The sequence below is a fragment of the Vulpes vulpes genome, chromosome 5 (genome assembly GCF_048418805.1).
Source record: "Vulpes vulpes isolate BD-2025 chromosome 5, VulVul3, whole genome shotgun sequence".
NCBI classification, from domain to species: Eukaryota; Metazoa; Chordata; class Mammalia; order Carnivora; family Canidae; genus Vulpes; species Vulpes vulpes.
This window is the reverse complement of record NC_132784.1, coordinates 93,479,868-93,542,522: the sequence shown is the minus strand read 5'-3', so window position 1 is coordinate 93,542,522 and position 62,655 is coordinate 93,479,868. Positions and strand designations below refer to the sequence as shown.

Below are 62,655 nucleotides of genomic sequence, written 5' to 3'. Positions count from 1 at the left end.
ATTGAGCCACCCAGGTGTTCCTATAGCAGAGACCTTGAATGGCCTCAGAAGTCAGAGGGCTTGGAGACAAGCTGGAAACCCCTTCTAAAAGCAGTGCTTCCGGAGGCAGCCCCCATCCTACCTCCTCATGGAAGTAGCCACCCTGGGTTTAGAGCTGAGGTGTCCAGGCTCCAGCCACCGCAGGCCCTCTGTGCCCCCTCCCACCTCCTCCAGCAAAAGATGTCCGCCCTGACCTCTTTTCCTCCTCCCTTCAAGGGCTGGGCCTGGTGCCTCTGCCCTGCTCTCCCATAGCACTCCATGTTCTCCTCGTCTCCTTGTCTTCCCCCCAACAGTGAGACATTTTCAGGGAAGAGATTGTGTCTTACTTATCTCAGTATTCCCAGAACAGGATCTGGGCACTGGATAAGGGTGTAAGTGAATGAATGAATGAATGAATGAATGAATGAATTAACACAGCTTTCAATCCTAGAGGTGGGGGTAAAGGAGCTTGCTAGCCAAGGACAATTTATTCTGCTCCAGAGAAAAGTATAGGGTACTTTTACTCACCTACTTATACTGTGAAAACAATAATTCAACAAACCTCAAGACTGAGCTGCTTTGGGAGCAAAATGGTAGGTGTTTTTTTGCTCCTCTCTCTGTTTCTGAGTCTGTCTCTTTGTCTCTGTACCTGTGCTGCTGCCATCTGCCTGTCTCTGCATGACTTTGTCCTCTCCCCACCAGCCCTAACTCTGTCCCATGGTTCAACTCTACCCAAGATACCCCTACCATGCCCTTCTGAGCCATCGGGGCTGCTCCCCCTCCTGCCCTCTGGTCATCTGACCTCTAATCTGGCTTCTGCCTTCCTGGATCTCCACCCACGACCAGTCCCCAGATTCTGAGGCCTCTAGCAAGCTCTCTTGGTGACTTTGTAGAAACCTCTGGGTTCACCTATCCTTCCTGTCCTAATTATGCAAGATCTCCCTACCCTAAATCATGCCAAAACAGCAGGAGAAGTGTTGGAGAGGAAAGCCAACAAGTTCTCAGCCCCAGAACCTGGCCCCAGAGGCACCAGCCATCTTTATCCACGTTACATTCAGAGATGAACCTAAAAGGGAGACTGAATGTGTCTAAAAGGTGAGGTCTTATATAAGGTTATTCCTAGCTTTGCAGGTTCAAACATAAAAGTGATATAGTGGACTCAGTATAAGATTTGAAACTATAATATCCAGGTTTGATTCCTTCTCTTCCTTCTAGATCTTTGTGACCTAATGGCAAGTTATTTCACTTGAGTCATTATTTCACTTAGATTCCTCATTTGAAAAATGAGAGCAACATGCCTACATTACATGAGAATTAAACCAGATCACCTGTGTGAAAGCCGAATGTTACAATGGAAAGTCAATCAGACTCAGGGGAGACTGACTCACATTAACAAAACTCACACTAGACCAGCTGATAGACCAGAATGAGCAGGGATCATTTAAAAGAAACAAATGTACCTGCAGGCTGCCCCAGAACCTCCAGTCAGTTGGGCAATGCATGCTCTGCTCTGAAGGAACCAAATTATAACCAGGAGTTGCCCTGTTGGGCATGGTATCCCAGGAAGGGGACTTAGTTGTTTAATCTTGATAGCCACTGTCACTCACCCTGGCTATAGGAAGAGCCTGATGACTCACTGTTTTCTAGGAATTGCCTGCCCAAAATTTAGAACACGTCAAGCTACTCATGCCACTGGACAATGCTGGAGGTGCATGGACAAATCCCTGCCCTCTGGCTCCATGACCAAGTCTTTCACTTATTCTGTAAATCTACTCTGACCTCTTAGTGCAGGCACTGGGCGAGGGGGTAGGGATACCAAAGTGAACAAAACAGGCACTGCCTCGCCCTTCTTATAGAGTTCCAAATCTTTGGAGAAACACTGATGGTTGAGTGCATAATTACCATCCGTTGTGATCAGTGTGTTGCTACCATGGTGAAGCAAAGGGAATCACAGGAACCCAGCAGTCACCAATGGGGGGCCCAGGAAAGGCTTCCGGAGGAAGCGTCCACACACACATCCTTCCTTCTGCCTGTGGTGGGGCATGTGCCCTGCCGGGTGGTAGGGTGGCTTGCGTTCTAGCTCTCTGCAGCCCTGTTCAGGCTCCGGCGACACCCTGACAACTCCCTGCAGCCTCTGGTGTCTCTCTAGTCCCCACAGGCAATGCATCTATAAAGCCTCTTTTGGGTTGGGCTTGCACACGATTCATGCTTTCCTTCATTCAACAAATATTCATCGGTCCCTATTATGTGCTGAAACGAGCTCATTTTGCCTTTCCAGGGGGTGACTTTCACCCTGACTTCCAGGGAGGCCTTACTGAAGCTGCTGTACTGGTTCCAGCCCACCTGTGAGCTCTTGTTTTCTTCTGGGGGGATGAGAGGACAATCCAGGACCAGAGCTGCCTCAGCTGTCTCAAGGAAAGGAGCTCTTGGCCTCAGGTGGGGACTCTCCCTCCCAGGAGATACGGGAAGAAATTCCCCAACCCTCCTATCTACCCTCTCTGAGGCTCTCCCACAGTGCTCGTGGGCATGGGATGGGCAGGCAGCTCTAGTCCAGAAGGCAGGCAGCAGCCGAGCGGAGCCATGACCAGGCAGACATTAATTCCTGGAAGGGACAGAGGCCCGTGATATGGAGACACACCAGCCTCCCAGTCACCTTACGTGTAATTGTGGTCAATCTTGTTTCTTGAGCTCCTTTACCTGATCCCAAACCCCAATGTTCCCCTGCACTCCCCCTGGGAAGTTAGGAGGGTGAGGAATACTTGCCGCTGTGGCATGGGCAGATGCAGAGCAAGGTGCAGAGCTTACCGGTAGCTTCAGGTTGGAGACAGAACTGGGAACCAGGTCTCCTCTGCAGCCCCAAACATCCCAAGGGCCCTCAGGGCCTCCCAGCCAGGGCTCGATCCCTCACTCAGGGGTGCTCCGAGGTCCGCTGTCCCCCCCCAACACACGCCCAGCTCTCCATTCTTCAAAGCAAGCGGCCCCAGGACCCCACCCTTCGGGTGGCCTCAATGGGTTCCATTGTCCAAGAGGCTCTTTGGCTTGACCCCAGCCCTACAAGCAGCAGGACAGCAAGCTCTGAGAGGGGTCTCCCTTGTCCCCTCCTCAGCTCGGCTGGCTGCCTTGGGGGAGCCTGTGGGGCAGGGGCCCGCTCAATGTGACCTATTGTCTTCAGGGTGGATTTAGGAAGTGCCAAGCTCCCATCAAACAGTTCTGCTCCTCAGGTAAAACAAAAAAAGGGCTGTTCATTTAGGAACTTTTTTCCCTTATCTCCTTTTCCTATCTCCCCAGGCTTAGCTATGGTGTAGTGTTCAGAACCACTTCCCCTCAGAGCCAATCAGAAGCCGGGGCTCACCCCGTGGCCCTGAGGTAAAGTTATTTATAAACGCCTCCCTGGATTATTTGAGCAGAGCCCTTTTGCACACCTCGGAACACCTTTCGGCTACCTGCTCCCCAGACACACCTGCAGCCCTGCCCAGCCGGCTCCGCTCACCCACTGGTAAGCCCCACCCAGCCCACCCCACCGGGCTGGGGGTCACCCCTTGAAGAGGGTGGGCGCTGGGGACACCCAGAGGAGGGGTGACAGGGGCCAACCGGTCACGGGGGTGGGCAGCTTACCAACCTGAGCCCAGGTGGGAAAGGTGCCGTGGCCCTAAGTCTGAGGGCAGCCCCCACCCTCCACCTCTGAGGAGCCCACTGGGTCCTTGCTTTCATGGAAGGATCTGGACTCCAAGGCGAGAGGCTGGGCACAGCTTGTGGAATAGAAGCTCCAGGGGAGGAGGTCTCCCAGACCCCCAGACAGAGTGAGGTGCAACAGCTAGCTCCTTTGCAAGGGCTGCTTTCCTTGGAAAGGAAAGGACAGAAATACTGGACGTTCCTTGGGCACCAGCCTTTGAAGCTGCTGGCTGCACCTCTGCCCCCTGTTCAAGTCTTGGAAGCAAAAGGCTTTTCATGCTTTTTCATGCTGGATCACCAGCCTGCTCTGTGTGGCTGTCTCCCCCTCCTTGAGCCCCCCAGATGCTCTCTTTCACCTGTTCACCTCCCCACCAGCCCAGGGCACCTGCTTGGAATCCCATTTGTCCCCATTAACCCTGAGAGGTTGATGGAAATAGAAGGAAGCGAGGGCACAGCTCCATCAGTCTGGGGAACAGGACCCGGGGGGCCTGGTCCCCCAGGCGAATGCTTCAACAAAGAGGGTTGGGTCAGGACAGTGGTTTGGGCCGGCTCCACCAGCCCCAGCTTCCTAACTTCTCATCCTGAGGCTGAGGGGTCCCAAGTCACCCTGAGACAGTACCCCCATTCCTCAAAATCAGCCGGTGAAGTCCCCAGCCTAGGTCAAACAAATCTTTTCCCTTTCTTTTTTTAAAAATTATTTTATCTATTTATTTGACAGAAAGAGAGAGAGAGAGAGCACGAGCAGGGGGACAGGCAGAGGGAGAGGGAGAAGAAGTCTCCCTGCTCAGCAGGGACTCGACCCCAGGACCCTGGGATCATAACCTGAGTGGAAGACAGATGCTTAGCCAACTAAGCCACCCAGGTGCCCCATCTTTTCTCTTTCTAGCATAAACTCCGTGCTTATACTTGGCCCCATTGGATCTGAGCCACCAGGAGAAAAAGCCACCTTAAGAGTGAGCCCCTTTGTGGTGGCAGAGTGCCCCAGGCAGGGCCCACTAAGAGAGGGCCAACCCGCCCGCCCCAGATGGCTCCACTCACTTAGACAACTGTCTCCCAAGCCTCACAGCCTCCTACCCCCTACACACACACACACACACACACACACACACACACACACCCCTCCAGAGGCCCACAGTCCTTGTGTTCAGAACCTGCAAACCCCTCCTCGGGCAGCAAGGAGACCAACACACACTCCTTCTCTGTCACCACGATGGCCTTCCCAGGCACTTCCCAGGCCTGGACGACGGTCCTAAATGCTCATCTGTGTAAACCCCTGGGGGCAGAAATAGACTCTTTTTATCTTTTAATGTCCAGAGTCTTCCCAGAGATCGGTACATAGCAGGCGCTTAGAGAGTGTGTATTGAACTGAACCAAACAACCAGCGTCTGATGCCCGCAGGCCGCCGTGGGAAGGAGGCCAGTCGAGTGCTGACCAATCTCTGGATTCCTTGAACCGGACCAGCAGGGTCCTTCACTAGTCTCCTGGTCCACTTGCCCGCTTCCAAGGAACACTAACCCCAGTCTCCTTGCAGATGTCTCAGAGTCTATTTTAAGTGACTGTTTCAGGGATCCCATGACCTTGGTCAGGTCTCCCTGCTGGAAAGTGCTTTTCAAAGCCTGACTTCAATCCCTTTTGCTGGAGCTTATTTCCTCAGCCCTGTCCCCATCCCTGTCCTCAGCAGGGAGAGCAGAGAAGGAGGGGAGAGAAAAGGAGGGGGATTTAGCGGTGGTGGCAGCAAATCTCTCCCCTGCAAGGGCAGCAGTTCTGGACTAGCCAGAGAGCAGGAGGGCAACTCAGAGATACCTCATTGTCCCCTTCACATGACTGATGAGGACCTAAATGCTGGGGTGTCAGGGAGGTGAGAAATGTGCCCAAGAAACATGGGGGCAATAGGAATGAAGGGGTATAAATAAAATGCCTTGGAGACCTCTAGCCTGCGTACCCTCACTCCTCCGCCAGGGCCATCGTCCCAGCTGAGAGCCAACCCTTCCAGCCCCTCCCCAGCCCCCACCCCACCCCCAGCCCCTTTCCAGGGGCTCCCACCCTGGCTGATGCGGGAAGGAGCCAGCAGCCTGAGCAGAGGGGAACCCTCCAAGTGACCTTTCCTTCTCCCAGAACACAGCGACCGCCCAGGTGGGGACAAGTGATAAGAACGCCAGGGTGAGCTGGCCACGCGGGGCTGCTCCCGTGCCTGGCACATGTGCCCATCAGAGAACCACCGCCACTCCCTCCCCCACCACAGGCACACGCGCACACAGCCTGGCTCACCGTGACAGGATGGCCTCCCTGCTCCCCAGATGTTCTCCCCTCATCTAAAGAGATGTTCTGCTCTTCTTCTCACCAGTTCTGGGAATTTCTGGAGGGACCAGGGCATGAAGAGGGGAAGGGTGGACTGGGTGGGTGTGCAGGGCCAGGCAGGAGAAGAAAGGGCAAGAGAGGCAGTGACGTGCCCCAGGCTGCAGGGAAAGGAAGGGAATCCTCCAGAGTAATCAAAGTAATAAGAATAATAACACGGTCAGAATCTGTTGCACGCTCACCACGGCCAGGCATCGTTCCAAGCCTTTCTATGCATTAAGTCGGGCACCATGCCCAAGCCCATCTCTGCCCACAGTTTTCTGCTGATGTAGACAGACCTAGCCAGAAATACACCAGGGAGGAGATACCTGTGGGCTTTCTTTTGTATGAATTCACTGCCGGGGTGGGGGTGGGAATTAGGATCTTGATGAGGGGCCCCCGAAGGAACCCAGGGGGAGGTCTGTTCAGCCCATACCCCCCCAGACAGAGTCTATTTCCCCTTTGTTCCCCATCAGCTCCTTAGCTCCTGAATCCCCCTTGCCCCAGATGTGACCCCATTTCCCTGCCAAGCCTTGGAAATTGTCCACAAACCCACCTCTCCTACCCTCTGCACGCTCTTTCCTTCTGGCCCTCTATTTCCCTTAAGCCCCACAGCCACACACACCCTCACCAGGTCTCTCCAGTAAATCGGGACCGCCCCTCCTTCCCTCCACAGAGGGGAGGTGGCAGGGCACCCTTTTGTTCCTCAATATTGTCACATGGCACCTGCTATTTATCCCTGATCCGGTGGGGGATGGGGGGTGGAGGGGGCTGACACTGTTTGATGAGAGGCAGGGCTCCTTGATACACACCTTTGGCAATAGAGCACTCGACTTTTTTTCAGCGATGCTGACATCACTCGGCAGGGCTGTGTGTGTTTAACTAGGGATCAAATCTTCACGTCCCCTACACCTCTCCCTTTCTTGCTCCCTCTTTCACCTTCCCACCCAGAACCTAGCATTGTAAGAGCCCTCTTCGGGGGGTCCCTGGGAGCCCTTAACCCTCTGAGAACCCCAGAGTCTTCTAGAAGAGGTGATGCCTCCTGCCACCTGGCCTCTCCCATCCCCCTCTCCTCCTCAGCCTACGCAACTAGCCCAGGATGAAGTAACCCCCCTCCTAAGCCCCACCCCACCTCAATCCTATTCTTGGAATTAGGAAGTGTGACCAGGGCACCTCCTCACCAGAAGCTGGGGCAGCTCCCATGGCTGCAGATTTGCCGCTCTGTCATTGTCCTGGGAAAGCCAAGGCCAGAAAAGGAGTCAGAGCCACTGCAGAGATCTAGAGAGGAGATGCAGCACCCAGAAGTCCTGTCTCATCAGTTGGGGCAGAAGGTCAGCAGGGTGATCCAAAAGATCACCAGAGAGCAAGAGCAAGATGATCGCTAGAAGGTCTGGGACCCAACAGGAGCATTTAAAGTAGAGTCAAAGGCCCCATTCGAATCCCCATACCACCTCTCTCTAAGACTCAGTTTCCTTATCCACAAAATGAGAGGATTAGACCAGCCCAGTATGTGAGTTCCCTTCTACACAAAACTTCCTGAGTCTAGCTGGCTGCTGGATTCACCTTCTTTTGTGTAGTCCAAGTGCAGGATTGGGAAAGTTCTTAGAGTCTTCTCTCCTTCAACACCCTATTTCTAGAATGAAACAGTCAGGGCATATGGGAATGGATAGATTTTGCATTCCAGGAAAGCAAGGGAGCCTTTTCTCCTCAGTTAGTCTGTGTAAGCAGGAACTTCCCTAGCACCTGGTCCCCATCTGTAGGAAGCCTGCCACCAGGCAGAAAGAGTCCTGAGTCATCCCCCCTCCCAGAAGGATTTCCACCACCACCCCCCCCTTGCCTCCCTCCCTTCCCTGGAAGTGACATCCGGGAATAACCAAAGCCACCACTGGTGTGCAGGCTGGAGAGGCCCAAATAAAGGGAGGTCAGAGGAGAAAAAGAGATCCTAGGCCAGGGTGGTCAGGAAAGGCTTCATAGTAGAGGGAGAGGAGGAGGAGAAGGAGGAGGAGGAGGAGGAGGATGAGGATGGGAAGGAGGAGGAAGAGGGCAAGACAAAGAGGAGAGGGAGAGGAGGGAAGGAGGAGGAACTTAAGCAGGTCTTATAGCTGGGCAGGTCTAGGAAGGCAGAATGAGTCAGGGCATCGCAGGTAAGGGAACAAAGTGGAGAGAGCCCAGGGGTAACACTGCGCCCAGCCTGTCTGGCGGTGCTGGATGGTGCCAGGGGCCCCAGCCAATGATTTTCCCAAGTTTACCCAAACAGGGCCTGATGGTGAAAGGACACACATGCCGAAATAGAGGTTGGGGCTTGATCCTCCTGGAAATGAGGAAGCTGAAGGTTTCTGGTCAGGGGGTGTAGGCTGGAGACAGCATATCAACCAGAAGACTAATGCAATAGTCCAGGTGTGAGATAAGAGCTGAGGGGGTGAGGGACAGGAGGGACACTGGAAAGAAATAGCAATGAGACTTGATGAACAGCTGAAGGTGGAGGCCAGGGTGGGGAGAGAAAGGGCAGGGACAGATGTGGGGGTTGGTGGCCTGGGTGATGGAGAGGAAGATCCCACTGAGGAAATGGGGAGATGAGGGGGAGTCAGGTTAGCAGGGTTCTGTGGAATCAGACATTTACCCCGTCCCCACAGACACACGATTAGAAACTTAGAGTCTTTGAAAGCAGCCTGGGAACAGGATTTCAGGGGCCATCTGCCACCTGCCAGGGCACAGAAGCAAGATTTCCATCACCCCATCTTCCAAGGGGCTCCCTTTTCAGGCTCAGCTTCCCTGGAACATCTTGGCTATTCCTTTGCAGGCATTCTGTTCGGTAGCCAGGGACAGATCCCTTCCTCCAAACCACAAATCTTTCTCTGAAGTTAGGCCAGAGCTCTGGTCCCTCTGGATTGTCATGCTCCCCACTTGTTGCTCCCAAAGGGCCATCCAGGGAAGCCACCTGGAAAGCTAGACCCTTGTAGCCCCTGGAGAGGGTGGGGAGGAGAAGAAAACACAAGGGCACCCACCTCACAAGAGGATGAAGGGCTACAAGCCTCTGAATAGCCTCTCCTAAGAGGAAGGAAGCACCCACCCATCTTAATAATAGTAATCATCACCGTTACCATTTACTGGGTGCCTGGGGAGCCCAGCCACTTCACACATACACATAGTCTAGTTTCATCCTCATGGCAACCATCCAGGACTGTCACTATCCCCATTTACAGATGAAGAAACTGAATTTTTTTTAAAGATTTTATTTGTTTATTCATGAGAGACACACAGAGAGGCAGAGACATAGGCAGAGGGAGAAGCAGGCTCCCTGTGGGGAGCCCGATGCAGGACTCGATCCCAGGATCCCGGGATCACACCCTGAGCCAAAGGCAGATGCTTAACCACTGAGCCACCTCGGCGCCCCCCAAGAAACTGAAATCTTTGAACCCAGGTGACTCTGGGTCTAAAGCATGTGCTGGTTTTCCTTACGCCGCTCTGTCTCTCACTTCTCCCACTGAAATGTCTCCCATGCCATTGCTCTTACTCACTTCTGCCCATGTCTTCTCTGAAACACCATTTATCGATTCATTCCGCAAGCGTTTGTTGAGTATGTACTAAGCACCAGGCAAGGGGCTGGGCGCAGGCACTGAGGGCAGGTTCATCCCCCCACTCAGTTGGATATCACACTGGGGGTTAGCTAGGCATCCAGCCATTGCTTATAGGTTCTTCTTCTTATTATTTTTTTTGTAAGATCTTATTTATTTATTTGAGAAAGAGAGAGAGGGTGCGGGCACAAGCAAGGAGGATGGGCAGAGGGAGAGGGAGAAGCAGGCTCCCCGAGAGCTGGGAGCTCCCCATGGGGCTTCATCTCAGGACCCCAGGATCCTGACCTGAGCTGAAGGCAGATGCTTAACCAAGTGAGCCCCCCAGGGGTCCCTGCTTATAGGTTCTGAGGGACCTTGGGTTCCCGTGACCAAATGAATGGAATGCACCAGCCCAACCTTCATCAGCTTGGGTACCATCTTACTGATAATAGCAACTCACACTTGCCTCACTTTTTGTACATTTTCAATGTCCCTTTCTTGCTCATAAGTCCTCTGATGCTCACAACAACCCTGTGAGATAGATACGTTATTCCCATTTTACTGACGAGGAATCTGAGACTCAGACAGGTGATGCTGTCGTTCCGTCTCACCAGTCAAGCCAGGACTAGCAGCCAGGCTTCTGGTCCCTTAGTTAATGTACTTTCCATCTCCCTGCCATGTTCTCTTCCACAAAAGGCAGCGACCAGCCTGCTTCCCCCTCATCACCCCTAGGCACCCAAGTTCTCCCACAGGAAGCCAAGGGACATCCCTAGCCCCCTGAGTGGTTTCTCACTTCCTACCCCATCTCAAATCTCTTGCCAGACTGGCCATAGCCACCCCACACTCCTCACCTGCGTCCTTCAAACACACCCCACCTCTTCCCTCTCCTAGCGTTCCCCAAGGTCTTCCTTGGGGGTCCTCCCAGCTGCCAGGGGCAGGGGATAGGGGAGGGGCTGGTAGCTTAGGAGGGAGGGGGAATGGTTCTCCCAGGGAGCTCCTCTGGGCCTCAGGGGACCTGGCGCTCACTCAGCTCTGCCCTGCTCAGCTCCTGGAACCTCAGCGAGGTTGCGCAAAAAGCAAGGAGGAGAGAAACGCCAGTACACAAGGGTGGGGGAAAGGTTAGGCACAGGAAGCCGTGGGAGAGCCAGCCGGTGCAGACCATCCTCATTTCCCCAAATGCACCATTATCCCCCTGGGAAAACCTGTTGGTGAAGTCCTAGGTGTCTCTTTCAACAGGGGTCCTCCTGAGGTCACCTCAGCCATCCCCCTGCCTCCGGGCAGACAGTTTTCTCTATTTCTTCCAAGCTGGCTGGCTGAATGGTACGAGCCTTCCTGCCAGGGGAACTGAAGTCTGGGGAGGGCGGGCAGCTTGTGGGGGCAACAGGGGCCGGGGCAGAGGGGCAGGGGACAGAACCAACGTGCTGATCCCCAGCTGTGACTCCAGCCCTTGCACTCCCACCTCCTTTTTGCCTGGTGTTCGGCGGGGGTGACAGTGATGTCACAGGTATGGCGTGTCAGCCACGTGCTGGGCGCCAAGCAAAACAGCCAGGGCAAGTGTGTGCATCATCAGTGCCTGGGAAGGAAGGCCACCAGAAGAAGTGAGTCTGGTGGAAAGACCTGCAAGCGGGAAGGGAGGCACCTTGCTGGGTGGGGGCAGGGAAGACCAGAATAAAACCCTGCTGTGGCCAGAGCTAGAGAGAGAAGGCCCGAGCTGGCGCTGGCGAGAGATGCCCCTCATCTTCCCCTCCTCTGCCTCTCCCAAAGCTTGTCAATGCCCCAGACATGAGCCAGCCCAGGCCCCGCTACGTGGTAGACAGAGCTGCATACTCTCTCACCCTCTTTGATGATGAGTTTGAGAAGAAGGAGCGGACGTACCCACTGGGAGAGAAACTTCGCAATGCCTTCAGGTAACATGGCCCAGAGCCCAGACATCTCTTTCCTCTGCTTCCCACCAAAATTCTTTCTGCACCAGGGTATGGTTCCTGTACTAGTACCACTAAGACAGGGCTGGGGGAAGCCCTGGGGAGGGGAGGCTCAGAACCCCCTGACTTTAAGATCCTACCTCCGACCTACGATCCGACCTCTCCTGTACTGACAATTACCCCATGGAGTGTGGGGAGAGGCAGCAGGGACCAGCCACAGCCTCACAAGAGTTGTAGAGCATCCCCAATCCCCTGCAGGAGGTCTTGCCATAGTCTCAGTCCACTCAAGTCTCTCTTAGGTTCTTAAGCGAACACTAGATGGGCATGCCACCACATGGGCAGGTGGGAACATCAGAGCTCCTACTGTAATGCCCTGTTCCCTCTTGATCAAGAAAAATCTGAAGCCACCACCACTCCATGCACTTTGTCCTCTTTCCCTCCTAGATGTTCCTTTCTTCTCCTGATCCAGAGACTGATCAAAGGCAGCCCCTAAATTCCTGGGCTCTTCTAAAGGGTACCTACCAAGATATGGTCCTGTCAGGCCCCCGGGATCCTTCCACTCTCAGATCTCTGGGACTGTGCTGGTGGCTAGAGAAACCTCAGCTCCAATGAGAGGGCTTCATGAGGTGATCTGTAATCTGTATCCATACTCCAGAAACCTGAGGCTATGAGCTTCCCCTTGTTCCTTCCTAGACTTCTGGCAGACCTTGCTTAGTCCTGGCTGTGGGCTGGCCTGCTCTTCCTCACTCCCCTGGGGAAACAGCTGATTCAGTTACCTGGATTGAGGTCACTGGCAATGGTTGAAGTGGAGCTGCAGGTGGAACTGGTTTAGGCTGGGGGAATCACCCACTTGAGTCTTCACCAAAAGCCCTGGTCCAACCCTACTCCTCCTGGGAGGCTCCATTTCTGCCAGGTTACAGCAAAGCCTTGGGTATTTGGTGTCCAGATGCTGTACCCACAGCTGTGCTCCTTGGACCATGAGCTCTGCCAGCCTTAGTTTCCAAGCAGTTTAAGTTCGGATTGTTTCTGTACTGGAGGGATGAGGGTATCTGCTATCATCCTAAAAGATTACAGATTAAAACTGTAAAGTGATGGAGGGAACTAACAATTTCCATGAGGCTGGCATTGAGCCTTAAACGGTGCCTGACACACAGAAGGTGCCTCAATAAATATTTGTTCAACAAATGAATGAATGGCTAGAAAGCTAATCCCTCTGTCCACTTCCCTCTTGGGTTCTGGAGCCTCTGTATAGGTGTTTGGCATCTGTTTCCAGCTCTTCTCTCAGGCTTCAGATTGCCTTGCCCAACACAGGGCAGGCTTGCAGGTAAGGCTGGTATGAGCCCTCAGGAGGATTGTTAGTCTTCCCCTAGTAGGCTCTCTGTTCTCGAGCCCCTGACACAGACAAACCTGAGCAAGTTCCTGCAGGGCTGGCTCTCCCTTGGGACAAAGCTTTTGAGATGCTTTAAGCTTTTTCTCACCAGTCCAATGCCCTGTCCACCATCCCAAGGATGGGAGAGGCACCCCTCCACCCCCAAGAATGGTGATGATAATACCCTTCCCCAGAGTGGTGGTTAGAACAGAAAAATCTGTCCAGGCTCTACAGGGTACAAAGCATTGTCTGTGTTAGTTTTACTCTTGGGTGACATCCAGGGGACCCAGTATCAGGGAAACTATTGTTGAACAACAGCAAAGAGCAGGAATTGGTGCCGGCAAGGAAAGGAGGCCTAATCAGAACAGGCCAGTGAGTCACCAAATGGGCCCCAGAGTATTTGAATTCCCTCAACTGGGAGAAGAAAAGCAAATGCCCCCCACCCCCTCCCAGTCATTAATCCATGAGCTGTCACCCTAGAGTTTGTAGGCCCTTGTTCCTACCACTCCTGAGTTTCTATGAAAAGACCTCCAGGTGTTCAACAATCAGAGAAGGAACCAACTTTCCCCACCCTACATTGACAAACAAACAGCTCCTCCATTCTTTCCATCCTGATGAATTAACAGTAGGAAGAACTCCAGCATTGGAGTCATCACACATGAAGGCCAGTGGGTCATCAGAGGCAGGGACAATCGAGCCTTCTTTGGGGGTAAGTGCTAAGAAAGATGGCAGCAGCCTCTACTCTGACTGGGTTTCAATACCAGCCCACTCTTGCACTAATTCATTCATTCATTTATTCAGCAAATATTTACTAAGCACCCCAGTGCAATGTACAAGGTATACAAGATGAACAAGAGAGCCAGACTTTTGGCCATGGTGGGGTTTGCTGTGCAATGAGAGCAATAAAGAGCAACTAATTGCAACCCAGTGTGCACACCAAGCTGCAGGAGCCCAGACCTGGGTTCCCAGGCCTGTTTGCCATCAGACGGGAGGAAGGTCATCTGAGATGGGGGATGGACCTGGCAGCTTGGAAGGCTAAGCGACCACAAAATCCATGCCTTTATGCCAGGTCCTGTGGACATCCCAGATGAGCAACCAACTCCAGACGACCCCCAGTTAAAGCCCAGAGCATGAGGAAGGCTCTCTAAAGAAAGCCCTTGCCTTTTCTTCTGTGTCCCCCACATACTGCACCATGTGGGAGCTCACTGAATTCTGAATGAATGAGTGAGTGAGTGAATGAATAAGTGAATGAATGAATGACCAAGAACAAGATATTATAATTCCTCCCCAACTCGGAGTCTCCAAGTCATGCAGTGCCAGCTGGAAGCCTGTCCTCTTCCCCTCCAGATGTTCTTCAGCCAAGATCAAAGCTGCAGTGTTTGGGCTGCTTCCCGTGCTCTCCTGGCTCCCCAAGTATAAGATCAAAAACTACATTATCCCCGATCTGCTGGGTGGACTCAGTGGTGGATCCATCCAGGTCCCACAAGGTGAGGGGGTCAGTGTCCTCGGTCGGCTTGGCCTTCTGCTCTCCCCCCTTCCTCTCCTGGTCCCCTATGACCTCCATAACCCAACCATGCCCCTGAGCCTACAATCCCTTTGTCATCTGCAGGCATGGCATTTGCTCTGCTGGCCAACCTTCCTGCCGTCAACGGTCTCTACTCCTCTTTCTTCCCCCTCCTCACCTACTTCTTCCTGGGGGGTATCCACCAGATGGTGCCAGGTAAGGCCTCTCCCCTCTCAGCAGGCAAGGTGACCTGCACCACAGGGGCAGGTGGTATGGCAAGAGAGGCTTCCGGTGTTTTCCATCTACATTCTCCTGGAGTTGGTGCCAGTTGGTCCCAAAGGGACTGTCACCATGAGTATCTGCCCCAGGTCCTCTGCGGCCTTAGAGAAACCACTTAGCAGCCGTGAGCCATGAGCCGGGTTAGCCTTTCCTGATCTGCCTCCCTCCTTGGAATGTGGGGAGGATCCTGTGGAATGGAATGTGCTATGTGCCAGAAAGTGCTGAACAGATGTGAGGAATTACCGAGTCACTCTCAGGCTGGTCCCTGCAGAGACCCTTGGAGCTCTCTGGTGCTAAGTGATGTGGAGAGAAGGGGCCTGGTCACAAGGCCTGTTTCTGGGCCTGGTACTACTTGCATTTCCAAGCTCATTTCCTGATGCGTCCAATGAAATAATATTAACAGCTGATATGAAAAAACCTCGAAAGGCCAGGTCATAGTTACACATGAGTGGTTGTTGTTTTGTGGAAGAAGAACGTTGGGGGTGTGGGGACCCATCCTTCTGGGGGCAGGGAGGCTCTCCTGGGCCCCTCTCTGTTGTCCATAGGTATGGTCCAAACCTCTGACTCTTGCTGACTGGGTGGGCACCACAGGTACCTTTGCCGTTATCAGCATCCTGGTGGGTAACATCTGTCTGCAGCTGGCCCCAGAGTCCAAATTCTCAATCTTCAACAATGCCACTAACGAGAGCTACGTGGACACAGCGGCCATGGAGGCCGAAAGGCTGCATGTGTCAGCAACACTGGCCTGCCTGACCGCCATCATCCAGGTGAGGGAGGGCTGCGTCCCTGTCAAGGGCCCCGCCTGGGAGAGCATCTTTCCATCCTGCCCCCACGTCAAAACCCCAATTCTGACATGAAAGCTGATGGAAACCTCTACCTCCTCCCACTTCCCCACTTTCGGGGCCACAAAAGACCTGATTTTTCAAAATCAGCATCTCTCCTCACCTACTTCCAGCAGGGTCATTAGACTTGGTAAACTGTCCTGAGTTCAAGACTGCCTGGAAGGCTCACGGTGTCTCTCTACCACCCTCTCCAATGCCCATCCCTCTGTCGGCACAGTCCTCCTATTTCTCCAACATCCCTTTTCCCCTCCAGCCCCCTCTGCTCCAAGCCACAGCATTGCATCACTTGCACAAATTGCAAAGGACTCTGCTGGCGTTTTGGGGGGGGTTGATTTTTGTTTTAAGATTTTATTTATTTGAGAAAGAGAGAGAGCACGAGCAGAAGGTAGGAGCAGAGGGAAAGGGAAAAGCAGACTCCTCGCTGAGTAGAGACCCTGATGCAGAACTTGATCCCAGGACCCTGGGATCATGACCCGAGCTGAAGGCAGACGCTCAACCATTGAGCCACCCAGGTCCTCCTCCACTAGGTTGATGAAGGAAAACACTGCATAGGGGAACACAAGAGAGGGAAGCAACCCCTCTGGGGTTGCTTTTTTTTTTTTTTAAGATTTTATTTATTTATTCATGAGAGACACGGGGTTGGGGGAGGCGGGGGGGAGAGATAGAGACACAGGCAGAGGGAGAGGCAGGCTCCACGCAGGGAGCCCAATGCGGGGGACTCTCGATCCTGGGACTCCAGGATCTCACCCCGGGCCTCCTGGGCTAAACTGCTGAGCCACCCAGGGATCCCCCAGAGGACACCTTTAATTCGTTCATTCATTCAGTTAATGTTTTTCATTGCTTCACTATGCCAGGAACTGGGGTAGGCCTTAGGGGAAAGATAAGTAGAGAAGAGGCCTAGTTCCCGGGAGCTCCCAGCCCAGCAGAGGAAGTAGCCATGTCAACAGATAAACTTGTAGGCTCTGAGATAAGCAGCATAATAGAGCTATGTTCACCTGGCTGTGGGAACACCAGAGAGTCAGGGAAGGCCTCGCCTCACAGAGGAGGTGACATTTGACCTGAGTCCTAAAGGATGAGTAGAGGTTGGCCAGGAACCAAACAAATGAGGCACAGAAGGACAGTCCAGGTGGAGGGGATGAGCCCCCAAAGCACTGAGGCCCAAGAGTGGGACTTCACCAGGGAATGACAAGACAAGAAGTTTGGTGTGGCTGGATAGCAGGAGGCTTTGGGGGGAATGATCCAGAGAAGGGGCTGGAAAGGCAGGCAGAGGCTAGACAATGAAGTCTCAGGTCTATCCCATATACAGCAGCTTTGGGTGTGATTGGAAGTTTTTAAGGACCACTCAGTCCAGAGAGAAGAGAGGTGGGAGGCAGAATGGAATCAAAGCAGGGGGCCTGTCAGGAGACTATGCAGAGGCCCAGGCAAGACTCACGAGGGTCGCCACCAGGGTGGTGCACCGAGATGGGGTAGACTGACGGAACATTGGTCAGGAGCTCAAAGCGCTTGGTGGTAGACTGGATGTACGGGTGAGGGAGAGTGACTCCCAAGTTTTTGGTTAGGCAGTTGGGTGGACGGCGGTGTCATCTGCTGAGAGAGGAAAGACTGGGGGAGAGGACCAGGTTTATTTTTCAGATAAGAAAACTGAAGCCAAGAGAGGAAGTGACAAAGAGGCCCATGCCCCAAAGTCAGCCCAGTAGAGGGCCAGACAAGGTCACACAGGGCTCCCCTCCCCAGGGAGCCAAACTGCATGAAGCTCCAGCCCATTGTAGGTCAGGCAGATGGGGAAGCTGCTGACCCTTCTTGGTCCCCCTCCCACCTCTCTCCTTTCAGATGGGCCTGGGCTTCATGCAGTTTGGCTTTGTGGCCATCTACCTCTCGGAGTCCTTCATCCGGGGCTTCATGACAGCAGCCGGCCTGCAGATCCTGATCTCAGTGCTCAAGTACATCTTTGGACTGACCATCCCTTCCTACGCAGGCCCGGGGTCCATTGTCTTTGTGAGTCTAGGAACACACCCCTGTAAATGGGGAGGGGCTCAGGCAGTGGGGTTACTGTAGTAAGAAGTCATGAGCTCCTCCTTCCAAGATGCTCATAAACAAGGGCTGCTTGACCTTGTGTTCAGAGAGGATTCCCAGGAGCTTCCCACTTTGGGAGGGAGGGTGAAACACATGGCCCTGAGGGCTCACTGAGGTTCTCTATGGTTAATCCCTGCAGGAAAGGAGATGTACAGTCTCCATCAGTTTCCTGATGTAGCACCTCAACCCCTCCCTGCCTGGGAAGTCCTTTCTTATGTCCAATCTCCCTTCCTCCTCCTGGAACTTAAATTCTTTCTAGAGCAAGAGAAAGAGAATCAGCATTTCCATGCGTGCACGAGCTCGCAGCATGCCCTTTGGGAGAGGGAGGTGGAAGAAGGGGTGCTGTTGGTGACCAGGGCCCGAATTCTGCTTTGGTGTCCCTCCATTCCCATTGATGACATCCTTCCACTATGTTAGACAACCAAGGGTGGGGAGAGTATGGGAAGAAGAGGTGGGAGCCACAAGCATGGTGCTCTCTCCCCCAGACCTTCATTGACATTTGCAAAAACCTCCCCCAAACCAACATCGCCTCGCTCATCTTTGCCATCATCAGTGGCATCTTACTGGTGCTGGTGAAGGAACTCAATGCTCGCTACATGCACAAGATCCGCTTTCCCATCCCTACAGAGATGATTGTGGTAAGGACCCTGCCCGGGGCTGTGGTGTTGGGGGCAGGATGGAGAGATCATGAGAATAGAATTCGGCTCCAGCCAAAGCCAAGGGAACCCCTACTTACCTTCACCTCCCCCTCCACTGGCAGCCAGTAGAACAAGAAGTTGGGTGAATCCATTCCATCTCCCTGTACATGGCTCCTAGTCTTCTTGCTCCTTGAGTTGCTCCCCTTCAAGGAGGCAAGGGAGTGGGATTTGGAATCCCCAGAGAAAAGGGAGTCTTGGGAGAGACTGCTGCCCTGCTGATCCACATTCTCCATTTGGGGATTTGCAGGTGGTGGTGGCAACAGCTATCTCTGGGGGCTGTAAGATGCCTCAAAAGTATCACATGCAGATCGTGGGAGAGATCCAACATGGGTGAGTCCAGGTGGTCAAGAAACCTGCCACCCCTACTACCATCCCCCCATGAAGGCCTGGGCTCAGAGACCCAGATAAGCCAACCTCTATGAAAGAGCATTGTAGACTCTGTGACACTGACTGAATGTGAATGATTCCTATTACTCATTATGGAAGAGAGCCATACAATCAGCCAATGCTAGCTGTGTCAGGAACAGTGAGTCTGAAGTGCCACACGTGCCCCCCAAAGTCTCATTTACTGGATGCTGCTAAAGCAAAGCCTCTCTGACCAGCCTTTTTCCAGCTCTTTGCCTTGCTTTGATGTGTTGGCTCTTTTCATCCCTGTGGAAAGGAAGCTATTAGCATCCACAACATGTATGGAGCATCCACTCTGTACCAGGCACCACACTGGGCCCTGGGAGGGGTTGGGCGGTGCAGGGTTGGAGTGGAGTGGCAGGAGCGAGGTCAGGGAGCGGTGGTGGCTGTGGATCTGTAGTGACCATAGAGTCCCGAACCTGAACATGAACAAACGAGGCCCTGCCACTTACCCTGTGACCTTGAACAAGTGAGATTCTATATCTTGGCTTCTGCTTTGTCAATGGGAGTGACAGCAGCTGCCCCACAGTGCTGTACCAAGGGCTCAGATGATAAGGGGTAGTTCCTGTAGACCCTGGCACACAGTGGGGCCTTGTTGGTCCCTGTGCATTGAGGAAGGACTTGCCCTGCCTCTTCTCACACTTTTGGGCCCTGCCTCCTCCCTGGCTCCCTGGCAGGTTCCCCACTCCGGTGTCGCCTGTGGTTTCACAGTGGAAGGACATGATGGGCACTGCCTTCTCACTGGCCATCGTGGGCTATGTCATCAACCTGGCTGTAGGCCGGACCCTGGCCAGCAAGCATGGCTATGATGTGGATTCTAACCAGGTAGGTCCAGCCACAGCTGGTAGGGCCAAGCAGAATGGGCCAGGTCCCACAGAGGCCTGGCAAGAACTATCGTGGGGCACTTCGGGCTGTGGTGAGGAAGGTGCCTGCCAGTGAGGAGGAGGGGCTCTGACCACAGAAGGGTGAATTCTGCTGGGTTGGGAGTGTTTGGCTTGCTAGCAAACACTAGGGTCATTCTCAAGTCCTAGGCCCAATCAAGATCCAGTTTGCATGGAGGACGAGGTTTGATCTATACCTGCTGCCCTTCCCCCAGTGCTCCAGCCTCCCATCCCGCCCCTGTCCCCACAGGAGATGATTGCCCTGGGCTGCAGCAACTTCTTTGGCTCCTTCTTTAAAATCCACGTCATTTGCTGTGCTCTCTCTGTCACTCTGGCTGTAGATGGAGCTGGAGGCAAGTCCCAGGTAAGTGCTATACCAGGGGGATGGGGGAGGAGGGCAGAGGGTGCCCAGCGAAGCCCGGGCACCTGGAAGCCAGGCCAGCTGCTTCTCCAACCTTCCTCTCCCCTCATCAGTCTCCATTCCACCAAAGGCATCTATTGGAAACCAATCAAGAGCAAGAATTTCATACCTGTGCCCTGTTTCCAACTCTTTCTCTGAATAGGTGGCAAGCCTGTGTGTGTCGCTGGTAGTGATGATCACCATGCTGGTCCTGGGATCCTATCTGTACCCTCTCCCCAAGGTAAGGTTGCAGTGGGAGACTCCAGTAAGAAAAGTCCCTAAGGGATGCCTGGTAGCTCAGTGGTCCAGCATCTGCCTTTGGCTCCGGTTATGATCCTGGGGTCCTGCAGGGAACCTGCTTCTCCCTCTACCTATGTCTGTGCCTCTCTCTGTGTGTCTCATGAATATGATTGAAATTGTAAAAAATAATAATAATAATAAAGACAAGAAAATCCCTAACTGCTGTGTAACCCTCTACAGATAACAAAGCACTGACATTGTCGCACTTTGTCCTAATCACAACCTGTGAAGTAGACAACACAGGTTTTACTTTCCTCAGTTACAGGTGAGGGAAACTGAGGCTGAGAACGTCTGAGTGATCTGTGGCAATACAGCTCATCAGTGCAGGGCTGGTCACAGACTCCAGCCTTCTGACCTCAGGGTCAATCCCCCCATCATCAGCATTGACAAGTGCTTGTGAGGGCCTGACTTGGAAGGCTCTGGGCACCGGTGGTTTGAGGGAAGAGGGGAGGGCCAGAGAAGGGCCAGGAGGGGCATCATGGCCTCGTGCCTGCACTCTCCAGCCCTAAGATGGAGTGCTGAGATCTGGGGACTCTGCCAGCAGAGATGTTCTGGAACTGCAGCTCTGTCCTGCTGGACACCAGGGTCAGGGGGGTGTAGGAAGGGGAGGGAGAAAGAGACACTGCAGGTGAGAAAGAACAATGTTCTGCTTCCCCAGTCTGTGCTAGGAGCCCTGATAGCCGTCAACCTCAAGAACTCTCTCAAGCAACTCGCTGACCCCTACTACCTGTGGAAGAAGAGCAAGCTGGACTGTGTAGGTATTGAGTGGCCTCTGGGGACCCCTTCCTGCCCCTACCCTGTCCTCCAACCCCACAGCCCTGTCAGTTCTTCTGTTGGTGATGCCTCTGCTCTGCGGCTCCCTAATTAGCACAAGCAGCTGTTAAGAGCCCAGGTTTTAGAGAGAGACATCCTATGTTCACATCCTAAGCCAACTGTTCACTGGCTGTGTGGCTCGGCCCCCAACTAGCAAGTCCCTTAACTTCTCTGGGTCTTGGCTTTCTCCGCTGAGAGCTAGGTCTCTTATACTCCTTACCCCCCTAGGGTTGTTTATGAGGAAGACATGGGATAGATAATACAAGGAAGGAGCGTGTTGTCTGAATTGTATCCTAGGTTCAGTAAAACTTAGTGATGATTATTTTCATGATTTATAGTTCCAAAAAAAAAGCAAAAAGAAATCACTTTAAAAACAACAACAACAAACCCTTAACACATGAAGCCAGCGTACCAGGATTTTGAGTAAGTTACCAGATTTCTCTAGAGTTCTATTTCCTCCTCTGTAATGGGGATGACAGTCATGGCTTCATCACACACTGGTTCTGAGGATTAAATGAGATCATTTGGGAAAGCACCGTGCAACCATACAACACTCAGCAACATGACTGATTGTTATGATTAGTCACAGTCCCAACACATCTTGCATCGGACAATAGTATTAAGGCTACCAGGCACTGATGACTCTGACAACAATGCCCATTTAAGCTCCACCATGACCTATGAGAGAGGATTTACTGATCTTCTTTCAAGGTGATGAAACCAAGGAGCTCTGGGCTTGGGAAGAGCAAGCAACTCTTGATCTCTGGGTCGTGAGTTCAAGCCGCACGTTGGGTATAGAGATGACTTGGATAAATAAAACTTAAAAAAAAAAAAAAAAGATAATGAAACCAAGGATCAGAGAGGTTAAGTAACTGGTCAAAGGCCACAAAAGTAGTAAGTGGTTAGAGCCGGAATTAGAACCCAAACCTTAGACTGCAAACCTCTGGGTAGTACCGTCTCCTGGGGTTGCCTGCATGGTACAGGAGTGAAATCCTTACAGCCAGAGATCTGGGGTCCCCCCCAGTGAGTGATGAGGATAGGGAAAAATAACAATGTTCCAATCCCACCCCAATGATCTGCTTTTACCACATCCCAGTAATCCCCCCACCATGACAATAGTTCCTGATATTTACATCGTGCTTTGGGCTCCCATCTGATCTTCACAGTTCTCTACGGGAACGTGGGCAGATTTGTTTCCTTTAGAAGAACTGGGGGGGGGGGGGGACTGTAAAGGACAATCAAGGGGGAAACTATGAAAACTGCATCCAGTCCTGCCTCGACCCACACAACCAGACCCTAGGCTGTCAGGCTGGGAAGACCACTGAGCATGCATCTGGAACACACAGTCTCCCATTAGGTAGAGAAGGGAGCTCATGTTTGTTGAGTGACCACTGGATGCCCATCAGTAGGCTAAGTAGGACCTTTAGGTGCCTTAGCTCTTTAATCCTTTCATGAAACAGGTGTCATTACTCCCCTTTTATGGATCAGGCAACCTGGCTCACTTAACTAGTAAGTGGAAGAATGAAAGTCTGAACCTGGGCATATCCGACCCCTCATGCTCTCAGCGTGCGCCATGCTGTCTCCCTGTGTGGGTTGGGTTGCCTACTAAAAACCAAGCACGATCACTACCCACACTCAATCTAAGGGAAATATGCAAGCATAACCAGAGCATCAATATGTAAGACAGTGCAAAAATGCCATGGAAAGGGGGAGGGTGAGTCTGAGGTTGTGGAAACAGAGAATGGCCTTGGCTATTCCAGGAAGTCCTCCCCAAAGAGGCAGCCTTCTCCCCAGGCCTGCCCTGACATCTCTTTCTCCTCACAGTGTGTCTGGGTGGTGAGCTTCCTCTCCTCGTTCTTCCTGAGCCTGCCATATGGGGTGGCCGTGGGCGTTGCCTTCTCCGCCCTGGTTGTGGTCTTCCAGACTCAGTTGTAAGTAACAGTCTCCCACAAGGCACAGCAGTGGGGCCCCTCACCCAGGCTGGGCCAACAGACCGCCATATCCTGAAATCCCCAGAAGAAGCCCTCATGGGCTCAGAGGGCTGGGGGCCAAAGTAGGAGAAAAAGAGGAGGGTAAGACCCCGAGTCTGTCCAAAGGCATTGTCAGTCCTCAGACCAAGGGGGACCCTCCCAGGGGAATACCAAACCAGAGACAGATGCCATGTCCTTCCTATAAGGTTAAGGAATACAGGCCAGGGGCACCAGAGGAAGAGGGTTCAGCCCGGGGCAGGGAGGATGATCTATGTTAGGGAAGCCCTGTCTTCTCTTCTTGAGAATTCATAACCAGGAAGTGGTGACTTCAGGGCTACCTAAGCTTGCTGCCTTGTGTATCGCACCTCTTCTCTGTGCTGAGGCCCAGGCTGGGAGCTATGTCAAGGGCCTGCCTGTCATCCTTCTAGTTCGAGCCCAGCCACAGGCCACCAGACATGTGTGTCCAGTGCAGAACAACCAACACAACATGTTTGGGGATAAAGAAGAGACCCCATTCCACTCTGCTTCTGCCCCAGCTCCCACCCTGTCATCCTCCCAGGCCCATTTGCTATTAGCATGCTCTTATTTTTTTTCTTTTCTTTTTTCATCCAGTCGAAATGGCTATGCTTTGGCCCAGGTCATGGACACTGACATTTATGTTAATCCCAAGACCTATAATATGGTAAGTAATCCAAACTTACAATCACTCTCTTTTGCCCTGTTCCCACCCCCAAATAAAAGAAGGTTGAAAAAGGACAAGGCCATTGGAGCACCTGGGTGGCTCAGTGGTTGAGCATCTGCCTTTGGCTCAGGGCATGATCCTGGGGTCCCAGGATCAAGTCCCGCATCAGGTTCCCCATAGGGAGCCTGCTTCTCCTTCTGCCTGTGTCTCTGTCTCTCTCTGTGTCTCTCATGAATAAATAAATAAGATCTTTTTTAAAAATAAAGACATTGCTGCCACCTGAGTTCTGTCTCCCTGCCACAGGTCCGGGAAATCGAGGGGGTTAAGATTGTCACTTACTGCTCCCCTCTCTACTTTGCCAATTCAGAGATCTTCAGGCAAAAGATCATTGCCAAGGTAGGGTTCAGATCTTTGGTGACCAGAGGGGCTGAGCAGAGAGTCTCCAGAAGATGGGAGAAAGGGGGCTGGGAGGCAGGCCACCTCCAAAGAGTATGGAGGTCCGAACTGCTATTGGTTCTCTCCCTACAGACAGGTGTAGACCCTCAGAAAGTACTGCTGGCCAAGCAAAAATACCTCAGGAAGCAGGAGAAGGGGAAGCTGATGCCCACACAACAGAGGAAGTCTCTGTTTATGAAAACCAAGGTGAAGTGATGCTAGGAACAGCCTACCCTCTCGGTTCCTGCCCCCTGGTGCCCCACTTTCCAGCACCCTTTGAGGCAAAGACATAAAGTCTCTGCAGCCCTTGCCTGGTGGCCACTGGGCGTTCTTCTCCTTGGGTGAGGGGATGCCAGCTGCTGGGGGTAACCAATGAGCCCCCATGGCCCCTTCTCATTTTCTGGCTAATATAGGTTATGGCCCATTTCCACCTGCACATTCCCTGCACCTGCCTCAACTATAGCAAAGTTTGATTCAGCCTGACAATTGCCTGCCACCCCCTCCAGACTGTCTCCCTCCAGGAGCTCCAGCAGGACTTTGAGAACGCCTCCCCGACTGACCCCAACAACAACCAGACTCCTGCTAATGGCGCCAGCGTGTCCTACATCACCTTCAGCCCTGACAGCTCCCCAGCTACGCATTGTGAGGCACCAGCCTCTGCTGAGACCCCCAGTGAGCCCAGTGAGATGCTGGCCAGCGTCCCACCCTTCGTCACCTTCCACACCATCATCCTTGATATGAGTGGGGTCAGTTTTGTGGACTTGATGGGCATCAAAGCCCTAGGCAAGGTGAGGCCCCAGGCAGAGGGAGTGGTGGCCCGCCCTCCACCCCAACACCCTCACCCCTGCTCTCCCACACTCCCTTTGCTTGGAGCCCTCGTTTTGACAAGATGAGGGAGGAAGCTCACCAAGGAGCACTCCCCAAGATGTGACCAGGATAGGCTACTCTCTGCAAAGCAGGCCCAGACATCCCAAGATGATGGGTGGCCAGACAGGGATACCAGAGGGATAGTCGCTGTCCCACCCTCCCTTAGTACCCCTCTCTGGCGGAGGCCATCCCAAGTTCCCTCTCAGGCTACCAGGAACCCATCCAGGGTCCTCCAAGTAGAGTCCAGCTTGGCCCTGGTTCGTGCTCCTTCCCACACTCACCCAGACACTCCACCATCAGCCAATACCAGCCAAGTGAGAAGAGAAGAAGAAATAATATCAAGGCAGTCCATTTATACCTTGAATAAAGGTATCCACCCATCTGATAACTTTTCAGCACCGCCTCCAATGGTAGGGAGTCAGCAAACTTCAGAGCAGGCTCAGATAGAGGCAGTCCAGGAAAACCGAGAGGTACAGAGAGCATATAGGCTGGGTATCATCCAGAGAGCATCAGCCAGGTACCCGAAGGCCGCATCCCCAACCCCGGGCTCAGCCTGCTTCCCTGGCCTCGACCCCAAGTCTATGTGGGCCTCTATCCTCCCCTACTGCTTCGGCCTGACGCCACAAAGTCAGGAAGGAGGTGGAATCTGGGAATCTAAGCTACTGAGAGGAAAGATCTGACCCCATACGAAGGGGCCACAGTGTCTTTAAGTGCCCGTCTCACTGGCATAGCCCCATTTCTGTCCTGCTTTCCAGAAAAGCCGACAGCCAACACTCCAGGGAGAAGTGGTGTGCTTTGCTGCTATTTTTATCTTTGGCTGCCAGGGCTCTTGGGGTTGCTTATTTGTTTGGCTTCCCCTCTGAAGTGCGTTTTGTGAATCACTTTTGAGACCCAGTCAGAACATTCCTTTCCTTTTGTCTCCCTGTCCCAATACCCTTCCCTCAACACTTCCAGCTGAGCTCCACCTACGGGAAGATCGGTGTGAAAGTCTTCTTGGTGAACATCCACGGTGAGAGGAGGACCTGTAGAGGACCATAAAATTGGGGGGGGGGGGGGGGAGGAACAGGTTGGCAGAATGGGAAGGTGGAAATGAGAGCACCCATACCTGCCCCTGCCACTGCCTGCTCATAAGTGCTTCAAGCACAAGTCAGAGGAAACCATGGCCAGATTGTGTAAATGCCCTAGCGGCCTCGGTAACAGGGTGGGGTGAGGGGCTGGCATCTAAAAAGGCCAGCTGGGATTCCAGTTGCCCCACTACTGATTTGCCTGTATCCTTGGCCAAGTCACTTCATGTATAGGGGTCAAGTTCCACTTCTGTCAAATTAGGAGGTTGACTAGGTGAATTTGGGGATTTCCTCCAAATCCGCAAGCCCACAAATGAGTATAAAGCACACATGCACTATAACCGTCTGGGGAACACACAGGCACACAGTTTTATATACACATGACCCCCACGGGGTGCACATACCCACCCTGCAGGCATGTCCACAGGGCACATCATTAACACATATGCAGAGTCCGGGGACATGGACACACAGACATATGACAGAATGTGAAGGCGTACATATACCCCACTTCCTGCAGAAAGACAGAGCCCTCCCAGGGGCCTGCCCAGCTTCAGTATGAGCCTGAACAGGTCCCGAGCTCTGTGGAATCTGCTCGCAGAGAGAATCTGAAGGCAGAGTCGGTGGGCTCCTCCCGCCCTCACGGGACAGTCCTCAGGAAACCATCTCTAGCATTTGGTAAAAGTAAGGCTGGAGGTTGAGGGATAGGTCTAGAGAAACGAGAGGAAGAATGAACCATCCGGGGATAGAATTGACAGCAGCCTCCTCACGGATGGTTTAGCTTTACCCTCTCAATCCCCACAAAGTACCGACTCTGGGAGTCAAACTGCTTCCTTCTGCCCTGGGTTGAGGGTTTAGCATCCTCGAGCTCACGTCGCCCTCTGCTGCCCAGAATTGATATTGCAGGGCCCATGGCTGGGTCTGTCCTGCGGATGCCCCAAGGGCCCAACCCTCAGGCTCTCTCTCCTTCCCTCCCTTCCCTCTCACCATCCCCTCTCCCCCAGCTCCAGGCCTCATGGCTGTTATCTTTCTGAAAGGCTTTTCTCCCTCCAGCCCAGGTGTACAATGACATCAGCCACGGTGGTGTCTTTGAAGAAGGGTGTCTAGAGCGCAATCATGTCTTTCCCAGCATACACGATGCTGTCCTCTTTGCCCAGGCAAATGCCAGAGAAGTGGCCCCAGGACGTGACTTCCAAGGGGTAAGGTCCCTGCACCTTAGGAATCCTAGGTCCCCGGGGCACTGAAATAGCAGGAACAGAGGCATTAGAAAGAACACTGGGGAAGGTGTAGGTTCTAAGACCAATTCTGTCACTTAATTTTTCTGAAACTGTCATTACAGAGTCCGTTGTCTGTAGAACGAGCACCCTAAGTTAACATCACCTACTTCACCACATTTTTCTTTTACTTCTGTTTTCAGAGTGACTGATAATTATGCCTTTTATGTCACTTGAAAGCTCTTTGCATACTGTAAAATCTTTAATCTTAATTTCCAAGCCACACCAGCCCTCAAAGCATATTAGAGAATGCCCTGTACTCTGGCATGGTTTACCTGCCCTCCTCCTTCACACTTTCTACAAGAGGCTTGGAGCAAGGGAGAGGAGTAGGCCTGCCTGTTTTAATTTAGCAGATCTCAGAGATTTCAGACTGGTGATGGATGAAGAGGGCTGGATCCAAGTTTTGTCTCAGTTTCTTGACATTTAATTTGCTAGCGCTAAGTGTATGTAAATGAGCTACAAATAGAGAAAGCTGGAGAGGCAGAAAATCTACCCCCCACCAGGGTCCCTGCCTAGGCCTCTCCAGTTGCCCCCCCTCCACTCCCAGGGCCCCTCCCAGCTCAGCCCCTGCCTTTGGCCTCCTAAGACTTTGTGCCCCAGCCCTCCTCATACATAAAACCTCCTCTGCCCTGGGTCATGAGAAAGGCTTCTCTGGCCCTGGAGCAACCATTTGCTCTTTGCTATAAGAGGCTGATGAAGGTGAAGCCATCTGTTCTAAGTGCTGAAAGACTGCCCAGGAAAACACAGGGCCCTGGCGCCTGCCCTTCACACTTAGAGAGAACAACTGTGCAGAAGCAACAGGCATTCTGGCTTTACAAGCCTTGTCCACAGAGCAAAAAGAAGGAGATTCTGGAAGAATCCTTGCTATTTGTTATTGCACAAATAATGCTTAGGTATTATGGTTACATATTTAAAGTAATTTGTGTACATAGAATATATTTATGTTTACACATTACAAAATACATTCCTATATATAAAAGTACACACACACACACCGTTTCAACAGCATGGTGAGGTAGAAAACCTGCAAAGTGAGTTTGATTATCCTACTTTTACAGATGAGGAAACAGATTCCCAGAGAAGGGAAGTGGATTCCCCAAGGTCAGGCAGCCAGTCAATCATCCTTGTTGGCTAGGCCGACCTCCCCTGCCTCTAAGATGCCCGCAAAGGAGGGCAGACCCTAAGGCACCCCTCTGCTGTAAGGGGCAGGCCACCCCATGCTACATTTTGTGAGGTAGACGAGGGAGGGGAGGGAAGAAGCAAGATGGTGAGTCACGCAGCAGAAAACACAGTGCCCACCCGGAGCTGCCAATAGCACCAGACTGAGTCACTCAGTTATGGAGCTCCTTCTGCACCCTTTCCAGGCTCCATCGGACCCCGAGCTGTCCTTATATGATTTGGAGGAGGACAGCCCCAGCTACTGGGACTTAGAGCAGGTGAGTTGAAGGGTGGGGATACAGGTGGGGGGCCAGGAGCGGGAAGAGACCCTCCCAAACCCAAGGTGCTCCCTGGACTCTCTCCCCACCAAGCCAGAGTCCTCACCTTGAAGGCAACAACGTTTCTCTCTCATCTCCTTGTAATAGCAGATCCTAATTCTTCTCACTCTCTGAAAGGCATCACGGGGGGAAGACACTGGACGAGGTTCTTGAGAACTAACATTTGTTCTTAACTCCAAGCCACATCCACACATGGTCTTCAACAGACACAGAACAGAACACATGGGGCCCCAGTCTCTCTCATTGTAAAATAGGGGATGTCTGGGTGATACCTGCCCCATCTACCTCACAGGAGAGGTGAGGGATTCATTTGTTCCTTCATCAATTAAACAGATAGGTAATGGTGGCTTACCTGGCACGGTTCCAGGTTGGGCATACAACATATTCCAGTACTACATATACTGCATATGAATACTACATATGAACACTACATATTCAGGTAGGGTCGGATGAATTCCAAGGGTACAAATATTATCGCACTGAGACAGCTCTTAAGCACTAATGGCTATGCTACTAACCCCATAGGGCCTTGTCGTCCTGAAAGGAAAACTCACACTACACCAATGCCCTGAATTACAAGAAACCCAGATGACTAAGTGGAGGGGAGTCTGGCTTCGGGCCTAGAAATCACATCTCACTTTGTACCTCGTCTCATTCCTTCTGGGCTTGAGTTCCATGTCCTCTGAACATGCCTCTGGGAGTGCTGATGGTGTGTGGGAGACATTAGGAAAGAGAGCTGGAGCTACAAAGATTTGGCAGATGGATTTCTGTGCTCCTGTGGCATCTCCAGCACACTCCAAAAAACTGGGGTAGGCTCAGAATAGCTTATCAGAGCAAGCAAGGCCTTGTCCGATCTCTACCTTCATTTCACCTAACAAAGAGAATGAAGCCAAAAAGGAGGACAGACACGTTCTCACGTGCCTAGCAGAGGTGATTTGGAGTAGATTCCAAGCAACTTCTCTTGTCACCTTGGTACCAGCTCACCTCTTAGGCTGACCCCACCTCTCCCCTGTTCGTGCACACACTCCACTCACACACACTCTTGAAACTCCCTCTAGCCAGGGGCTCACAGGGTCACCTCATGGATATAGCCACCATCAACTCGACAAGTCTAACTCTCTCCCTTAACCTCCCCTGTCCTCCCATGGCCCTGCAGGAGATGTTCGGAAGTATGTTTCACGCAGAGACCCTGACTGCCCTGTGAGGGCCCAGCCAGCCCCCACGCTGCCTTCAGAGTACATGGCCTCTGGGACTCCCAAGAAGAATGAGCCTGGGGTCATGAGGAGTGGCACATAGAGGAGACCACATGTCCACCAAGACCTCAGCTCCTCCTTCCCCTCCCTCCCCTACCCTCCTCTCCTTCCTCTACCTCCCTCCTGGCATCTCTAGAGCCAGCCAATCTCAGCAGCAAGGAAAGCCAACTCTTCACTCTCCTGCTGACCCTCAGGGCCCTGGCCAGAATGAGAAAGCCTACTGCTCACCCCACTGCTCCCACCCAGGCCCTGCCCAAGGCAGCTGATGGGACCCCACAGCCCCGACCACTGGCTTGAAGAGCGAGCCAAGAACAGAAGGGAAAAGTATGCCCCTGCTGACCTAGCATGCCTAGGCCCTTGGGCCTGAACAGCTTGGTGTCAGATGGTGTCAAGCCATCACAGGACACAGGGATGAACTTGCTTAGGACTCTGTGGCTTGCCCCCTCCAGCTGTCCCAACTCTGTCCCTGGCAGCTGTGCACTCCTTGGACCATGTGCTCCTGACAACCCAGGAGTCTCGGTCTTGATGACTGTGACTCCTTCCTCCTCATCTCAAGGCTGCTGGGACCTCCACTGCTATTCAGCACTTGAGACTCTAGCCTAGGGGGTGGCCAAGGCCCTCAAGGCCACCAGAGCTACCTCCCAGGGGCAGCCCACCAACGCAGCTGCCCCAGCCTCTGAAACATGATCTCTCCCCCTGCCTTCAGGAGCTGCTCCCTCCTACTTGAGACCTGATAGGAATCCAAAAAGGACAGGGTGGGTAGGTACCAGAATCCTCTGGCAACCAAGTAACAGATGCCAGTTATTCTGCATAAAAGCTTTTGGGAATCCTTCCTTGTACTAGAGACTTGGAAGGGGAGGGGGTGCTAGTGCCAACCAAGGGCCAACAGGGGGGATCTGAGCCCTGCCGATCCCCTGACTTCAGAAATGCCTCCCCCACTTAGGAAGACTGCCTTGTGCTTTTTCACTTGGTAAAGAGCCAATGATTTTAACTCTCCCTCATCAGCTTGGGGCCTGAATCCCTCAGCCAGGCAGGGGAAGAAGCCCCCCGAGGGCCAGCCACATCTCCTGACTGGGTGCAGAACGTGGCAGAGGGCTGATTCAGACTGGGGCTTCCTCCATGAGCTTCCTTAACAAACTCAGGACCTGAAGTCATCTTCTCCTAGGACAGATGAGATGAGGGGTATATTCTTCATGTACATGGTGGGGTAATAGAGGAACTCTACTGTTGACTTGAAAATAAATAGGTTGTATGTGCAAGCATTTGGGGAAATTTCCATGGAAGTACACAGAAAACCTTTTGGTCTTCCCCCACTGCTCCTCCCAAGCTCCTTCAATTCAATGACCCTGCCCAACAGGTTGGGCTGGCCCAGCCTGAAGAAAAACCATCCCAAATCCTAACTTCAGCCTGACCTGTGTTGTGTGTCTGTGTGTTGAGTGAGCCCATCAGCTAGCAAGTCTTCTTAGAGTTAAAGGAGAGAGTGCTGGCAAAGAGCCAACAGATTCTTGGCCTACAAGCATTGCTTCTCTGTGATTTCATTATGCCATCTGGCTGCCAATGGAACTCAAAACTTGGAAGGCAGAAGACAATGTTATCTGGGATTCACTGTGCCCAGCACCCAAAGTGCCAAATTCCAGGAGGACAAGAACTTTAGCCAATGACAACTCATCCTCTCCTACTCCACCTCCTCCAAAGTCCAACTCAGGCCCAGGAGGTAGGGCAAGGTCACGGAGCCTCAGACATCCCAAGCAGAAGTGTCCTTTGAACCAAGTGTCCAGACAGTGGAGGTAAAATTGGAAACACACAGGGTAGAGGGAGACATTGAAGAAAACCTCACTGTTGGAATATGTTGAAAAGAACACAAGCAAATTTAAACAGACCACTCTCTGGACATGACTGAAGCAGGAACGGAGGGGAAGGTAGTGAAATAATCCAGAATTTCAATGCTTTTGAATGTTATTAGTGATACTGACCTGTGACGATGGGATCCCCGGGGAGGCCCGGGACTTGAGATATTTGTGTAATTTATTTAATTTAAACAGCATTCTCCTTTTGTTCATTTTGGTAATAAAGTGATTTTGAAATGTGAACAAATGCATGTTTTTGGGTGGGTTTTTTTTTTTAAGATTTCATTTATTTATTCATGAGAGACAGAGAGAGAGAGGCAGAGACACAGGCAGAGGGAGAAGCAAGGTCCACGCAGGGAGCCCGACATGGGACTGGATCCAGGCATTCCAGGACCATGCCCTGAGCTGAAGGCGGTTGCCCAACCGCTGAGCCACCCAGGCATCCCGTGTTTGGGTGGTTTTACAGCAAGGCAAAGCAAGTCATCTCCAGAATAAGCTGGCCTTGCTATGCACTGTCCTAGAAGGAAATAACAGGCAGCTAAGACCAATTCACCGACACGGTGGAAGATTTCAGGACACTTCTCTCATGGTGGATAAATCATATGGATTAAAAAAAAAATAGTATGGTATGAAAGAGTTAAACAACACAGCAAACAATCCTGATCTGGCAGACGTGTTGAATTGTGCACATGCCATTAAAATTTATACTTCTTGAGTACACATGAAATGTTTACAGAAGTTGATCACCTTATAGGCTCTAAATCATTTACCTCTCAACAAATTTCAGAGAATAGGTATCCTTCCACAGTCTCTGGCCACAATGCATTGAAGCTACAAGTCAATATCAAAAAGATAACTTGCACAAAAAATAATGCCTTTAGAATTTTTTAAAAGATATTTCTAAATAACTCAGAGTCAAAAAAGAGATCATATGGAAAATTGAAAACCGACTTAAACAAGAATGAAAATGCTGTGTATCAAAACTGTGCAGGGAGAGGTACCTGGCTGGCTCAGACAGTAGAGCATGCAACTCTTGATTCCCCCTCTCCCCCATTGGGTGCAGAAATTACTTAAAATATTCAAAAAAAAAGAAAAGAAAACAGTTGAAAACTAATAAACCAGATGTTCAATCATGGTAGTTAGGAAAAGAAAACAAATAAACTCAAAAAAAGCAAAGGAAAAAAGATAGTAATGATAGTATAGCTATCACTGTTTATTGAATGGTTACTATAAGCTATGCACTCTTCTAAGTGTTTAAGTTTTTAAGTCTTAGCTCTATGAATCTTCCCAACAACGCCAAGAGGTACATACTATTATTATCCCCATTTTATGGATGGGAAACTGAGACTCAGAAAAGTTTTAATTAAGTTTCACACTCAACACAACTTCATGAACATGAAGGAGCTTAAGATTTCAAGCCAGGGAATCTGGCTACAGAGCTTAAGCTCTTAACTACTACAAAGTTGAAATCTTAAGTGAAATGAATAAATTGCTAATAAAATATAATTAACTAAAATAGAATTAAAAAAACAGAGGGTGCCTGAGTGGCTCAGTCAGTCAAGCATCTGCCTTCTGCTCAGGTCATGATCCCAGGGTCCTGGAACCCAGTCCCTCAGTGAGGAGTCTGCTTCTCCCTCTCCTTCTGCCCCTTGCCCCTGCTCATGCATATGCACACACACACACACACTCTCTCTCTCTCTCAAATAAGTAAATAAAATCTTAAGAAAAAAAACAAAACAGTAGAAAGTCTGTTAACTATTAAGTAAGAGAAAACACCAGGCCCAGATACTTTATTTTTTTAGAATTGTTAAAAAAAAAATTAGATTTCTGGTCCAATTGTGTGTGTGTGTGTGTGTGTGTGTGTGTGTGTAACATATATATAATGTACAATATATAATATATTATATATAATTATATATATAATATATCATATATATATATGGTGCCCCAAGGACTCAGGCTATCTCCAGCTCAGCTCTCTGCCCTCCCCTGGTACAGAATGCACCATCATGGTCCAACATGGTTGCTAAGGCTCCAGCCATGAAAGTCTGAGCAGGAGGGAGGGATTTAAGAAGAGCATGTCCATAAAACATTGCCTTGAACCAAACACGTGCAACACTTCTTATCCTCCATTCATTAAATGTAGTTATACTGCAAAACCTAGCTGCCAGGGACTGGGAAATGTGTTCTTGCAGCTAGATAGCCGTATGTTGAGCTAAAATTCAGGATTCTTGTTACTTAGAAAGGAGAATGGGTACTGGGGTCAGCTAGAAATCTCTACCATATTGTCTAATGAGATTTCTGAGGCTGCTATACATTTGATACCAAATCCAAAAAAGGACATTATTAAAAAGAAGAGCTACAGGCCACAATCAAATTATAAACAGAATTGCAAAAATCCTAAAAGAAAACCCAGCAGTGGGCTTATCCAAGTAATGGTTTTTCCCAGGGTGGTTTACATTTTTTAAATTTATCAATGTGATTCACTACATTAACAGCCTAAGGGAGAACCGTGTTCTGCCTGACATGGAGGCATTTTTTAAAGGTATAATAACTTTAAAATAAAAATATAAATAAATAAATAAATAAAGAAAGAAAGAAAGAAAGAAAGAAAGAAAGAAAGAAAGATATAATAATTAAGACAGTCATATTAGCATAGAAATAAACAAAGAAACCAATACAAAAAAGTAGTCCCATAACAGGCCTGTTCGCGTCTGAAAACCTAGTAAATGACACAGCTGGCACTGCAGATAGCTCAGGAAAGGACAGAATATTTAAGGAATGGTGTTGGGGAAATCAGTTATCTAACTGGAAAAAAAATAAAATTTGACCCTGACCTTATATCATTTACAAAAAGTCAATTCCAGATGGAGTAAGAACTTTTCTGTAAGAGTTTAAACGTTTTATTTTTTTTAAAGATTTTATTTATTTATTCATGAGAGACACAGAGAGAGAGGGGCAGAGGGAGAAGCAGGCTCCATGCAGGGAGTCTGACATGGGACTCGATCCCGGGTCTCCAGGATCACGCTTTGAACTGAAGGCGGCACTAAACCGCTGAGCCACCCAGGCTGCCAAGTTTATGTCTTTTAAAAGACAATATATTAAGGGACGCCTGGGTGGCTCAGTGGTGGAGCATGTCTTCGGCTCAAGTCATAATCTATTGGTTCTGGGTTCGAGTCCCACATCCAGCTCCCTGAATGGAGCCGGCTTCTCCCTCTGCCTCTCTCTTTGTGTCTCTCATGAATAAATAAATAAAATCTTTTTCAAAAAATTATACATAGAGTTTTGTGTGTATGAAATTAAAGACTTTATTAACCTTGTAAAAATAAAAAATAAAAATAAAACAGACATACACCTTATATGTGAGTATTGGAGGGCATGAAAAAACCGTGAATAACCCATCAAAATACTATGAGTGAATGTCTCTGGATAGTGATTTTTTTATTTTTCATATAAAAGGCAAAAGTTTAAAACTTTTAAAAGATGACACATCAAAATTTATTTACGACCTTGAAATAGAGAAAGATTTACTAAGCAAGTAAACAAGAAGGACTAACAATGTAAGAAGTATGATTTGTTTTCTTTATACTTTCTAGTATTCTCCAAATAATTCACAAGGGCCTAAGTGCTATATTAATTGTACAATCATAACAGTTTTGAAGTTTGATAGACATTAAGCCACTTTGTACTAAAAATTCTGCTGATGTCCATACTTTTTAAAAAATTTATTTATTTATTTTAGGAGTGGTGGAGGGACAGAGAGAAAGGGTGAGAGAGAATCCCAAGCAGATTCCCTGAGAAGTTTAGGGCTTGATCCTGCAATCCTGAAATCATAACCCAAGCAGAAATCAAGATCAGATGCTTGATTTCCCAGCTAACTCAGCCACATCCCCAGTGTTTATACTTTTAAAAACTCATTTCAGGGATCCCTGGGTGGCGCAGCGGTTTGGCGCCTGCCTTTGGCCCAGGGCGCGATCCTGGAGACCTGGGATCGAATCCCACGTCGGGCTTCCAGTGCGTGGAGCCTGCTTCTCCCTCTGCCTGTGTCTCTGCCTCTCTCTCTCTCTCTCTGTGACTATCATAAATTAAAAAAAAAAAAACAAACTCATTTCAACTCTAATGTTCTATACCTTAGGCTGAGTGGTGAATACAAAAATGTTCGTTATATTATTCTTTACATCTTTCTGTTTGTATGAAATGTTTCATAATAGTGTTTTTTGATTGCTATTGAAAAGTAAATATATGATTGTAGTTTTTTGTTTGAGGCAATAATTTTTAGGAGGAGGAGGAGGAGGAGGAGGACTACTGAAAGGGAGCAAGATACTCCCTCTCTGAGTTTTGGCAAACACCAGGAATATGAATTTGCATCTTTGGCCATGAGTAGCTATGCAGCCCTACTATTGTTTTTTTTCTAGAGAATTCTAAAATATGTGACTGGTGGCCAATTAAATTGCATCAAGGGATGTAAAAGCAATCTTTTTTCTGGTTCCAATAAACCTCATTTTATTCTCTGCGTCCTAAGGTTTTATTTTTCCAAAATGATCCTTTACTCTGAACAGCTATGAAATTTCAGTTTATTAAATACATCAAAATAATTAAAAACAATCTTTCTCAAAATCCTTCAGTATTTGCCTCTAAAACTCTAGTATTTGCAGAGAGTTGCAAAAAATGCAGCGTTTACATTAATATCAAAAACACCTTCAGCGAATTCCTAAAGAGGAGCAAGCCCTCTGATCATTCAAAGTAGCGTCTATAGATAAGGTAATACTGCCTCAATTTCAGGTTCGATAAAGCCAGGGACCCAGAGGCTCCCGCCCCCCACCCCACCCCACCCCACCCCACCCCCACCCCCGGATCTGGGGGACTGGTCATCAAGTTCTAAACTTCAGAAGTGAGAAGCAGATTAAAGTCTGATACGCTTTGCTGATTTTATTTAGCCTTTCCCCCCTATTATGTGACGAGTCCTACAGCGAGGGATTCTGCGAACCTCAGAGCAGAAGGTCAAGCGCACGTAAAACCGGACGTGCACCGGGCGCGCTCACCTTTGCTCCACTTCTGCCTGCCCCGCGGGGAGAAACCACAACTCCCAAGAGGCCCTGCGGCCCTGGGCGGAGCCGTCCCCTCATTGGCTGTTCCGCAGCTCCCGGCAAGCGGCGATTGGCCAGGCCTGGGGAGAGGGTGGGACTAAGGCAGTTGCGGGACTGGGAGCGGTGACAGGACGGCTAACGCGGGCTGGTGGTGCAGGTCCAGACTCCGGCTGCAGACCGAAGACAAGCATGGCCCCGCAGTGCGTCTGCGTGCTGGCTCTGGCGGCTGTGCTGCTGCCAGGCGTCTCCACCATGTCCAGAGTGAAGGGCCGGGAGCAGCACATCCCTTCTCACTTCAGCCAAGGCGAGCGCTTCGCCATGAAGGAAGCGCTGAAAGGTGAGCCGGGTCCCTTCGCCAGCGATGCTCGGGTATAGGTCGGTCCCTCTCTCCGTGGCCGGCCCTGCCGCCCCACTCCCACCGCAGAGGGTCCACTACGGGACCTGCAGCCGCACCGCACTGCCCAGCCCGAGCCCCAGCACCTCGCGCCCCGGCGTGGGGACGCCACTCTTGTCCCAGTACTGGCTTCGGGGGACTCCGGTGTTCCCTGCCTCGCCAGGATCCTGCCCGAGCTCCACCAGCTCCCCGTTGCCTTGGCCTTCGCCAGCCTAACCCCGGCTTTGCAGTAGCTTTTATTTGTACCCTTAACCTTCGGAAGTTTTGACTTGTGTTCAATCTCCGCGATATCTTAAGACTGAATTATCTTTTTTTTTTTTTCTTAATTTTATTTATTCTTGAGAGACATACACACAGAGAGAGGGGCAGAGACACAGGCAGAGGGAGAGGGAGAAGCAGGCTCGTGTGGGAGCCCGACGCGGGACTCGATCCTGGGCCGAAGGCGGCACCAAACCGCTAAGCCACCCAAGCTGCCCAAGACTAAATTATCTTAATCTTACCTACAGTGGAGGGAAATTGAAGCTTAGGTCAATTGAAAGACCTTCCCTGGGGACCTCACAAGCAAGGAGTGAGCACTGGGTGATAACATCTGTCACCTGTAGGATCCACCCAGCTCCAGGGAACTCCACCAGGAGATGTGTGAGATGTTCCAAATCTCCTCTTCTAATTAAAAGACATCTCTCCCCTAGACCTCAAACCAAGGTTAAAAACTCATTTGCCTTCTCAGTCTGCATTTTCCAGGAGAAAAGAGGAAAGGTTCTGTTGCGCACTAGATCCTATGGGATAATGAGATCCTCCTCACCACTGGGCTTAGCTCCAGTCTTTTCCCCTTTCATTAAATAATGAATTAAAAGAAACTGCCTACATAAACATGTGCTGCCAGATGCAGGGATCAAAAGCTAGCCCTCGTGATTGAATATAAATTGTGCATGTGCCTGAGGGATTGATTGGTCTGGAGGCAGAGCAGAGCTTTCCCAAAGCATAGAACAAATAGTGAGTTCTCTGAAAGCCAGTAGGCAGCTGCTCACCAGTGTCTTTTCACCCAGGAGAAAGCAAAAGCTTTCTTATTTAAAGAACCCAAAGTAGGGACCTTATAACCATATGACTATATGGCCTATATATACTGTACAGCCTATATATATATATACCTATATAGCCACATGCCTCCTGCTCCAACTGTGAGCAGGAGGCAAAACATTTGAGTTCAGATTTTGAGTTTGTCTCCTATGGATTCATTTTTCTGAACCTTGACTTCCCCATCTATGTGGTGGGCTGTGATGTAGGGTTGATCCTGAGCAAAACTGATTACAGAGCTAAGTTCGTCTTTCAGCAGCACACCCTTGACAGATGCACTGCCTAGATGCATTTGTTTTTCCTAGTGTGTTCTGGAATATCTAATCAAACATTCTCATAATTTATTGCATTTCCTCTCCCATTGGTGTTTGCATTTAATAATGAATCTCTTTAAAGTGTAAAGCCAGGACTCCTGGGTGGCTCAGTGGTTGAGCATCTGCCTTTGGCTCAGGGCCTGGTCCCGGAGTCCCGGGATCGAGTCCCACATCGGGCTTCCTGTAGGGAGCCTGCTTCTCCCTCTACCTATGTCTCTGTCTCTTTCTCTCTGTGTGTCTCTAATGAAAAAAATAAATAAAATCTTTAAAAAAAAAAAGTGTAAAGCCTTCATGGCTCAAAGGGATAAACCTAATAGCAATTCAGGAACTGAGGCATCTGGGTAAAGTGGAGAAGATTATTGAGGACTGAGGAGTTGGTTTGGGAACTCCTATATCCACCCCTTCCCAGGCATCATGTGCCCAAAAAGCTGGCATTGGCTGAGAAATCAGCGAGACTCTGGATGAGCCAGTCCATGAGGAATAAGCCTACTCTCTGCACATAAAGCCTCATTCATGTAGGAACCCAGAATGGTGGGCTCCTCTGGTTCATTGAAAGGATAATGGTTTCAGAGGCCGAATGAGGCTTAGAAACAATTTATAGCAGCTCCCCACTTAGGGTCAAAGTCCAAAATTTACTCCTGTCCACCTCCCCCCAACCCACATCCATCTTGGACTTTAAGACCCATATTAGTCTAACCAAACCTGAAAGACCTGGGTTTATAGATCCCATTTCTGCTGCTTATTTCAGGACAGCCCTGAGCAGCTCCCCTCACCCCTCTAGGCTTGTTTTCCTCCCTTCAAATTAGAGAAAATAGCAGTGCCTACCTCCTAGGATTGTTCTGCCTCCCACAATAAGATCATGAACGCAAAAGAACTCTATGCACAGAGGGCTGTGGTGAAACCAGTGGTTGTTATCAACTGTACTCTTCCATGGCTCTCTGTCTCTGACAGGTGCCATCCAGATTCCAACAGTGTCTTTCAGCCCCGACGACATTAACACTACAGCCCAGGCCGAGTTTGGAGAATTCATTCGTACAGGTCAGCCACAATCTGTGGAAAGGGGTGGGAGCACAGTTCTCTTACAAAGTGATAAAGAAGCTTCTTTTGTTACTGACCAGAGGACAGTAAAAATTTCTGTGGGTGTATTTTGAGTTTATACACAGTGGGGAGGAATGCAAGCTCTCTAAGAGTCAGAATGGAGGCAGGGTAGAGACTATAGATTTATTTGGCCCTTGAAACACTAAGGCACACTGTTGGGCTGGAGTTTGAACTCTCCCGATCTTTGCCCTAAATATATAACAGTCAATAAATATATAATCAAAAGTTAGGACTAAGAAAGGAATTAAAAGGCACAGCATAAAGAATAGGGTCAGTGATATTCTAATAGCCATGTATAGGGACAGATGGTAGCTATACTTGTGGTGAACAGCATAATAGATAAACCTGTCAAGTCAGTAAGTTGTGTACCTAAAACTAAGGTCACATTGTGTGTCAACTATACTCAAATTAAAAAAGAAAAAAAAAAAAAGATAGGACTAGGAATTCCTTCTTCCTGTGCAAGCTTCTGGAACTATACTCCATGCTTCTCCCACCCCTACCTCCATACACACACCTACACACCTATGTACACACTCCACCCATGCAGGCCCTTCCCCAGATTCTTTACAGGCCCGTTTCTGTGTTTTGAGGCAGTCAGCAACTTTGAGCTGCCATATCAGCTCCCCACCCCCATGTGAGTCCAAGAAGGGATGGGTCAAGAAGAAAAAGGAGACTTGCAACTCCCCACTCCCTGCATGGAAAGCTCCTGGAGAGTAGTGAGGCCCTCTTCCTAAATAAAAGAAAAAAACAGCCCCTCCAAAGTTATCTGGGGTTGGAGGAGCTGGCCTGGGCACATCAAGTGGCCCCCTCGCTAACACTGTCTGTAACCTGAGTAATTGACCCTGAGAGAATCCATACCCACACACGTAAGTGTGGCCTTGTGCTAGACAGAACAATCTTCCCTCTGTATGACACACACAGGAGTATTTTTTTAATCTCTCTCTCTCTCTCTCTCTTTGTAATGTAAGGGTCATGTTTGGTTCCAAGTAATTTGGATATTGGGGACTAGTATATTTATTTATTTATTTTTTTTTTTTTTATTTTTTTTAAATTTTATTTATTTATGATAGGCACACAGTGAGAGAGAGAGAAGCAGAGACATAGGCAGAGGGAGAAGCGGGCTCCATGCACCGGGAGCCCGACGTGGGATTCGATCCCGGGTCTCCAGGATCGCGCCCCGGGCCAAAGGCAGGCGCCAAACCGCTGCGCCACCCAGGGATCCCGGGACTAGTATATTTAAAATTTAACACACACTCGTCATCTGTATAGTCCTGCAGCAGATACTTGTGATGTGCATGTTACAGATCAGACCAAGCCAGATCTTGATCTATTAGCTGTTACCATGATGGAATCTTGATATGCACATTGTCACATAGTAGTAGCACATTTAAATATGAGGAAGAGGAATTTTAGAGATTGTCCGTGCAAATCAGGAATCAGACTGGCTTTGTTCCAGAAGGCTTCCTATAGGACACTACACCTTTTTAAAGAGGGGTGGGGGGACAGGTGGACATTTTCTATCAAATGGTAAGAAAACCAAAGGAAATTGTTAAATCTGGCTTTCTCTCTCCCCTTTCATCCCTTTGTCTCCAGTCTTTCCTACAATTTTCAAAACTAGGTTTATCCAACATGAAGTCATAGGAGAGTACAGCCACCTGTTCACTGTCCAAGGCTCGGACCCCAGCTTGCAGCCCTACATGCTGATGGCTCACAGTGATGTGGTGCCTGCCCCTGACGAAGGCTGGGAGGTGCCTCCGTTCTCTGGGTTGGAGCATGATGGCTTCATCCATGGCCGAGGCACACTGGACAACAAGAACTCTTTGATGGTGTGCAATGCCTTGTTTTCTCTGCTTTGGGGCACTAAGGATTCACCCAGGATGGAAATGTTCTGCTGACCCCTGGGAGGCAGGAGGTTATGGTAGAAAGAACCTTGGCTTCAGGAGACGTGGGTTCCAGCTATCACTTGGTTACTATCCTTTTCTGGGTCTCGATTTCTCAACTATGAAATAAGGACTAGAGTACGTGATATCCAGGGACCCTTTCAGCTCTGACACTGATACATTTATGCTTTTCTCCAGGTGGTAAAGGAGCTTATGCTTCCTCACATCCCATCCCCCAGGGGCCACTTGAATTTGTTCTCTTTAAAGAGAGCCTGATGCTAGCCCCACCAGCCCTGATGCAGGCAGCTGAATGTTACTGATGCCTTGATATTCCCTCTTCCTTTGTGCTTCTACCCCCCAGGCAATCCTGCAGGCCCTGGAGCTCCTGCTGATCAGAAACTACATCCCCCGAAGATCTTTCTTTATTGCTCTGGGCCATGATGAGGAGGTACAACCTCTTCACCCCATAAACCATCTCTAGAACCCCTCTTTAGGGTGGGAGTGGAGGGGTGCACTCCAGTCCAGTTTGCTCCCCAGCTGTAGGGCCTCCAGAATATGGTGTGTTGGTTTGCCAATTCCTATGGGTATCCACACGCCGGAACTATCTAAGGCCCTTGACCAAAATGCAGATTCCCAGACCCAGTGCCACAGATTTGAATTTGTTTTTAAAAGGTTTTATTTTTTAGAGCAGTTTTAGGTTCACAGTAAAACTGAGAAGGTAGAGAGACTTCCCTTATGCCCCTACCATACATGCACAGCCTCCCCATTATCATCATCCCCACCAGTGGGGTATTTGTTACAACTGAAGAACCTACATTGATACATCATAACTCCCCACAGCCCTAGTTTACATTAGGGCTTACTCTGGGCATCCATTCTGTGGACTTGGTCAATTGTATAGTGACATGGATCCACCATTATAGTTTCAAAAAGAGGAGTTTCACTGCCCTAAACATCCTCTGTGCTCTGCCTATTCATCCCCCTCTCCCTTTCCCAATCCCTGGAAACCACGAATTTTTTTTACTATGTCCCTAGTTTTGCCTTTTCCAGAAAGTCATATAGTTGACTTTCCAGAAAGTCATCCAGTATATAGCCTTTTTCAGATTGGCTTCTTTCATTTAGTGATAGGCATAGATCTGAATTTTTAACAAACTCCCTGGTATTATCTGAGGCAGCAATGACACTCTGAGAAACATGGGTGTGATAGTAAGAGAACCAACAGGGAGCAAGGAATCAATGTTTTATTTCTAGTGATGTCACTTACTTTGACCCTGGGCCTGTCACTTCATCTGTGAAATGAGGGCAGTTTGGCCCTTCCAGCTGTGACTTTCCAGGGTTCTGTGAAGCAAGACTGTCTAGGCCCCTTCCTCTCCCTCCCTCACCCCGCAGGATGGAGACAGGGCAGGGAGATTCTGGAGCTCCTAGCTATGTTCAATGGGTCTCCATTAGCTATTGGAGGTCTGTCTGAGAAGGACAATGGCCATGGGTTCAATGTCTGCAGGTGTCAGGGCAGAATGGGGCTCAGAAGATCTCAGCCCTGCTACAGGCAAGGGGTGTCAAGCTAGCCTTCATTGTGGACGAGGGTAACTTCATCTTGGATGGTTTCATTCCCTACCTCAAGAAGCCCTTTGCCATGTGAGTACAGTACCCTATCCCCCACCTTAGAAGGTGTTCTCACCGCACTTCAGATGACCCCAGCCTGGCATCTGTAAGCCATACTGAGACAACTCTTTATTTTACTCCTCTGGCCCTGAACTCGGACCAGTTTTGGGCTCCCCCTTCCCTCTCTTCAAGTGTAGATTTTTTATAAAGCATTATGAAGCCAAGCTGCTAGACCAGCAGACCACTGTGCAGGTGGGCTCATGGGCTCATGGGATAATTCAAGGTGGGAGGAAGTCAGGAGGACCCTCTCTGATCTCTGCTGCAGGATCGCAGTCTCAGAGAAGGGTGCGATTGACCTCAAGCTGCAAGTAAACATGACTCCGGGCCACTCCTCAGCTCCCCCCAAGGAGACAAGCATTGGCATCCTCGCAGCTGCTATCAGCCGGTAAGCAACATGGGCCCTGTTCCCTTGCCAGACTCGGGATGGAGGACCTGGCCCTTTCCCACTTTGGGTTTGAAGAGGCTAAGCTTCCTGCCCTGAAGCTGGGCTGAGAAACCACAATGGGGGCTGCAGGAAGGACAGAGCCACCAGTACCCAGGCAGGGGTCAGGGGTCAGAAAAGGATCTACCCATATTGTAAGCAAGAGCTGGCCCATAAAAGCTAGGTCAGGATGTAAGGGCTGCAGGCTGTGGGTGAGCACAGCAAGGTCTGTAACAGCAAAGCTTACCTCCAGCTGGGTTTTCTTAGCAAAGTGGGAAGAAGAACTATATTAATTCAGTTAAATATGGGTATTCTCTACCAATGTTTAAGGCTTTGTGCCCAGTGATGGGCATATAGCAGTAGAAAGAAACAGCCCCTTTCCTCAAGGAACTCACAGTTAGCAGCAGAGACTGATAATTCTGCTACAGTGTGGTAGGTGACAAGGAGTGGTGCCTACTTGGCCTTGGTAGATAGGGACAGCATCTAGAAGTAATCCTGCTTATGTTTTGAGATCTCCAAACAGGTGGATCGGTGGTGATAGAAGGTAAATGGCAGACCTCCTGGCCAGACCTGCTGAAAAACCCTGTCTCTCTTCTTCTTCCCTTCAGATTGCTGATCTTTAACTGGGGTTGGGGAAAGTCCTGAGAATTCCATTTCTCTTCCAGCCTGGAGCAGACACCACTGCCGAACATGTTTGGAAGTGGGCCATTGAAAACGACATTGCAGGAACTGGCAAATGAGGTAGGGAAAGGAGCCTCACTACCCCTGGTCAGCTGTGGAAGAGAAAGAAAGAGGGGCAGAAAAGTAGTTTCCAGAATAGAAGAGCCCACTGCTGACCCGTGCTATGCACATGCTCACCTATTTTAAGCTAGAGGCTGAGCCGAGACATAGGATCTGACTTCTTCCCGGGAGTGTTGGTGCTTCTCTGAGACCCTAAGACCTGACACATCCAGGCACCCTTTGGGAGCTGGTTCTCAATCATCCTTGAGGCTGCCACTGAGGGCCCTCGAGGCAGATCTAAAGCAGGGAGAGACTCGAGCCTCAGGTACAGTGACCCTGTTATGCTGACCCCTCAGAAATCCTGATGACCTGGTTTCTTGCTTTTCAGTTCCCTTTTCCTGCCAATATTGTCTTGAGAAACTTATGGCTGTTTGGGCCCCTTGTAAGCAGGTAAAGTTTTATCTTTCCTTCTCTCATCCTCCAAACCAAACCTACTCAGTCCCCTCTCCCTGGCTTAGCTAATCATCCCTTAGCCACCAAATGCTACATCTAATCCATATATAGGATGTCCCTCCTAGTCTTAAAGGTCTTCAAGATTCAGGAAAGTGGGTGATCTTCCAACCCATTCTTTCTCCACATTGGAAAGTTCTTCCTAATGTCTGACCTTAGTCTTTTGGCTTTAGGTTAATGGAGAGGAATTACATAACCAATGCACTGGTCAGGACCACGATGGCACTCACCATGTTCAATGCAGGAGTCAAGGTAACATCTCCTAGATCATCCCCTACACCTTTCCCTCCCTACACCTTTCCCTCCCTACACCCACGCCTCCATCCTTTGGCTTTATTTCCTGGCCCCTTCTTCCTTCTCTGATTATAGTTTGAATAATAGGAAGGCCCAGGGCTGAACTGTACAGTGCTATCAGTTGGGTAATCCTCAAGAGCAAGTGTACCAACCGAGGTCTACAAACCCTCTGAAATTGCTGGCCAGATTTTGTACATGTGCCTTTTAGGGAGTGTCCATGGCCCCTCTCAGCTGCCTTGTGTCTGTACTCCTTAAAAAACAAAACAACCATTAAAAAAAAATTATACTAGTATGAAGGGGAGTTATTTGGAAGTTAATTTTTGTGAACTATACTCATTCAACTTGTTACATATTTACCTAGCATTTTGGTCATGTAGCCTAAGGCTCTAACTTTTCTACCTATCAAGGATCTTTTGATTACTCTTTATCACACTTTGGAAGATTTATTCATCTAACAAATTTAATGACTGATTAATGTATTTTCCCCTCATGCTCCCCTGAGTCAAAAGAGAGAAACTCACTCACAGTTTATAAAATCTACATATATAACATCTAAAGGCAGATATTAGTCATTTTCCAAAACACACTAAATACTGGGTAGTCTTAACAAATATGAATTCTATATGAAGTTCACTCGTAGAAATAAATTATGAGTGAATTATTACTTTGATAGATTTTTCTTTTCCAAGAACTACTTTTTGGCAAATTGGTCTACTTCCAGTTGGATTGGCCACTAAGGGGCATCTCTGTTTAAAGGAACAAACCACAGCCAGAGCCACACTGGTTAGCTTGGGCCTATGACTTTCTGAAATCTTGAGAGAAGTGAGACTGTTCCCAATGACTACCAGCACTACTTTAAGGAATGCCGCCTTACCTAGCACACATGGCCTTGTGGAGGTCTGGTCATCTGGAGCCCAGGTTGAGTACAATGAATGGCACCTCAATTCCTGCCATAACTTAACTGGACAGAGTGTCAGCCAGACCTGAGCTGTCTTCACCAGCTGTCTAGAGTGTTCACTGAAATAATAATACTGTGTCCTTGCATGTGAATGCCATTTTATCTGTCCATAAAATTTTTATCTGTCCATTGTCACATTTGTTATTCCATTTGATCCTGTTCACAGCCCTCCTGGTACCATCATCCCCATTGCCAGTCGGGAAACAGAGGCACAAACAGGTCATAATTATTCAAAATCACACGGCTAATTTGTAATAACCCAGCTCTCCTGCCCCTGGTAGTGCTTTTTTGCACCAAACCAGTTCAAAGAAAGATTCAGAGTTGGAGTCCGTTCTATTATGGCCTCTGAGGAAAAAAAATCCACTCAGAGTCTAATTCTCTTCTTCTCTGGTTAGTCTTGGGTTCTTCCTGATCAAGCAGAGAACAGAATCAAATTTTGCAATTAGAAGTGGGAAATTACTATCATCATCCCCTTGGGGTTCAAACACACCGTGACGGGGGCCTGCAGAGGCTCTGGGTGCCCTGGCCTGAGTAAGCAGTAAAGTGCAAGAGGCATATCCAGGGCGCCCTGGGGAAGAGAGTGCACACAGTGCCAGTGGTGCTGCATGGGGCCAGAAGAGAGATGTCTGTGTGGTCCTGGAGAAAACAGTCTTGCTCTGAGAAGTTCTCAGTGAAACCCACCGGGACCAAGAAGCATGGAGATCTGGCCTAATGCACAGACACATCTCTAATTCTGAACATAACCACTTGTCAAGGGCCCAGAGGAGACAAGGGCCAACTAAAAATGAAGCCCTGGACCTTTCAATCAAATTGGCTTCCTCTTTCTCTACTGGTGGTAGTTGGCCTTTCGGGGGGGGGGGGGGGGGGGGGGGGGGCAGAGGGTGGAGCTTATGTGGCTCAGGCCAGGGTTTGTGATTCTCTCTACAGATGAATGTCATCCCCCCGATGGCCCAGGCCATAATCAACCTCCGGATTCACCCTGCACAGACAGTCCAAGAGGTAGGTGACATCTGTTCCCAACCAGTGGTTTGGTATCAGGGATGTGTGATCCCCAGGATCTGGGTATAGCTGCATTCCCAGGGCTGGCCAACCACCATTTTTCAACCAACATTGGTTTATTCAATAACATTTGTTCAACCTTATTAAGAGGCTTCCAGGAATCTGGCTAGGATAGGAGATCTCTGGTTTGGGGGAACTTGGAGTCTGACAAATGATAACAATAGTAGCAGACATGTCCCACAGGCTTGCTTGGTGTGTGGCACTGTTCTAAGATATATGCATGCTCATTTAAAGCCCACAACCATCCTATTATCATCCTTATTTAACAGGGAAACTGAGGCACAGATCAAAAAAGCAGGTAAGTGACATGCCCAAGATTACACATATAACAGTCTAGATCCAGAACCACCACACCAGACCACAATCAAAATGATTAGGGATGAACAAATTGCTAAAGGACCAGTGCAGAGAAAGGGACTGTCACTACCTCTGAGGGTCAAGAAAATCTTTTCTGACCACTAGAAATCTAAGCGGGGATGTAAAGGACAGATAGGACTTTGCTAGAAGCCAGGTATTCAGAGTCAGGCTAAGGTAAAATCAGGCTAAATAAAGAGGACGACAGACCAGGCAGATATGGCAATGGTGAAAATGGAGTAGTAGCGTGGGGTTCAGAGCCTTGTGAACCATGCTGAGGAGTTTGGGCTCTAATCTGTGAACAGAGGGAACTTCAAACGGGGCCATGATGTCCTTAGACGTGCTCTTAGGGAGATGGTGCTGATGGCAATGCAGAGGAAATGCCAGAGTAGGAAGAGACGATTGTGAAACTGTTAGAGCTTCTCAGGCAGTGGACTGAGTGGTGGTGATGGGGTGAGGAAAGGCACCTGCCACAGTGGGAGACTTGGGTTCAGCAGAATGTGATGTGTCATGGGTAAAGGGAGAGAGAAAGGCAGGATGACTCGAAGGTTTTTAACCTGGGTAGTTGGCCAGGTGCTGATGCCTTCAGCCAAGATGGAGCATTCAGGAAGTAGAGCAAGTTCACAGAGAAATATAACGGTTTAGGAGTTTAGAAGCTTAGAAGCTTATAAGTTTAGAAGCTTATAAATTATAAATAGGCAATTATAAATACATCAGGTCTGGAGAGAGAATGAACTAGAGATACAGGCTGGGGTGTTAACATAAATGAAACCTCTAGAGTCAATAAAATCCCACAGGAAGAATGTGTAAAATTAGAAAGAAAGAGGATCGAGGACAGAGCCTGGCAGTGGCCTGCTACAAACATCAATTTAAAAATGATTAAAATCAGTGGGTAATTGCAAACTGTGATGAGTGCCATATGAAGAGGGACCAGGTTCTAGTGGAGAATGTAAGGGGGAACCAGACCTCGGATAGGGTCAGATAAGGCTTCCCCGGGGAGTGACATGTGAGCTGAAAGGTACAGGATTGAGCAGACATGGTGCAGAATGTTTGGCATCTGCAGGAAAGGCTAGCTTACTTAAACAGCAGGTTGTGCTAAATAGGAGTTCAGGAGACAAATGTAATCCTTCAAAAAAATGATCTCAAGAGGCAACCCAACAACTATCGAATGACTAATAACATTCCAGAATTAAGCAGGGTTAAGGGCAGGTGGTGTTCCCTGAGTCTCTGATGCAGATCCTTGAGGGTCAGCCACACTTAGACTTCTGTGGTCTTTTCTCCCTAAATTCTTCCCCCTGGAGGGTTTTGTTTGTTCTCACATAGGGTGGGAGGCACACCCCTCACTGCAGGGGGGCCGGCGGGGGATGGATTGATGGCCTGCCCAGCATCACCCAGCATTCTGGGGAAGCTGGGACCGGTGTGAGCCCTGGGCTCCACTGCTTTTCATCGAGTGCCAACCTTTGTCCTCTCCCTAGAGGATCATGGGGCCAGGAAATCACTGAATTCCCCCCATTGAACTTCTTTCTACCAGTTTTTTTCCAGCCTCATTCCAACTCCATGCCCTTTCCAAGGGCTGTTTTCCACCAGCTGGGGCTTTCATCTCCCCAGCTTCTGGCACTCTTCCCTCCTCTCTATTCCCCACCAGAGTGGCCTTCCTTCCCAGTCTATCTCATGAAATCTCTGAAAGCCCTGGGCCCATCCTGCCCACCTGTCCAGCATCCAAAAGCATACAGCATCCTTTAGTTCTGATCCCTCCCTTGCCTCGTGCCCAGTTCCATCATCAAGTTCCATGGGCTGGAACTGCTGGGCTGGATCCTGTGGGAGCATGAACAGTTCCCAGAACCGTCTTCCTCCAACTCTAACTGGTCTCTCCCATGTTGTGGGTATAGAGAGGTCTCCATCACCTATGTGTGAGCAACAGTCTTCAGAAATGTCATAGACTACCCTGTAGAAGGTTCGTCCTGAATGGGCCTCAAGGAGTAAAAATAAGGCCACTAGGAGATGCTTCAGGAAGCCCCAACTAGGAGAGTTGGGGAATATGGCATCTTGGATGGTCATGAGCTTCTCAGAGGGTGGATGACGTCCACCTCTCTATAGAGTATTGTACCAAAGATTCCTTCCTTTCTTCATTCATTGCTTCACCAAGTGTTTACTGAGTGGCCGCTATGGGCTAGGCATTCTTCTAAGTGCTTGGGAAAATGGTGAACAAGACAGACAAGATTCCCATTCTGATGGCACTTATGTTCTAATGAGTAAGGGACAGCAATAAGCAAGTGATCAAATACAGGAACAAGCTGATTTTTTCAAGAGGTAAGTACCATAAAGAAAATCATAGGATGATGTGTCACAAAGTGATTGTGGGGTAGGCATGGAACAGCAAGTCAGTCCTCTGAGGCGACATTTACCCTGCAACCCGACATAGAACAAAGATCTGGGAATGGCAGTAAGGGCACTGGCCTCTAGTCTCAACAGAGGTGAAATAGTATGTCTCATATATACCATAGCCTGTGGAGGATATAAAAATATATCAAATTAAAAGGGGAGGGGGAGATGCCTGGGTGGCTCAGCGGTTGAGTATCTGCCTTTGGCTCAAGGTGTGATCCCGGAGTCCCAGGATCAAGTACTACATCGGGCTTCCTGCATGGATCCTGCTTCTCTCTCTCTCTGCTTGGGTCTCTGCCTCTCTCTGTATCTTTCATGAATAAATAAATAAAATATTTTTTTAGGGATCCCTGGGTGGCGCAGCGGTTTGGCGCCTGCCTTTGGCCCAGGGCGCGATCCTGGAGACCCGGGATCGAATCCCACGTCGGGCTCCCGGTGCATGGAGCCTGCTTCTCCCTCTGCCTGTGTCTCTGCCTCTCTCTCTCTCTCTCTGTATGACTATCATAAATAAATAATAATAAAAAAAAATATTAAAAAAATAAATAAATAAATAAATAAAATATTTTTTTTAAAAAAAGGAAGGGGGAGAGGGGTGAGATACTACAGGAAGCTATACATCAGGTCATTATAGACATTCATAGCCAAGTTGCTCAAAAGCAGAATGGATTATAACTTAGCATGGTGGTGAGCCTTCTGCCATGGAAGTATCCAAGCCCAGGCTGGATGACAGTCTGTCCTGGGCATTAGTGAGAGGCCTTGCCTTACCACAGGATGGAGGCTGGACTTGCTAACTCTAACTTAAAGACCTTGCCAATTTTTTGGTATCCCTTGTCCTGGCCTTCAACACATTTATCATTCACTTGAGGGAAAAACATATCTACACATAAAACAGAGGAAAAATCGTAACATTATGGTAATGTGCTATAAGGGCTGTAGAAGCTCAGAGTGATGAGACTCATGTGCTCTAAAGCAACCTTTGAGGTCCCTCTTACCATTCATGAATCCCATCCTTGTGCCCCTGATTATTGCCCAGGGTGGCTCCTCTATTCTACGCAAATAACTAGCATATGTTGAGTGTTTACTATGTGCCAGGAACCTGCCTAAGTATGTGACATATGCTAATTCCAGTAGTGGTCACAACCACCTTCCCAAGCAGGTGCTACTGTTATCCTTATGTTAACATATGAGCATGCTGAGACACAGAGGTTAAGGAGCCTGCTCAAGGTCACACAACTATAAGTGGCTGTCCATGGCACGAAGTGTGCTGTCACTCCTCGATTTTTGTGCCTGCCCGCCTCCCTGATCAGATCTTGCCTCTTCTCCATCTGTTTCATGTCCTTCCTTTGAATTTCTGCTCAAAGTCCATCACCACCAAGGTGATGGAAGGAATCCAAGGAGTCCATCTTAATGAACACCATCCTCATTCAGGCCCTACTCCACCCCACCTCAACCTGCATGTGCTTTGGTGGTAGTGAAGCATCATCCTTGTGAGAAACCAGGTTCAGGTACTCAGCCCAGCGACATTAACTGTACAATCCTATTATACAGTTACTTCATGAGATAACTTATGAAGTGAGTTTTTATTGGTTCATATCTTTTAAATTTCTTGCATCCAACATGTATTGCATGCCTTTTATGTTCCTGGGACGGAAAACACAGAAGTGAGGTAGCCCTCCTCTTGCATCAGAACCTGGCCTGTGAGTTAGCAGGAAACCTGAGCTCTTGTGGCTTCCAACTGAGGGGGGATCCTGTCTGTGTGCCCTCTTCAGTTTCTGGGGGCAGGAGTATTCAAGTAATTTGGGATAACAAAAAAAAAAAAAAATTGGGATAGCAGGCCCAGTCCCAACCCCCACCTTCTATGGTGATGACTAGGAATCTGCTAGTTGGTTGAAGATATAGCAAGACTATGTGCTAATTCTTGAATTAGAGGGTTTAGGGCAAACATGCTGGAATGAAAATAAGCTCCGATAAGTGAGTAATGCACCACCACCACCACCCCCAACTAATCCAACAGCAAGGAATTTGGTTTGGCTCAATGGTAGTTTTTAAGCCAGAAATAGGCCTCATTTCCTTTCCAGTCTCCACTCCTAGCATGTTTCTAGGCGACACTGCCATAAAAAGGGGTACTCTTGAGTTAATGCCCCCCATAGGAGTGGTCCTCAGCTATGGGACACCCCCCTTTCTAAGGCAGAGGCAGTTCTAAAGCACCTGCTGATCAGATGGGTCGAGACCAGTGCTGGGGCTTTCCCTGGGTGGCAGGGTAGGCTTGGGGGCCACTCTAAGCCAGCCTCCCAGTCCATTTCCACATGTCTCCATTGGACCTGATCCTCAGGGTCTGGTCTACGTCCTGCCTGGGACCAGGACTTGTGCTGGATCCAGCTCTAGTGGTTTCCGACTGAATTTTCTAGGAGCTTCCTCAGGTTCCTTCCTGAGGAAAAGAGGCAAAGAGAAAACTTGAACACCAGTCCCCCCAACTCCTGACTTTTTGCCTGTGTTGAGCTCATCTTCCTGGCTCCAGGGCAGTTGGTTACAAACAGGAAGCAGGGATGCCCAGAGAGGAGAAAGAAGAGTGCGTGACCCTTTCCTCAACTGTCTGAAACTCCCAGGTTGATGTGAGGTCATCACATCGATCAGCCTGCCTCAAGATGTCTGTGTTCCCCCCTTCCTGTGGTGTCTTCTGCATTCCACCTAGCCCATGACTCAGCCCAAGAGGAAGGACACACAATTTCCTGATTTCTCCAATTCCCCACCTGCCTCATGGCCATAAGGCAAGCCTCCTGAACGTTTAACCTAAACCTACTATGCTGTAGATCCCTTGCCAGAAAGACCCAACTCTTCTCTCTACTACAGCCAGTCGCTGAAGTTGAGGTCCCAGGGCAAAAATGAGCTCCCCTGTAAACTCCCAAGGCTCTGCCTTCCTGGAGAGAAATCAGGACTGTTTCAATTCATATAGTACTTGGACAGCAGATAGTTAAGAACTCAAACTCCCTTTGTTTGCTCCCTCAAGGTCCTAGAACTTGTTAAGAACATTGTGGCTGACGACCGGGTCCAGTTCCACGTGTTGACTGCCTTTGACCCCCTGCCTGTCAGCCCCTCTGACCATCAGGCCTTGGGCTACCAGCTGCTCCGCCAGACCATACAGTCCATCTTCCCGGAAGTCAACACTGTTGCCCCAGGTAATGACTTCATCAGCTGTGGCTGGAGGGAGGTGGGGGCTGGAACTGTTTCCTATCTAATGTCTACTGCCCCACCTCCACCCCAGCTGTTCAGCCTGGAAACATCTGGCTGCTTCCCCTCGTGATGAAACTGGAACTGTATTTTCCCCTTGGAGTGGAAGTCAGAAAGCAAACAGGAAAAGAGCAGAAACAATAAATTAGGTCAGTCATGCCTGGGTCCTAGCTTAACCTAGACCAGCCTCTCTGGCATGGAGGACAGGGTCAGCCCAGACCCCCACCCCCAGCTCCTCTGGAGGAGCCACAGAAGGGGCCAAGTTTCTCCTAGGCTGGTTCTGATCCTTCCTGGGATAACAGCTCAGCAACAGAGCTCAGAAATGCCTCCCCACGTGTACCATTTGCATGAACCCCCTTCGTCTCTCCCAGCCCAAACCAGTTCCAGCAGCAGTGCCTCTGTGCCCCTTCCTTAATCTTCCAGCATACCTTCCAAACCTATGTTGGGTAGACAGTGGTTCTCCAACTTGAAAGTGGAAGAGGATTACCTAAGGAATTCACTAAAGTGCAGATTATCTGAACCTACTCCTAAAGATTCAAGCTAACCAGATCTGGAGAGCACCCTAGAATCTGCCTCTCTAACAAATTCCCCCAGAGGATTCTGAGACTAGTTGATGACTAACTGCAGTTTGAGGATCTCTGGTCCATGATGTAAGGAGAAAATGCTCTAATGCTAAGCCTTGTGTCCAGGTTTTTTTAAATCTAGATTTAATCATGGATTCCTTCATTTAAGATTTTATTTATGTATTTGAGAGAGTGAGAGCAATAGCAAGTGTGGGGAGGGAGAGGGAGAAGCAGACTCTGCACTGAGCATAGAGCCCGATGTGGGACAATCCCAGGACCCTGAGATCATGACCTGAGCAGAAATCCAGAGTCGAGCGTCAGAAACTTAACTGGCTGAGCCAGCCAGGTGCCCTGGATTCCCTCATGTTCTAAGTGCATACTTCAGCCCTGCCTCTGTGCTGGGCATGGGCCCGTAGGAGCGCATACAGTGAAGCTCTGCATCCATAAACTCAGAAAATGGCAGCCTTCGTTTTTAATCAACTTAAATCTGGCTTTAAGCCCCACTCCTCAGGAAATTCAACCTCCGGAGCTATTGAGGCCTCCAAGCACCACCCCACCACCCTCCTTCTGTATCGGGCCCTCGAGATCTTAGGTGGCAGCATAGCACGGGAGCCCCTCAGCTAGTGGTCATCGGTCCTTGCAGTTACCTCAGACATCCATTGCCTAGCTAGAAGGTCACTTCAAGTTGGAGATTTCCTCTGATTCCCTGGCCTGTTTGGAGAGTGGGATCTTTGACTCTAGACCTAAGACTCCACCTCCCTGAACATACCAGGCAGCCATCCCCTCTGAGGCCTGCCACCTCTTCAGACTCCTGCCACAGAGCAGGGGCTAGGTCTCCACCATTCAGGGACCCTGGCCCTCTAGGTCCCTGATTCTTCTTTCTTGGCCCTCAGAGGCTTTCTGCACTACTCTCTCCCTTCTGGGGCACCCACCATAATCTCATTAACAGAGTTAGAACTTTACAGAAAAAAGATAGGCAGATATCAACTAGTAGAAACCCCCAAAGCAAGGGCGTAGTTACCCATTTGAAACCAGGAGTGGAAAATGGAACAAAACACAAATTAACATCTCAAATCATCCCACCATTCTTTAATTGGTGCTTGAGGGGGTCTTTTCTCAGAGAACTCTCCCAGTGGAGACAGGTCCTAGCCCTAGCTGGCGAGTGGGGTGAGTGGCTACTACCTTCAAGAGAGCATGATACTGGAGAATATCCTGGGACTTCCTTAACCTGAAGCTTGATTTTTGGAAGACAAAGTCAGCCTTCAGAGGATGAAAATAATAGGAAATTGTGTTCTGCTTTAAGAAGACTGCATTTTATAGCAGTAAACCTCCCTGGAAGGTGTTTATTTCTGATCTAGGGTGATATAAAGAGAACCAAGGCAATAAAAAACTGATATCTAGATTTCTGGAGAGCTAGATTTCTGAAATAGCCCAGCTAAGGGTATAAAATGAAGGTATTGGCCTCCCTGGTCATCATGGAGAGAGGACACTTCAGTCTGGATCATTCAAGGGATAACTCACTAATACACTTGGGAGGAGGTTTCATGCTTCTGGCTGAAATGGTGTTTTATTAAGGTTTTGAGAATGGGTAGCCTGAAGGACAAAAATTCATAGCTGCAGGCTCCCAGGAGGGGCCAGGTGACGTTCTTATGATTTTCCAGTCAACCCACCTCCAATCACTACCTTGGCTTGATGGCTCACATAAAGCCCCATTCCTCTTGATTTTCCCTGTGTAGGTATTTGTATTGGCAACACAGACAGCAGACACTATACGAACCTCACCACTAGCATCTACCGGTTCAACCCCGTCTACCTGCATCCTCAGGACTTCCGTAGGTGAGTGGAACAAGTTCGAACAGGAAGGGTGAAGGAGGAGATACATCTGACCTATCCCCACCCCATTCTCCTACCAGTCCACAGAATGGGGGGAAGCCAGGGTTTAAACAAACAAAAATGAAGACATTATTGAACCCACTGGCCAACTTTCATCATTGCCGGAGTCTTGCCACTCCAGAATGTATGGGAATTGGCCACTGTTTCTCTGGGATGATTGGAAAGAACCTGATGCAAGTAGGACCTTTGGGTATGATCCCTCCCTTTGGAAGAATACTTACCCTCTGGACTTCATTTTCTCCCCCAAAAAAGGAGACTCCAGATTTCTCAATTACCACTCAGTGAAATGCAGACCCATATAGGTCAAAGGTGGACACATGCTTTGAATTCTCAGAAGAAAATATACTATAGGAATCTAAGACATGATCACCAATTTTAACTGCTATGTGTGAATTACTACTTTGTGGGTTCTTCAGCATATTTGATAGATCTTAATAATAGCTTTTACGGATTTTGCTTGTTTTTTTCAACTGAGGTAGCAGGTTGCTACTCTTCATTTCTTTTATCTTTGAGGTTACTTACATGTGTGGCGTGTGGAGGCACATTGTGAGCACAAGATCTGATGGGAAGTTTCTAGATGAAGTAGAGGTCCCACAGGGACCCTGAGCAGTCACCTCCCTTTCCTTTTATGTCCCTAGTAATGTAGGGGCCAGGGACTCTGGCCTAAGAGAAATAGAATTAAAAAGATAATTTCCCCTCTGAGGGGAAAGTATCACATAGATTTCAGAGCAGGAAACAAATGTGAACTCCCCAGGATTTTATTATTATATGCACTTTTTCTTTGCCATGGGCCGGGACCCTGGAGAGATGACCTACATGTCATCTTCTTACAAAAGGCCTCTCCCACTTGCCCACTTCTTACCCTCTGGAGACTCAAAGGCCAGTGGCTTCAGGGGATGTGAGGTAGGGGGTACTCAGTAATAGCACTTGTTCTACAGCAATTGGCTCTCTCCTCTCTTTCCCAAAATCTCTCACTCAGCATCCATGGAATCAATGAGAAAATCTCAGTCCAAGCCTATGAGACCCAGATGAAATTCATCTTTGAGTTTATCCAGAATGCTGACACATACCAGGAGCCAATTCCTCACCTGCACGAACTATGAGGTCGAGGAGCCAGCTGGATTAACCGTGCCTACCCGGGGCAAAGCTAATGTCGATGAAACTTTGGGTCAAAACCACATTGTGATCCATCACCCACTTGCCTTACTCACTCCTGAAATCACCAAAGAACAAGGCCAAGGGTAGAGAAGTGCTGGCAGGAACCTCTTTTCTTCCTTCTTCCAAACATCTGCATCCCTTGGCTGACCAACATTTACTGCCTTCTTGTCAGTATCCTAGAAGTTACTGGGCTTGTTTGTCTTATACAGGTTATTTAACTGCTCCTTGTTAAGGCCTGACTTGACAAACAAAGAATTAGAAAATCTCAACTGGTTTTTACCTTCTAGAAGTGTTTAATTTAGAGCATGCTTGCCAGGCTGCCCTCTCTATCACTTACAAATTTCTTTTTGCTGTAACTTCCTTTCTCTTCCTCCCCCTTCCCTTGGATTATTTAGCTGGCCTTTCATCTCTCCTCTCCTGCCCCTGCATCCCTCGCCCTGCCCTCCCATTTATTCTAATCTAGAGCAGAACTTAGTTATATTGTGATACTACTAACAACACCTGGCCAAATAAAGCGGGCTATGTGGCATCAAGTGGTCACTGAGAAGTGAAACTGAGGCAGGGGGCTTTGCAGGAACCCCAAACCTCCTGGTTCTGGAGGCTGGAGCCTAGAGAAGAAAACTATCCTTGGGCTTCTCCCAAGGACTCCCTGGTCTTTGCTCCCTCCCCTGTCCTGTTCCTGCCACCTGCTGCTGCTGACCCACCCCTGGAGGCACTAATCTGTGGAAACATTTCCCTGGCATATCCTATGGGCTGAGCTCCCAAGAGAAGGGCACTCATGATCCTGCCTTTCAGTGAAGCCCAGGACCAGCGGGGTTCTGGCCTTTGCCTCAGGTCCTGGTTCTGACCTATCAAAGGGAAGTGGCAGGTATAGTATGGGGGAGCAAGGAGGAGCCTGACTTGAGGGGCTCTGTCCCAGGTGGTGAGCAGAGGAGGGGCAAGCTTTGCCTCCTTAGAGGACAGCAGAGCTCCTGTTCTTTTCCTCTGGAATCCAACCCTGAGCATATTCAAGTCTGCTTAGTAGCTGCCAGGTAGGGGGCATTGGAAGGCAGCCTTTCTTGGCTCAAGGCTGGGAGCTGCGAGCTTTGTGGGTCACAACGGAGTTGGAGTCAGAGAGAGAGACACAGAGGGCGCTGGGACTTGAGAGACTCCCTCTTTTTTGCCTCATCAGACTTTTCATGCCTTCCTTGGGATATGTCAGCAATAGGCTCCTTTTCGCACCCCACAACCCCCACGCCCCCAATTCCTTACCTCCCTCCCATGCCCAGGCCCGTGGCTGTGAGCTATTCCTTGGAGCTTATGCTTAATGGAAAGTGGTAGAAACACAGTGTGGGGATTATTTGAGCCTTTTTGCTACTCCCCCTAAGATTCACATTCCTTCCCTCACCCTCCCTTTTTTGGCCAACTCAGAACTTATTCAGCCTTTGTTAGAGAGTGAGCTGAAGAACAAAAATAATCCTTCACATTCATGCAGAGCTGGACAAAGTGCTTTCCTACACCTTATTTCATAAGAGCCCCATGAAGAAAGTACTATTACCCCTTCTTACAGGGGAGAAATTGGTTCTCAGAGAGGTTATACACCTAGCTGGGAGCAGATTCAAACCATGTCACCTGGCCCCAAATGCACCATCATTCCATGGTCCTAAATTAATAATGGAATCTACTTCCCATCCATTATTTTACTTAATCCTCACAATAGCTCCAAGGGATTATTGCTCCTGTTTTATAGATTAGGCAACTGAAATTCAGAAATTAAGTAATTTGCCCAAGGTCATGCAGGTGTTGGGAGCAAAGTCTCCCTGAGTCCAAAGCCTGTGCTAATAGTACTGAAGAGGAAGGAAACTGAGACTCAGAGAAGTCATTGGCCCAAGATCACAAAGCTCTCAAGGGGCAGCCCCAAAATGTAAATGTCAGTTAAAAATCCCCAAGTCCAGTGCTTTTTCAGTTGTACCACACTGCCCACCCCAAGAACCTATGCTGTGTAGCTTATTCATTCCGATCCAAGGAGATCCCAAGGACAAAGGCTGTTGTACCGTTGGCTTTGGTTCTTAGCTCAAGCTCTCTCTGTTCCCCTGGCTGACCTCTCTCTAGTCACACCTCTCCCTCTGTCTGCCAGCATTCCTTATCACACCAACCCCAGCTTCTGGGTTCAGAGTTTGGAGACGGCTGGGTCTCTAATAAACCATGGGATAACTTGGGGAAGAATGGGCAGGGGACCTTGTCCCCATTGGGTCTCACCACTCTCTTGTACTGGCAGAAAAGATAGTCTTTCCAGCCTCTGGAGTGGGAAGGAAGGCCCTTGCGAGGGAACTGCTCCAAATCTCAGTTCCAAGAACACAGACCTTTCAATCCTGTGGCCCCTCAATGCTTCTGGAAAGAATGGCCAAAAGTGCTGACCAGACCAGGACAACATGAGCCCTGGGACTCTGGGCAGAAAGGGGCAATAAATCTGGAACTTCCCTCCACCCCCACCTACATCAATCTACCACTCCCCAAATCTACCTTGAAAGAGCTCTGGCAATAATCACAAGTATGCCCTATATCCCCATTGAGGACTTCGCTCAAGCTTCTTACTCACACCTTGCTCCCTGAAGACAAAGTAGTCATAAGCAAAGAGACTGGGAAAGGAGTAAAGTCTAGCTGGAGTCCCTTGATGCTGAACCCAGGTTGCTAAAAACTTGGCCATTTGGGGTCCAATATCCTTCTCCCCGAGAGGAGATAACATAGAGACACAAAGGTCCTACTGAAGAGCTGGACTCTTCGTTCATTTTTTTTTTCTTTGAAAATTGAAATCTAAATAATTCTATAAAAATGAAACTATTTGCAGTTTTACTGTTCAGTGTCCATGTAGCTTGTCAATAAAAAGGTATCACACTTCATGTATATTACATTTAGACCTACAAATATAAAAATGTAATATAAAGTGTTTAATACCAAAAAATATCCCTCAGCCACCATGTGCAATGTTGTAAATACTACACTAGCTCATGATTACCTCCAGAACCAGAAATTGGAACTCAAAGAGGAGCGAGAAAATGGACACTCAGCACTACTGAGAAATAACATTTCATGCAGGAATCTATTGCAGTCATGGTATCTGAGAGGAAAGATTTGACAATTTTCTTTTCTCTTTGCTAAGCACTTTGACAGCTCAGTTCCTCCTTGTACTCCAAAGCCATGTGTGTCTCTAAAGTTTACAGTGACAAAACCTACAAATCTTCAGAGCATCACATTTTTTTTTCTTAAGACATAGGATGAGCTATGTAGAGAAGGATTTCTCTGCAGCCTGAACTGTGTTAGTCTCAGGAATATGTGTGTAGGGTGACAGATTGCTCTGTGCCAACACTGAATCCTAAATGACAGAAACATCCTTATTGTTATTTTTTTAAATGTATGTATTTGAGAGAGAGCACGAGTGGGACGGGTAGACAGAGAGGGAGATAAAATCTCAAGCAGACTCCATGCAGAGCATGGAGCCCAAAGCAGGGCTCCATCTCACCACCTGAGATAACCACCTGAGCCAAAATTAAGAGTCTCATCCAACCAACTACGCCACCCAGGCACCCCAGGTTGTTTTTTTGTTTTGTTTTGTTTAACTTTATTTTTGAGTAATCTCTACACCCAACATTGGGGCTTAAACTCAAAACGCCAAGATCAAGAGTAGCATGCTCTGTCAGCTGAGCCAGTCAGGAGCCCCCGACCCCTAGGTTTTTAATAGATTTCATTATTTTGTTGTTTCCTCAAAAAGTGAAATGTAGAGTCACCATATGACCCAGAAATTCCACTCTTATATACCCAAAAGAACTGAAAAGAAGTACTCAAATAAAAGTTTGTACAAAATAGGTTATAGCATCACTGTTCATAATACTCAAAAGGTAGGAACAACCCAGATGTCCATTAACAAATGAATGGATCAACAAAATATGTTATATCCATACTATGAACTATTTTTCAGCAATAAAAAGGAATAAAATACTGACACATGCTATGACATGGATGAACCTTGTAAACATTATGCTAAATGAAAGGAGCCAGACACAAAAGGCCACCTATGGCGTGGTTCCATTTATATGCAATGTCCACAATAGAGAAATCCATAGAGACAGCAGACTAGTAGAGCTGGGAGAGGGAAGTAAATACTTAATGAGTAAAAGGTTTCCTTTTAGGGTGCTGAAAATGTCTTGGAGCTAAATAAAGCTGATGGTTGCACAGCATTGTGAGTGCACTAAATAAATGCCAGTGGATTGTATGGTTTAAAATGGTTCATTTTTGGGATCCCTGAGTGGCTCAGCAGTTTAGCACCTGCCTTTGGCCCAGGGAGTGATCCTGGAGACCCGGGATCGAGTCTTGCATTGGGCTCCCTGCATGGAGCCTGCTTCCTCCTTTGCCTATGTCTCTGCCTCTCTCTCTGTCTCTCATGAATAAATAAATAAAAACTTTTTTAAAAATTAAAAAAATAAAAATAAAATGGTTCATTTTTTTAATGTGGATTTTACCTCAATAAAAAAAAAAATTTCTTTGAGGTATTTAAGAGGTGGAGTCAACGGATGGCACTTGGTGATTGGTGGATACTGGGGAGGTAGGGTACAGGAAAGCATCAAGAATGACTTCCAGGTGGCTGACATGAGCAAATGGGAGGTGACTTCATTTACTGAGACAGGGGAAACTGAAGAAGGAGCAGATCTCTAGGAGATGACAAGCTCCATTTTGGATATGAGGAGCTGGAAGTGCTGAGACATCCAAGCCTAGAGCTCAGAAGAAAAGTCTAAGACCAGGATATTTAGGATTCATCAACCTGTCACCATAAATTGACACTACGAGAGTGGATGAGATTCATTATCTGAGGGTCTGATTGAGGAAGGAGAACTCAATTTGTAAGTTTAAATTAAAATGTCAAAAGATGGGGTAGCCCTGGTGGCTCAGCGGGTTTAGTGCCGCCTTCAGCCCAGGGCCTGATCCTGGAGTCCCGGGACTGAGTCCCAAGTCGGGCTCCCACAATCCAGGATCCCACAATCTGGGATCAAGTCCCACATCGGGCTCCTTGCAAGAGGCCTGCTTCTCCCTCCGCCTGTCTCTCTCATGGATAAATAAATAAATTAAAAAATTTAAAAAGTCTTTTAAAAAATTAGAACATGTCTGCAAACCACAGAAATTTTAAAATATAAGGCATTAAAAATTAGTATAAATTTAAAAATATAAAGTATCTATGCTCAAGGACCTTGCCATCTACTTGGAAAAACAAAACCAGCACATCAAACAAAAAGTCCATGTAAAATAAGTGTTAAGCTGTGTAACCGATATCATCAGAAAGTACCACATTGTCTTTTCCAACTCTGTTCTCCCCAACATGCGGCCAGCTATGTATTTAAAAACCTGTGACCGGGGGATCCCTGGATGGCTCAGCGGTTGGGCATCTGCCTTTGGCCCAGGGTGTGGTCCTAGAGACCTGGGATCGAGTCCCACATCAGGCTCCCTGCATGAAGCTTGCTTCTCTCTCTGCCTATATCTCTGCCTCTCTCTCATTCTGTGTCTCTCATGAATAAATAAAGAAAATCTTTAAAAATAAATAAATAAAAAATAAAAACCTGTGACGGGACGCCTGGGTGGCTCGTTGGCGGCGGTTGAGTCTGCCTTCAGCCTGGGTAGTGATCCCG

The 62,655-nt window shown here is 49.1% G+C and overlaps 2 protein-coding genes across 2 annotated transcripts; both read left to right on the top strand.

The window, feature by feature from the left end:
* The first annotated feature begins 3,425 nt into the window (after positions 1-3,425).
* Positions 3,426-31,367, top strand: SLC26A9 (solute carrier family 26 member 9). Its single transcript, XM_025991654.2, has 21 exons — positions 3,426-3,514; positions 11,343-11,485; positions 14,217-14,356; positions 14,479-14,589; positions 15,244-15,419; positions 17,325-17,489; positions 18,053-18,205; positions 18,513-18,595; positions 19,348-19,495; positions 19,802-19,915; positions 20,115-20,192; positions 20,910-21,005; positions 22,889-22,995; positions 23,647-23,716; positions 24,020-24,112; positions 24,245-24,358; positions 24,658-24,939; positions 25,973-26,027; positions 27,136-27,281; positions 28,721-28,792; positions 30,009-31,367. Exons 2-21 carry the CDS (start codon positions 11,361-11,363, stop codon positions 30,054-30,056), a joined length of 2,376 nt encoding a protein of 791 aa, XP_025847439.2. The 5' UTR covers positions 3,426-3,514; positions 11,343-11,360; the 3' UTR covers positions 30,057-31,367.
* Positions 31,368-31,881: 514 nt separating this feature from the next.
* On the top strand, positions 31,882-61,260 carry PM20D1 (peptidase M20 domain containing 1). The gene is made up of 14 exons (XM_025991378.2): positions 31,882-32,024; positions 37,197-37,376; positions 39,773-39,859; positions 41,513-41,745; positions 42,161-42,247; positions 43,301-43,434; positions 43,727-43,846; positions 44,548-44,623; positions 44,991-45,052; positions 45,286-45,364; positions 47,292-47,363; positions 53,167-53,335; positions 55,687-55,786; positions 56,823-61,260. The coding sequence occupies exons 2-14, from the start codon at positions 37,229-37,231 to the stop codon at positions 56,944-56,946; spliced, it is 1,491 nt and encodes a 496-aa protein (XP_025847163.2). The 5' UTR covers positions 31,882-32,024; positions 37,197-37,228; the 3' UTR covers positions 56,947-61,260.
* Positions 61,261-62,655: the final 1,395 nt, after the last annotated feature.

Bases quoted from the DNA above. Each gene is read 5' to 3' on its own strand.
- SLC26A9 (XM_025991654.2), top strand. From the start codon at position 11,361: ATGAGCCAGCCCAGGCCCCGCTACGTGGTAGACAGAGCTGCATACTCT. The intron at 14,590-15,243 runs GTAAGGCCTCTC...TGGGCACCACAG, and splicing joins TATCCACCAGATGGTGCCAG to GTACCTTTGCCGTTATCAGC. The intron at 18,206-18,512 runs GTAAGGACCCTG...GGGGATTTGCAG, and splicing joins TCCCTACAGAGATGATTGTG to GTGGTGGTGGCAACAGCTAT.
- PM20D1 (XM_025991378.2), top strand. From the start codon at position 37,229: ATGGCCCCGCAGTGCGTCTGCGTGCTGGCTCTGGCGGCTGTGCTGCTG. The intron at 45,053-45,285 runs GTAAAGTTTTAT...TTTTGGCTTTAG, and splicing joins TTTGGGCCCCTTGTAAGCAG to GTTAATGGAGAGGAATTACA. The intron at 53,336-55,686 runs GTAATGACTTCA...TTCCCTGTGTAG, and splicing joins AGTCAACACTGTTGCCCCAG to GTATTTGTATTGGCAACACA.